At 40.3% G+C, this 58,947-nt stretch overlaps 1 long non-coding RNA gene across 1 annotated transcript; it reads left to right on the top strand.

Moving 5' to 3' along the window:
• Nucleotides 1–41,209: 41,209 nt before the first annotated feature.
• LOC147653115 (uncharacterized) lies at nucleotides 41,210–48,435 on the top strand. The gene is made up of 2 exons (XR_015286793.1): nucleotides 41,210–41,501; nucleotides 43,921–48,435. It is a non-coding gene; the product is annotated as an uncharacterized LOC147653115 (long non-coding RNA).
• Nucleotides 48,436–58,947: the final 10,512 nt, after the last annotated feature.

Genomic DNA, 58,947 nt, shown 5'->3' with positions numbered 1-58,947 from the left:
ATTTTGAAAGATCAATTTATTCTGTCTGTATCTAGTGAATAATTGTAGAGTCTTCTCTGTTCTTTCTGCAATGAATAAAAATAAATTGACTTAGTCAGAAAACACAAGCAAGCATGCTTAACAAAGGAAGTCCACCAGGCTATGCTGCATCTGTTTCTAACTTCATTTTCTCTTTCCAGATGTATTTTTTCCTTCTTTTTCCCCCTCCCCCCATCTCTGTTCTAGTCAGAGACACAAGGAGAGTAGATGCATTGCACTCTATTGCCTTGTTGGCCTTGTACCATGTCTCCAGAGGAGCAGGGCAACTGGGGGGGACCATACCCTGCCTTCCCTCCAAATGTAGGTTTGCTCACAGCCAGGTTATTGTCTTCCTCTCTGTCCTTGCTCTGTTTCTTGCTATGGAAAGAAACAATATACCACTGTTTCCATAGCTACATATGGATTAAATCTTTCATGTCACTCTTTTTGAGACTGTGTCCAAAAAGGAAAGAGATTTATAATAGAAGGGCATTTATCTACTTGAGTACTCCCTTGTCTCCGGTAGTAAAAGCTCCAGCTGCAGTGAAACCTAGTCCCCATGAGAGTCTGTCTCGTCCTTTTGGGACAAATGTTACCAAATTCATATGTATGGCCTCGTTAGTAGGGATGTAAAACCACTATCACTAGGGGCTGACCTTTTTCTACAAAGCCACTTCAAAACTCTCTGAGATTGCAGACAAATGTTCTTGTTTGTTGTTACTGGCCATGCTGCCTTCTCTGTGTTTTATGGCTTAGGCTGAAAGTAGATGTAGAAAAGAAATTACCCTGCTTCTCTCGAGCTGTTTAGTTTTTTTTCCAGGACTTTTGGGGTCCCTAGGTGAAGGGCAAGCAGCGTTGAGAGATGGCAGAAGACCTAAGTAGAAGGCACAAATTCTCCGCCCTGCCTGTGTGTGTGCATGGAACTGGAGCTCATAGGGACGTCTTATTTTCTTCTGAGGGAGAAGGTTGTGTTCAACTCAGCCTTAAACACAGTTTAAAAAGAAATAGAAACCCACCAGGTATCTCTGCTTTCCAGCTCCAGCCCCTAACATTTCCTCAGCTGTCAACGCTGTTTTGGCCAGCTTTCCTAACAGCAATTTTGATCTAGCCTTAAAGAGAAGACTTGAAGAATTGAAATGCTCCTTTGGGGAATGAAAAATATTTTCAGACCCAGTGAGAGCTGATTTGCTTTTATTAGATTCACTTCTCCGTTGTAATAAACTAGGGCATGATGTTGTGAAATGCATGTTACAGTATTACCACCAATAATGTCAACACTATTAATATAATGTCTGTAATTCACTGCATCCTGTCTCATTATTTCATCTCCATAGATTCTTCTTGTTGTGAGAATAATTTTTTATGTTGTATGAAATTAACTCTCTAAGAGGTTCAGCACTCTCTTAATATTCCCCCAAAATAGAAGGTACTAAGATATATGCTGCTTCAAAGGTGTCACATTTTTATTGTGAAGTGATAGACTAATATGTGAAAAATCTCTCCTTTAAAGTATTTCCTTGGGATCATAATGGCTCCTGCATCTGCTGTTTTGTGCAGACCTTTTGGGCAGGATACTGTAATTACGTTATTGTCAAAGTAGAAGTTCCTTTTTATCTTACTGTTTATCTGAAATAATTTTTATTTCTGCAGTCTGCTGGGTTTGTGTTAGCAAACTTGCTTGCTATATGTACATGCAAGGATGTGACATGAAAGATAGTTTTGGCTCCATATTTTGACACTGAAATGATTACCTTTCTCCCACTTTATATTGTATGAAAATGTCCAACCCTTATTTAAAACTAATTTATGACAATGGGCAGCTGAGGTGCTTAGAGTAATGTGGGAATAAGTTAAAGTTGCTGTAGGGATGTTGTACTTTAGCCAAGGAAACTGCAGACTGCTTTGGGGATATAAAGCAGGTATTTGGGAAGCTTTGGAACTTGCTGGTCTGGATGTAGCTGCGTGCTGTTACTGTGGCACCTTTCCGAAAAAATTAATGCAGTTCATGCCTTACAGTTTGTGGCCTACAGAATTCTTTAATTTGGGGGTGGAGTTAGGGATGAAGCCCAGAACAAACTGTACTATTTTTTTCCATTTATTTCATTTGAACCATATTTGTATATGTGTGGTGGTGTTTGTCTTTACCACTACCAAGGTGATGTAACTGGTGAGAAGTTTTGGTTTTATTACAGGTCAAGCCTATGGTTTTGAAAGTCCTCCTGTATTCTTAGGTTAAAGGTTCAAATTCTTCAAAAGAACATGCATTTTCAGCCTTCCTCCCACACTCATTTGGACTACTACCAACAGTTTTTCAGGAAACTTTCATGGACCAAATTATACAGAATGTTATATACTTGAAGTAACAATATTGTGGAAAGAGAAATATATTGTACATACTGTTGAAAAATGGGGCATCTTGTAATATTGCATCTTAAAGTGAACATGGAGTTTCAACAGGACATGATTTCCTAATAGCTAGAGCTGTCTTTGGTCTCTGTCTTGTTTCTAGACTTGAAAAATAAGGAAGTCTATTCTCTTTAATAATACCAGTGCAAAACCCATGAGCTCGTAAGATTTGAAGACTGTGATAAAGTGAAATGGAAAATGCACAATCCCTTAAAATATATGGAAGATTACCCAAAAGCCTGTGCTTCATAGTAGGTTTCTGTGCATTATATGTACTCCTCCTCAAGTGCACTTTTTCTTTTAAAAACATAAAAGTCACTGTGGAAACCTACTGCAACAGCTTTTGAACCATCAGCAATGTATTAAAGTCTGTTCTGAGAAGGGCTAGTGACAAATGAGGTGAATTAATTTCTGAGAATGGCACAGTAGAGCTGGAAAGTAGGAAAGAGTAACAATTAGTGTCTGTAATATGAGCCTTTGGGTTCGAAGAGGTCAGTGGGTCCGTTTCTCTTCTGCAGAAACTAGTAGCTGAAGTTTCATTTACCAACTTCATTTCATAATGAAACTTCCTGCAGTGTCCTTAATAAGAACAAAACTTGTGAGGTGGAGGAAAGAGATTTAGTATTCAGCTGGCTAAAATTACTTTTTCTATGCAGCCAGGAAGAAATTTATTTACTGCTCATTATTGTTTATGCATGCTACACCTCTATATGTAAAACAAGCAATCAATGTTTTTTAGCCTTTTTCATCACTGAATGTTTGCAGGAGAAAGAGAGTTTCATTTATTTCACTTAAACAAACAGAGTTACTGTGGAATCCATCCTGAATATCTGAAATTCATTTTTAATAGCAAGCAGAACTGATCCTAAAAAATAAATAGCAAGGTAACGAGAACAGTTGTCAGTTAACTTCATCACCTCTTCCCATAGCTGATTCTTTTTCCTGTTTCAGTTTGACTGCAACTGAGGCAAGAACCAGAAATGCTAATGACTGTCTGTGTATTGGGAATACGACAAGTAGTCCTCATTTGCAGGCACCAATTACTCATAAAGGAAATGCCATGACACGGGGGATTTTTTCATTCTTTCATTTATGGTTTGATTCTGTCATCATTATTTGATAGTCACAGGCGTAGCAGGATGCTGCTCAGGCTTTAAAAACAAAGGGAAGTCAGCCTGAAGCAAATTGCCTTGCACACTAGGGAAGTTCTGAACTGACTCCTCACCAGGCTTGCTTTCCCTTTTGGATGCGATTGGAGAACAAAGTTCCCCTCAGAGGAAAAACTAAATGTTTTGAGACTTCCTTTCAGCGTATGTGAGGATGAAAGCAAATCCCTCGACTCTGCTTGTTCCCGCTCCTCACCAGCCATGCTGTTTCCTACATCCCTTCACTGCCTCTCTGCACCAGCCATTGTCTTTTCCCTTTGCTTTCAAACATGTTAATGTCTCTCTCATGAAGCATCCCCTATATTCTATCTGCTTCCATCACTGCTCCTTCTTCCCTTGTTCCTGCCTCCCTCTGTGTTCCATCTCCTTTGGCAAACCGTACCATGGCATACTTTCTTAGCTGTTCACTTCCATGAGTGCATTGCCTCTGTCTTCTACTTGCTGTGTGGGCTTCCTGCTCAACACTAAGCAGGTCCATCCTGGCTGTTCTTTGTATCCTGATACTAAATTGCCTGAAGCTCTAGGATAAAAGACTGTGTTTCACAGCTTGCTTCCTCCTCAAAGGATGAGAGTCTCTGTTCATCAGAGATGAAGTTTACGTGTCACAGTGCAGATTCAATACCCCACCTTTCTTCCTGCTTCAGGGATTAAGAAATGGAGATAAAAGTCTTCATTTTTTTCCCCACTGTTAAGTCTTGTCTCTCTTCTGTGATTGTCTAAGAAACAAGGAATGGAGGACCTTAAATATCTCTAATAAGACTTTTATGGATTCATTTTCCAGTTGCAAAGGAAAAGTGACACAGGCTATAGGTGTGATGCTGCACCTATAACAGAACTCCTGTTCTGTTGTCAGTGGTGTGACTTTTGGTGTTTTGTATGAAAGGTCTGTACAAAGACTTCTGGGAAGGTTTTGGTTTGCTTTTGGTGCTGTCAAGTGTTCTGTGACATGTGGTTCTCAAGCACTTGCTGGGTGTTTCCTGTGGTGAACAGTGTTTTCAACAGAATGACATGGAGGAGTCAATTAAATTGTTCATTCCTCAGTCCCCAGACTGGCAAATAATGATTTCTACTTCTACTGCTGGGACTGTTTGGACGTGAATCTTTAATATTGTGTGGGAAAATAATGCCACTAAGAAAAGCCAGCTGAGGAGCTATGTGGAGTCTTTTCCCCAGTGTGCTCCTTTAAATTTTGACTCACTCCACTTCAGAGTTCAGGTCAGCATCCTAAACCTCCTGGTCTTTTTCTGTTCTCATTTTCCCCAGTGTCTGTTTTGCCTTCCTCAGGAGGGACTTCAGTTTTTGAGTTGTCCTTGAAGACTCTGCCATCTCGTGGTGGTCTTCTCTGGTGATTCTTCCTTTACTGGGAGCTGCCCTTTGGATGGGATAGATCCAAACCGAGTTGTAGGTGAATTCCCCATACAGGTGGTAAGACCTAACAAGCTGGAATTCGAAGAAATTTTGTATTTTCTCCACATTTTAGTTCAGAAACTGAATTGTGGGAAGAGAAATAATGTCCCTGTTTCTGTGTGGTGAGAGCTGACTGGGAAAGTGGCCACAACTGCCTCCTTTCAGCTCTAAGCTTTGGCTTCTAATGCCGTTTTCTTTCTCTCCTTTTAACAGCTCTACTTTATTTTTATTTTTTTTTCCATAAAGAAGGAAATACTTTCTGCAGTGTTGCAGTACTATATATCTGAAATTTAAAGAAAACCCAAACCCAGCTTTTCTTGCCCAATATTCTTGGCACTATGACATCATAACCCCTGTGTGTCCTGTCACTAAAACAAATGTATGAAACAGTTCCACTTCTCCTCCTTAATTGGAACTAGCTTGTTTCAAGGAGCTGAAGAGGCAGACTACTAACAAAGGTTAGTGTGGAGAAATATATCATTGTCTTGCAGGATGTTCTAAGTGGGTCTCTTGAGTATCAAGGTCAGAGTTTATTTAGCAGCAAGTTCTACTGGTATGAATCATCAATAGTGTTTCTTACACAATTTATCAATGCCTGGCAATTATACTTTATTCTCTATGGAAACTCTACACTTTTTCTCAGGAAATGGTGCGTATTTTTAACTCTTCATTGTCCTTTTCAAGAACAACTTTCAGTTTCTTTAACACAGAAGAATGGAGATGATATAACACTATGTTCTTTTGAGCAGGTTTTAGCTCAAAGTCAGTTCTGCATCAAAACCAGAACTTCTTAAAAAGGAAAATTGATTCAGACAGAATTAATTTTCAGTAAAATCCTGCTTTTCTTGATTTTCTGTGCTTTAAAAACATCACCTTGGGGCAGTAAAATAAATTATATACATATATATTTAATTTCTAATGGGGGAAAACCACCTTCATTCAGACTGGAAAATTAATTCTTTTTAGCAGTTTAATCCATGGTTCAGTGAAATTCATGAGCTAGGTATTTCTGAAAATTCAGGATGGTTTTTATCAGTTTGGTGAATGAACTCAGAAGAATGAACCTCTTTTAACTGCTAGACTAAATATGGGTGGACTCTCATTGCTCAAATGGCTCTGTAATTCCAGCTGCTGGCACCTGTTGTCTCTAGAAATGAGCTGAAGCACTTGAACTGGGGATGGATCCCATAAGTCCCAAGCATGGCTAATACATCATGAACTCCAGCTCACTGAGTTGCCAAGACATTTTTCCACATTTAAAGGAATACTGAAGCAAAGAAAGTAGCAATAATGTCGGCAGAATTTTGCAAAAGGGTAATTGGATCTTGAATTGCAGTTCACCATCTCTCTCTAAAAAAAGCCCAAGTCACCCAAAATCCCAAAACAAAAAACCCCAATACTCCAAATCCAAACAAACACCTAAGCATCCCCTGCCAAAAAAATCCCCCCAAAAAAAGAAAAAAACAACAAACCAAGTCAAATAGACACACTCCACACCCATGTCTTGATTACTGAGTAGTGGGGAGGCACATTTTTCAAAGAAGGCTGTTTTTCTTTGTACTAATAATACCCAGTCTCACTGTCTTTGCCTTCTGGGAGCCCTGGTGCATAGCACTCATCTGTTACGTGGTGGCAGTGCTCCCCAGACCAGCTCCTGTGCTTTGCTGGAGCATACAGGCTGTGGCGAGGCTGCATGTCACCTTATGTCACATTTCTGGAGGCACTCCTTGTTTCTAATATACCTGTTTAGTCAGAGCTTCCCACTGTTTAATCAAATACCTTATTGCTTCCTTCTCTGCTCTCACAGAACCCAAAGAAGATGACAGACATAAAATAACCCGCTGAAAACTGATCCCACTCAGACCATTTATTTATTTATCATTTCTCTGACCATTTAAGCTTCAGAATGTGTCTTCAAGATTTCCCTGCAATTAGGTAGACAAGCAGTTTCATTTTTGGAAAAGCTCAGATTCCCATGGAACTGAATTCCAGGAGCTTGGTCTTAAGTGCAAATACTAAAGATCACAAGACTCCTCATGTTTCTGTGGAGTGCCTTTCCCACGTTATTCGAACTGCAGTTTCCCCGGGTGATTGTGGAAATGAGGAATGCTGCAGGTTAAATTGTCTGTGTATGGCAGAGAGGCTCTCAGCTCCAAGGAGCAGGTGTAGTTGAGATTACCAATGAAGCGAATGCAGGTATGAACTGACACGTAAGTGACACAGCTACAGGTCTTCATTCCTTCCTATCCTTTGTGTGAGACTCAAAAGTGGTGCTGGCTGAAGAAGCTGTTGTGTTGTGGGTGCACAGTCAGGGCAGGGCCAGCATTCAGCCCTTTCTTTCAGCACATAGCTGAATGTAGAGTTGAGACGAGAGCAAAATATTCTGCCCTGCAATTAAGGAGGGTCTTTGTGTTCAGTAGTAGCAAGAGATTATGCTGCCTTTTGATTTCTGCCCTATTATTTGGGATTCACAACAGTGTTGATAAACTTTGGCATTAAGTGCATCAAGTCAGCTAGAGCTGCACTATGAACTGGATTACAGGGTGAGAAATTCACTTCTGTATTTGTATTCTGCCAGGAAATGTTTAAATTAGAATTTATGAAAATAAAATAAAAATGCCTGGAAGAGTGTTTAGGCACTAGAATAAATTTCCTGGGGAATTGGTGGAGTCCCTGCCTCTGGAAGTGTTCAGGAGATTCCTGGATGTGGCACTCTGGGATATGTTTCGGGGCTGATTATGATGGTTCTAGGTTGATGGCTTGACAAGATGATCTTGAGAGTCTCTTCCAACCTTGTTGATTCTGTGATTCTGCATGAGCTGTGCAAATTATGCAGGCCTCTGCTGAGAAGTGCATAGGGTGGGCAAAGAAGATTAATGGGGTCTGTGACTGTACTTTTCTAGTTACCCAGTGGGGAGATTTGTTTCTGCTATAAGCCATCAGGAAATAATAACCTCACTGGAGCAAAAGGAAAGGGGGAGAGAGCTGAGATGCAGGAGTCCTGGGATCTACATATCTCTTTAATGTAGTCATGTCTCAGAGGAGAGTGCCTGCCTATGAATTTTGGTCAAAATTGGTTCATTCCAGCTTGGAAGACATGCACTTGAGCTGATTTGTGAACTGCACTTCCACACACACTTTATTTTTTGTACCCACTTGATTGAACAATGAAATATTTCATCAGAAGTAAAATCGAACTGGTACGACTGAGTGTGTGTTGGCAGATGCTGGACACACCTTCTCTGTGCACAAGTTGCAAAGCAGAAAATAAGGAGTTAGATTTGACAGACCTATCACCAAGTCTGGAGGCAGTACAACCATGTCAGCATAGCACTAAACCTGGAGGCAGAGTTTATGTTCTTTGGCTCCATGCCATGCTTTTAAGGCAGTATTGAGCAAGCTATTGAGTTAGTAGCTCCTCAGGGACTGTGCTGTGCAACTGAATGTGTGCAAGATGAGAGTTCAGTGGTGTGGGGGGTTCTTTTGTGGGTTTATTTGTGGTTTTATTGCTGCTGTTGGTTTGTGTTTATTTGTTTCTAAAATGTATTATGGTAAGCAAAGCAGGAGGAGGAGGCTTTTTGGTGGTCTTGGCTTCAGAGCTTGCTATGGACATTATTCTCTTCATCAGTACAGGCCATTTTGTCCAGGCTATGAGACCACTAAACTTCACTGAATTTTGTGGAAATACTTTATGAGAAACCTGAAGTAATGCTTTAAACTTTTATACAGGCTGTACTCATAAGAAAAGGCTTTTAAGAGGAAGAGGGAAGAGATGCAGTTTTTGAGGCGGTCACAAGGAGTTTAATGCAGGAATAATAAACTTGGTTCTTCTAGAATGCTCCGGATACATGTGGAACACCCCAGTCTCCAATGGAGAAGATGTTGATATTTCATATAGTGAATGTTCCATCTGAGATTATTCTCCAAGCCTTGGGTACACAAAGCACAGTAGGGTTTACTAGGATACCACAGAGTTTGACAAGCATTCATTAATTAAAAGAAGGCACACTCTGTTCTCAGGCTCCCTGCCCATGCCCTTTTTCTTTTCCCAGGGAAAAAATATTATTAGAAGGGAAACAATGCAAAAACTTGCTGGAAAGTGTCCTTTTTATTTTATTTGCTTATGAGTTATTGAGCCTGCTGGTTGCCTTTTACAGATTTTATGAGAGCAGATTCTGATTTCATCAGAGCCCGTGATAGCAAAGGATTGTAGTCTTGGTTTTGGTTTACTTTTACAGGGCACTTCTAGAAAACACATAAAATGGTTAGATGTTGCTTAAACACTATATCTGAATAAGTAGCAACAGCACTGCTGGGGAAGCAGCAATGTAAAATGGTGGTGGACCAAGTGAACAAGGAGCAGTGGGACAGAACAGAGGGAATCCTCCTAATATCTTATCTTCTTTTTGATCAAGTCTCCCAGACAGCTAACTGCTTGAATGTGTTCCCACTGCTTATAAATCTTCCTCTCATGACTCAGCTGTGGCACCATAAAAATTCAGTGAACTCTGAGTTATCATAATTCCCACAGTGCAAAGAAATTACCTGGGAAATGCAGTGAAAGGTCACCTTAAATGCAATTCATGGGCATCTGGAACACCTGGTCTACTTCTTTTGCACAAAATGTTGCTTCTCCAAGATTCTCTGAGGATAAGCTCAGTTTTCATAGAGATGATGCCTCTGGTACATTGCAGATCATGCACCATGATCTTTGTGGTAAATCTCTGAGGCAGCAGTTCTGCCTTCTTCCACTGCTAAATCGCTAAGCTTGCTCACTTACCTTGCTCTTTTCTACTCTCATTACCCTCTTTAACCAGGGAAATTTATAGACCTAGATGTTACTTCTCTCCTTCAGTGCTGTTTTGTGAAGTGCTGATAGCACAGAATCCTTAATCTGTCTGGGGACACTGTGGGACAGAATTTTATGTTCATAGTACCCTTGGTTTGGGGTAGAACTCAGCTTCAAAGGATGCTATCTGTCTTCTAGATATCATAAATGGAAGCTGGAGGTTGCATATTTGAGAGGTTCATGCAGATTGCTTAAATAATTCAAGCCTTCAAACCCTATAATCATAGAACCATAGTACTGATTGGGTTGAAAATGACCTCTAAGATCATCAAGTCCAATCATTAACCTAGCACTGCTCAGTCCACCACTAAGTGGTGTCCCTAAGTCTACACAGCTTTTTAAATACCTCAGGGGATGGTGAATCTACCACTTCCCTGGGCAGCCTGTTCCAGTGCATGATTACCCTTTCAGTGAAGAAATTTTTCCCAATATCCAATCTAAACCTTCCCATGAGCAACTAGAGGCCCTTTCCTCTTGTCCTGTCATGTGTTTCTTGGGAAGGTGACCCACTCCCACCTCCCTACACCCTCCTCTCAGGCAGTTGTAGAGAGTGATAAGGTCACTCCTGGGCCTCCTTTTTTCCAGGCTAAACATCCCCAGCTCCCTCAGCCACTTCTCTTAAGTCTTGTGCTCCAGACACTTCCCCAGCTCTCTTGCCCTTCTCTGGACTCATTCCAGCACCTCAACGTCCTACTTGTAGTCAGGGACCCAGAACTGGACACAGGATCTGAGGTGTGGCCTCACCAGTGCTGAGTACAGGGGGACAATCCTTGCTCCTGCTGGCCACACTATTGCTGACCCAGGCCAGGATTACATCAGCCTTCTTGGCCCCCTGGGCACACACTGGCCCATGTTCAGCAGCTCCTGGTCCTTTTCTTCTTGGCACCTTTCCAGCCACATGTCCCAGCCCTTAGCATTGAATGAAACTGTGACCCAAGTGGAGGATCCAGTACCTGACCTCGTTGAACCTTGTACCTTGTTGGTCTTGTCCCATTGATCCAGTCTATGCAGATCCCTCCTCAGAGTCTTCCTGCCTTCCAGCAGGTCTGTGTCTCTCTGAAACCTCTCTCAGGTGTTGTTTAATATAGGCTGAGAACTTACTTAGGCTGGTAGGGACAGGCAGTGATTGTATATTTTTCTATTCCTTAGGACACAGAGCAAGAAAATAATACATTATAATGAGATCAATCAACTTCTTTGGCTCACTGTGTATAAACAGAACGCAGCGTCTTTGTAACAGTACTTTTACAAAAATATTTTTGAGGGATTTGTTTTATAAAACTGGAGAACTAAAAATGGCCATTTTTGTTATTTGCCTGCATCTTTTATGTGATGTGCTGACGTTAGTGACTTTAATTTCCAAGAGGCACACATTTTACAACTTTTTTTTAATTATGCTGAAGCTCCAGGAGGCACACACAGGAGACTGTGACTCTGGCATTATGGGAATAAGAGGTAGATTGAGTGTCAGAACTCTTGGGTGAATTGCTCTGATGAAACCTACATAACTTCTCAAATAGATGCTCTAAAGATCATCAGACTTTGCTATGATTTCTCCTGATGAATTCAGACATCTTACTGTTTTCAGGCACTGAATTCCACACTATAACTGTACAATCTCTGTTTGAACAGATCAGTAATTTCAGCTTTGCCACCTTCTGCGGAATGCAATGTTTTGGTTTAGTGGTGAGGCACTCTATTTGAAAAACCATTTTTCTGGGAAATAAAATATGTGAAGCATTGGAATTTTTTTTTAGATTTTTTTAAACGAAATAGTTTGACAAAAATGTAAATGCTATCAGATTAATGATTTGGATTCAGTCATCTGTTGTCTCTGCTCTCACTTTTCTTGCTGTTGTTATTTTCTTTTCTTATTGCAAATAATCAGAAGGGGAAAGTCTGGAAGAAATAGTCTTGCTTTTATTATATTCCAGCACCAGAAACCTCCCTCTCTGTCTCTCTCTTATTTCTGACTAATTTTCAAGGAAGTACTTTAGACATTTTTAACTGGTCTAGTAATGAAAGGCTCCCTGTGTTTTTGTAATCTGAAAACCAGGACACAACAGGCAGGCTGTGCTGTGTGCCTGTCCTCTGGGTGCAGGCACACAGGAGAGAAGCCCTTCACCATGCACTTACCAGGAAATATTTTATCTGCAGCTGTTGTATTTCCTTCTTGGCTGCTTTCTAGCAGGCTTAGGATGATGCTGTGAATCCAAAGAATTAACCCTGTGTCATCACATTACAAATATTTCAAGTGACTCCCTCCCACAGAGCATATGGACTGGTCCCACATCTTTAGTTCTGTGTGCTGTTCTAGAACAGCAATTCCACATAATTATAAATAATTAAAGGACCTGACTATGGTTGAGAAGGGACCCTGTCTTAGCAGCAAGCACAATCTAAATCAGTTCCTCCTCCTCAATTCTTCCTATTACCTCAATTGTTCAGTGCCTGGAGTAAACATGGGGGTTTTGAAGGGGATGCAGAAGTTTGCTATTCTGTGGGATACCAGAAATGTCTGAACTTTAACTAAAGAATTTCTGGTCAGTAAGTGAAGAGTGCTTTTCCTCTATGCAGTTTGCCTTGTCTGATGCGAAAGGTCATCTGCAAAGTCATTTTTTCTGCTTTCTTTCAAGGCCCTGGGAAGCCTGGTCTTTCTGTAATGATGCTTGGGAGAGGATTTCTTCTGTGCTAGTGCTTTCCATGTCCTTGGCACCTGTATGCTGCAAGCATGGCAAATCCAACTTCTCATGGAACTGTGCTATGAATAGCTGCTGTAACTTGGATATTTTCAATCTGAATTCCATACAGCTGGCAATCACGAAACATTAAACATCATGGTCTCTCTAAAGATACAGCTTACATTCTTATGTAGTGCAAATAAATTTCTCTGAAAATACCAAATATATAAGTTAGGGCAGAGGATGCTGTTGTCACGTGTTAAACTAGCGATATTCTGCAATTTGCCATGTGGATTCCTCCAAGATTCTGCAGCGGTTTTGCTCATCTGTATCAATGGTTGGTGTCAGTCTCCTGTTATGCAAAATAAATCAGTAATATCTCTCCTTCCCAGGGAAAATGTGCAACAGTTTATTGCCTTGTAGAAGGAAAAATAAATTAACAATGCTGACTGTAACTGGAGTGAAACACGAGGGAAATCAGTTTGCCATGAAAACATCTGTAAAGGAATTATCTTGCTGAGAATCAGGTATCAGAGCTGCCTCTTTAGTACGGCCAGCTTAGATGAAAAGCTGAATTGCTGAGCAGCGTTTCTCATACTGTGAAGTAATATAACATATTTCTAATGCAAACACATGAGCTCAGGGCCAACTTTATGGTACCTAGAGTCCAGATTCTTGGATGCTTGCCTAAGCAGAGCTGAGCTAACCACACGCAGCAAAACTCCAGGCCCTGTGGTTATTAGGAAGAAGACTTACACTCTTTGTAATATGACCAGAGTTAGAGGGAGGAGGGTTGTACTTGAGGATTGAAGGAACTGCCTTTTAGGAGAAACACAAAAGAGAATGGGTTACCATGCGATATGCAAAAAATTTAAATGTTGGGCCCAAGGAGTAAGTTCTCCTTCTTTTAGGCTGATGGGAATAAGTCTGGAGCCACCATGTGGGACTTGCATTCTCAGTGGCTCTGGTGGGGCAGAACCCTATGCTGAGAATCTCTGGTGAGTGACCTCTGCTCCTGCTGAAAACCACCTGCAGCTCCTCTGGCTGTGAAAGAGAAGCAAGGCATTGGGAGTAGGGGATGGAGGATGAGCTGTAGTGCTGGTCAGATTTCTCCATTACTATGGAAACAAGTATTGCGCTTGCTAACCCAGTGCACCAAGCAGGTGTGGGTAGACCTCTGACCTCTCTTCATTTTACTTTTTCAAGCTACTGGAGAAACAGGAGAGAACAAAATGTGTACAAGAGGAGGTAGTCAATACAATATTTTGCCCAGGGCTCAGACCAGAATGAAAGGGTGTGAGTTTACTTGAAGAAATTGTCTGATTATTTTGAGCATGCTGCAACCACATGTATCATAAAAATGCATGTATCATTAAAGCGCAGGGGTTCCCCCACCCCACCTCCTTCCTGGAAAGATTTACATATTGGTATCACCTGGAAAACAGGTGGGAGTAAACAACCTATTTATGTTATGCATGCTCAAAAAGCCCCAGGGTGCCCTAAGTTCAAATTAAAATTGGTTGCAAGATTTCTCTATAATGTGAATCCTGGTTCATTTCTTGAATTATTTTAGTATTTCCGTCTGACAAAGTCTGTGATATTACAAGGATTTTAATGATTCTTGATCCTTTTTAATTCTGTGTCACATTCTACTTAAAAAAATCTATATACTTAAAATTTTTATATTCTATATTTGGAGAAATTTTCTGGCTTGTGAGATTTGGGTGGGAAGGAGGGGGAGTTGGACTAATTTCTACACTGGGCCATGCTCAACCTGGTAAGTCTTGTGGAGATTCCTGGGAAGAGCTGGGTTTGATATCTGGTCTGATGATTTCATGCCCCTGTGAAAGTAATTCTGTTTGCATACTGTGTGTGCATAAACACACAGAATGCAGAATGCTGTCTTTCCCTAGACTGCTTGCTTGTCCTTTTTCTATGATGTGGCTTAGCAGAGAAACTTAACCCAAACTCTTGGACTTAATAGGTAGAGGTGGGACTTTACATAAGGCTTTTGATGGGAAATTATCTTTTAAATTCTCTCTGAACTCATCAGTTGTTAAAATAATTTTAGCTAGTCATTAAGTGCTTCATTAGAGTGTTTTCTTCTTAAGCTGCTTTAGTTAGATTAAAACTGAATTGTGCCTATTTCTTATTACTCGTTTTTGCCTTCTTTTTTTCCTAAATGGACTTTGGCTCATGTATTTTTGAGGTTTAATATCAGTTCAGCTGAATGCTCTTGAGTTTCTGAATTAATTCAGTCATTTTGTCTTAATGACCATGAAGAGTTTTGTTAAGCTGGAGTGCCATTAAACTCAAGCGCTGTAGTGTTTAGAGCTAGTGATCACTGGGGGAAAGCTTGCAGGTAGAAAATAAGGTTGGAAGTTGGACAGAATGCATGAGGGGTTCATTTGCTGTGAATTCAACAATAAACACCTGGAGAATATGTGGTCCAAAGGGATGCAAAATCAGTAGTTTGCTGAAGGAGAGTGTGCAAATTCTTTCAGGATAGATTTTGATCTGGAGCTCAGCTCTGCATTCGCTTCTTGAAAGAAAGTAAGTCTGATTAGTACTTTATCATCTGTTGCAAATAAAAATATTATATGTTGGGAATATGTTTTACATAGCTACCCTTTAACTAAAGGAAGCTCAGATGGCCGTGGCATACTTGACATGTTCTCTTCTTATTGATGCTGGGGGGGAAAAAAACAGACAGTTTCTTTTGTTGCCATATCTGCACCCATTTAAAAAGAAACAGAATTGAATAGAAGGGGGCTATTGTTTTCAGGACAAACTGCATTTTGTCTTAGGACAACCTAAAATTAAATTACCTTTTTATCTTTAAAATTTAAATGAAAGGAGGATAAAGTCATTGAAAATGTAAGTTATTTCTCTCAAATTTCTCTGAATTTTTTTTTATCTTTTCCTCAAACACATTTCTAAACATTTTGACATTGCCCAATTGATATTTTCACAATGAAAAAACCCACCATATTTAACATGTTAATTTAACTCTGGTTTAATTATTGGAGCACAAGTTGTGCTATGTGGATTATATGAACTGATGAGAAAAAGTTTCTAGGTTGTACTACATTTGTGACTGGTAGGGGCCACTCCTAGGAAACAAGGGCAGTGTGAGAGTTGCTGGTTTATCCTAATTACAGTGAACAGTTTTGCAGGTACCTGGACAAGGCAGGGTTTTCAGAAGCAGTCGGCTTTGCTCTTGCCTTGTGCTCACTGAAGTTGCTGGGATTAGCAGCCCTGGCAGGCTGCTGAGCACTGTGAGAAGATTTTCAACAGCCCTCAAAGTAGAATGGCTTCTTCCCATTGCTAACACAAGTGTGTGGGGTAGGTGGGTGGTGCTCTGGAGAAGATAGGATGTCCTTAATTTAAGCCTAGTGAACTTCACTAAAAATCTTAGCCATGCCAGAGCAGTTTTTAATCTCCTCATGAGTTAGCAGGGTCAGTTAAAATGAAGAGTTTACCTTCACTGAAATGTGAAAATTGTGGCTTGCTTTACTCTCCTTCTAAAAATAAGATGTTGTAGTAGAAAATTAACTCTCCCAGGCTGAGGGTGTTTAGAGGACCTGTTGGGTTTCTGTTGGTTTATGTTTACTTTTTTTTCATGTGTGTGTCTTTCTTTGCTTTTACAGTGGAAGTATGGTTTTGCCCTTTACCCTAAAAACACATCATTGATTTTAAGGGGTTATGTACTCTCCTAGGAGTCTCAGTTTTTAGGTTTTCTATTTGATACCCCACTCCCTGTCAGAGAGATTTCATGGCTAATTCACCTTACCATAAGTGGCTTCTCCTTTGAATATCTGCTGTGAAAGATCACCAAACACAGATGAATGTGCTTTCCTTCACAGAACTTTTAGCTCAGGCCAAGCTAAAATCTAAAGAAAATGTGTGTATATTATTGAGATGCAAAAAGGACAAAGCCAGTGTAAATGATGTTCACTCCTTCACTTACTTCAAGATAACCTTTGAAAGGTGCTTGTGGTAAGCCTCTGGCTCTCCCTGTATCCACCTGGCAAACTTGGAGCTCATGCCAGGCTATGCAGGGCAGGAAGCTTGCTCCTACTGTATGCTCTATCTTCTCTGCGGTACAGATGCTTGGCTAGAGCAGGAAAATATGCTCAGAGGGGTTTGTTCAATTTCTTATCCTTTGCTCCAGATTATTGATTCTTTCTCAGCATACACTTTTGACTTCTCCCTCCCTTCTCTTCTACTATATTTTCCTCTCCCTGAAAGGGTGACCTAGTTGCCCTGGTACACATGCATCCAAGACATGACTGAAATGTTGAAAGGTGTTTGCCTGCTGTCTTCCACTTGTAAAGCCATATGTACAAAGTATTTCCCTACCCTAAACTTAGAGATGCTCATCAGAGTAATTAAACAACTTCATTTGCTATAATGTTTATGGTAGGTGAGGATCATTCCTGGCTCTTGTTTCTGACCGAACCCTATGACAGCTCTTAGGCTAGAATGGGGAGGGTTTGAGGGAGGGAGGAGCCAAATCAAAATTTGAGGCTACTGCTGTAGTTCACTATTCAATATGCACAAGGGACCTGTTCACAGCACCACTGTCAAACTTTTTCACTAATAAATTGATCATAGGCTAGGCTGGTAAAGAGGTGGAACTTTCTGAGGTGCTGTTATTTAGCACATTCTCCTTGTGAGCTTTAAAAATAGGTGTAGCATCCCCCTTCTTCCTTCTTGACTGACATGTATATCTTCATAAAATGCAGGCAGAGAACTCCTTCAGCCAACATTCCCCATGCTTAACAAGCTCCTGTGCACTTAACAGGTGTACTTCAGCTTTCTTTGAGAGCTTTGAAGTAGAACAAGGGTTGCTTTAAGTTGGACAGCTCTACATCACTGCAGCATGTTAGTACAGCGTGCACACTCTATATCTTGCATTAGAATAGATTCTAAACTTATCACATAAAACTGGCAGCAACTAGGTATCTTCATGTACTCTGAAAGTAAAACTAGGGCTCCAGCAAATGTTCCAGTACCTGTAAAAGATATCCAGCACTATGTTTTTGGGCTGTTGAGTGACAGTGCCAGTTGCTGGACAACACAGTATAGGAGAAGCTCTTCTTTGCTATAAAGGCCCCAGAAGCTGTGCACTTATAGTCTCCCTAAAACCACGTGGGAATGGGGGAATATCTAGCAAGAAACAATAAGTAAAAGCTGGAGTGTCTTGGACTAGCAGTAGTGTTTTGCAATTCCAGCAGATTCTGTGATGTATCTGACTAGAAATGCTGGCTGAAAACTGCTTGGTTTTGATCTCACTTAGGTGGAATGGTCTTCAGCTTTTCCAAACACTAAGATACCCTCACAAGCCCTTCAGGCTACCAATGCTTCTTGACAGGCCTTTTCCATACACTCCATGTAACTCTCCTCTTCCCTTGTTTTCTGTCAATATCCATGGGCACAGCAATGCCAGAAAAACTGTAAAAGGGTAAACTTTGTCATTTACCACAGACTGGTTAAGAGTTTGGAATGCTCTGTCCCTTTCCTGTCACCGTCTCTCTGATGTGTTTTAGTGCATCTGAAGATACCTGTATTCTTTTGGATCTCAAACCACAGGCCAGGGGGATTAGTTTCATTGGATCATATTTGAAGATATGCCAAGCTGTGGACAGATGCTATTAGGTGTAAGTGAGGATATTTTAAAGTGAGTTTTGGAGAAAGGTGCTTTTTCTGTTCTTTTTCAATGCCTGTTAGAAATATTTGCTACTTTTTATCTGTAAGTGCAATAGAAAAAGAAAAAAAAAATCATTGCAGTGCTTGGAATGTAAAGGGTCAAATAAGGTATAATCAGTCAATTTTACTTTCTTGCTTTATTTTTTCTTAGGGCTGTTTTGGAGGAAGGATGCTTTAGACGCCTTTGTTCAAATTAAAAATTGAAAAAGAGCATAAAATGGGTGAGATGGGCTAACACTGCAGGAATTCTTGTTCTTGAAGTATGATCATATTTCCTTGAAAGGAATTAGAAAGAAATGTCTCTTGAGGGGCTAAGATACCAGCAACAAAATTAACAAATTTGGTTTCTGCACCTGGTGTTGGCTGCAACCGGTAACTTCAGCATCAGAGAAATGGGCAGAACTTGTCCATCATCCAAACAAAGACCAGACTAGCTTCTGCTGGGATGTTTAAAGTTTTGTTCTTCCCTGTGCTTTCAGCTATTGGTTTATAGAAATGTCGCAAAAGATTGCTCCTGGTTTGGGGAGGCCATGCTCTTACTGTGGAACGAGGTGAGCAGTAAGAAACATCTTGTCTAGTCCTTTCACTATCCCCCTTCATTTCTTCTCTTTCTTTGCCTTGTAATGTGATCAGACTCTTAGTGAGACATCTGTAACAGAAAAAGAGGAAAAGCATGAGATTTAAGATCTAAGAGAATGAATAGTGCTCTTTCTCCTTTCCTCACCTTTATTTCCCTCTTGACATCCTGCTTGAATTTTCCTTCTGACCTTCACCAGATGAAGAATGCTGCAAAGAAGTGGTAGTAATCAGGACCTGTTTCTATGGTTGTAGATGCACCAGTTAAGTGCAAGTCTGGCAATGCTTCTGTATCCTGTGACTCGAGAGTCCGTGCTCTTCTTGTTCAGTAGCTGTGCTCTGACATCATCTGAAAGTGGATGTAGAGAGCTTTTTGTTTCAGCTAATGGAGCATTTTTATTTTTAGGTACTATTTTAAGAAAATGGGGTGTCATGGAGTGTTACCCATTGGACACATTAGAATATAGGCACTTCCCTGATAACATCTGTACATTTCCTCTGCATGCTATTATTACATAAATAGCAAATGCTGCTATTCAGTAATGAGCAATATATCCAACTGTTGGAATAATGAGCAGGTAAGTTAGTGAGAGTTTCAAAAATGAAAAAAAAAGTCCTGCAGCCAGTTTTGGATAATGATTTTGCCATGGGGGAAGCTAGTAAGAGAGACAAAATTCCTCAAGATGTTGCAGCAGCTGGCAAGGTCTCCATGGTTACATTGGCAAGAGATCTGGGAAACCACCAAGAGTAGTTCATTGCTTGACAATAAAATACCAGAGAGGTGTACTCCTTGGTGTGTCTGAAGATTATCTTAAAGACAAGCTTTAATTAAATAAGAGGACAGAGAAGAAGAGACAAGGTTTGTTTAGGGGGAAAATACTTAAAATTGAATGCTGCCAGCGACAAAGATGTGTCTGGGACACCTTTAATCACAGGTTGCGGCTGCAATATTTATGTGAGCTGTTGTCTGTCTTTGCTTATTTCATGTATTCATGTGGCCTGACAAGATCAGGGAAATAATCTTGTCTGAATGCAAGCAAATTCTCACAAAAATAGTAGCTATTCAGATAAGACTGTTCTGCTGCACTTCCTGGGACATGAAATGTCCCCTGCTTCCTGCTCATGGATGGGAAGGTTCTGTGAGATTTCAAGACGTTGCATTTCTCAAAAAAATTATATTCTGTTTTAAGAATGTCAAGTTTCAGAACAGTGTTTTTTTAATAAGAAGGGCTAGCAAGCTACATCTGGTTTTAGGTGGGATATAGATCAAAATCTGCATATAAGTTTTTCTTTGTAAGAATTCTGAGACCAGAAGGAAAATGGTCCCTTTTAAAAGGCATTGTGATTTTTATCAGCATTGTGGCCAATATAGAGTATAGTGCAGTGAAATACCTCTTTTATTTTATAATATTTGAACTTACAAAAAGTAATTTTGAGCATCACCTGGTTGAGTCTGAGTTTCAGGTAGAACTCTGCACATATGTCTATGCATCCATATTAAATACCTGTGTTTTTCAGCCCTGCTGCAGGTCTAAGTCACAATCTGGTGCCTCATGAGAAGAACACTATAAGATATTTCTCCCAAGGAGATATCAGCAGCATTTGAAGACAGTCTCACAATTTGAGCAGTCTGGGATACTTTTAGTGAAATAGAAAACATTGATTTGCCAATTGTTTCATTAGTTTATCTATTTTGGCTAAGTTTTTAAGGGATATGTGTTTCTGAAATTTAGGGCTGTCAAAATTAAGCCAGATGTTGAATGTCAAACACTGGGATGCACTGGCTTGGGGTTAGGGAGCCCCAAACTCTGAACCAGTCCTAACAAGAGATTGAGCGGGGGATGTACCCATCGTGCAAGTGTTCGTACAGATTTGGGCATCTGGTTATTTTAAATATGGATCTTTTGGCATCTCTTGTCAGAGTTGATTCATCTTGGACAAATGCAAATTGCTGGCTTATGGGTCCTGCCCCTGTATTTAGTGCTAGAGCATCCACACAGCTGGGATGTGAGAACCTGGCATCTCCCTCCCCATTATGGGAACAGGGCTCTTAGCCACTTGGCCCCATCTCTCATACAGCTGCCACAGACATGGCCTTGGAGCAAAGCTGGGAAAGCTCTTAGTTAAACACACAGAATGCTTTCTGTTGCCACTCTTGTGCCTAGGTCAGCCTGGGGAATTGAGATGGCTGGGAAGGTGACAATGAGCTCCTCCATCAGCAGTGACTCTGCGGCGTTGCTCTGCCTGTTGTCTGCAGAACACTTTCCAGATCACTAGATTTCTCAAAGGCAGTGATACCTTTCTGCTAGAGATAAGCAGGTGCAGGAATAATAGTGTGCTTGTGCTGTGCTTAGAGAAGAATCAAATACCATCCTGGTAGTTAATTAAAAATAGATGATGTTTTGCTTTTGTCAGTGTTTCACCTTTAGAAAAACACTTAGCCTTTAACCAGGTCACTGTTTTTGACTTTTATACCAAATGAAGCGTTCTTATGCTGTCTCAGAGATTGAATACATGACCTGCTCATTTGTTTCTGTCAACTCAGCCAACAAACCCCAAACCCTCCATTGATGTGTTGCATCCTTCAGATCAAATTCTGTGTGGCTGGCTTGTGGAAAAGGCAGCCATTAGTGCACTGAGATTTCCTTGAGTGCTACACGTGCCACACTCATTGTTTTCATGTCCCTGCCAGAGGGAATGGTGGGGGAGGGGAAGGCACTGAAATGGGAAGAGGGGTGTTCTTGTTTCTCACCTCCTTCCTAGTCTGCCATATCCTCCAATCTCTGTGATCTTTCAGAGACTGAAAATTGTCCCAGGGATTCCTGCACTATGGGGAATGACTCATACTTTGGACTTGGTGGCACTAGAGGAAAAATAATCCAAGTCATTCTTTGTGAAATGAACTAATTTTTGACTAAATCTATTTGTTCATCTTCAAAGGCCTTGAGTTTGAGCTGGCCTAAATGTAAAAGACTGTGCTTGGCATTGAGTGATGCTCCCTGTTACCAACTGAGGTTTTTCTCACTGCAGTAAAGGGACTTAAGTTTGTTTCCATGAGATCTTCACTTACCAGTGGTACACATTTATCTGGCAGGAGTGAAGGTAGTTATTTGCCTGATTGTGTACTGTCCAGGGATGCAGTGATAAGTATTCATCCATCACTAAGCATTTTCTGATCTCGTCAATAGTCACGATAGGAGTATTTAAAACCACAACTTTTATATTATGTTTGCAATCTGGATTTCAGCTGATCTTAGTAGTTTTGCAGTGCCTGGGCAGTGTAAAGAAAAATCTGGTTTAGCTATATCCTGATTTTATTGCTCTGAAAGCACCTAAATACATTGTCTTTCCCATTCTACTTATCCAGGGCTCTTAATGAAACACTTTAAGGCAATGTAATATTCCCCATGGTGTGCTCAATCCACCAAATGTTGCTGACAAGTTTGTTCCCTTGGGTTTTGTTGCCTGTCCATTGCCTACCTAACAGATTACAGGTTGGGCAGCCGCTTTCCATCTCCAAGCTGATGACTTAGCTCACAGAACTCCTCGCCCAGGACTGGGGATTAGAGGCAGTATCACAGAGCAGACTACAAGAGATAACTAAATACTAATTTTTGCTTTCTGACTTTCTCTTCAGAGCCTCATTCTGAAAATCATTAAAGTGAAATGAAACCTCATATTTATTCTTTCTGTGACTCTGAGGGAATAATAAAAATTCGTACGGAAAATTATTAGTCCCATGCAATATTGGGAATGTCTCAGCTGAATGCCAGTCCAAACTTGCTTTCTTTCCTCTCTATAGTGGTATCTGAGTCTGCTTGCCAAGATTGCTCAAGCATTTTCATTTAACAACTCCCCTGCCAATTCAGAGTTCTTAACATCAGTGGGTAGTTTTGACCTCTTTTGCTTTCTTTCTGCTGTGTGCTGTAGTTTTTGAGGCCTAACTTGTATGTGTGGAAAGGTCACAATTTAGTTGTATGATGCTGGGGAGGATGGCCCTTGCTGCTGGTGTGGGCCTCCCTGGACTCAGTAATGCATCTCATATTGATGACAGGTTTATTAACACTCATTTTTCCATTTCTGCTGTCCTGGGTTAATTCCAGGTCCAGAAAGAGAAGTACTGGAACCCTCTGAATGAGGTGACGTGGCTGTGACTATTACCAGTTCTCATAACAGCTCTTTCCTCAGGAGACCTTCAGGGCAGATCCATTAGCTCCTTTTGCAGGAGAAGTGGAACTTTCCATACTGCCTGCATGTGTCTGATAATGAGATTTTTCTCTGGAGCTGAAGCAGCCTTAGGATACGTTTTGGAGAGGGCTGACTCTCTTTTTCATTTGGCACCCGTGTCAAGGGCAATGGCCTATCCCAAAAAGACTGTTCTGAAAGAACTGGCCACTTACTGATCTTGCTCCTCTTGCAGTCAAAGACCACCTTGGAGCTGTGTTCTGGCATAGATTCAGGGACATTTAAGATACTTGCATCTTTTGGAAGCCAAAGAACTCTTTTTCTTTCTCACTCCACAAGTTTGCAGACAAGCGAGAATTGCAGTTGTTCTCTTAGCAGAATTTCTGTTCTGAAAAAATAACAGTCAATTTTTGAAATAAAATGGGCAAGGGAGTCCCATCCCTAAAGGGTCTTGTTCTGGACTGGTGGAAGCTATTGTGAGTGTTCTTTATGGAGTGGTCAATACAGAGCAGATACATTCTACCATCAGTACTGAGTATATATGTGCTGGGTAAAGGAAATATTAAACACACAGAGCTCAGTCTCTCCATCCTTATGGACAAAAACCTGAAGGGCTTACAAAAGGGAGAAAGGAGATAAGCCTCTTTATGTAGAATCTGAAAATGTGACAGACTACACTATAGATTGTCCTTCAGTCATATCTTCTGGGTTTAAATAATTTAAGTGGCTTACATATGTTTTGAACAAACCAATAAATTCTCCATTTGGAGTTTTTTTAAGTCTAAAGTTATCAATCACCATCTGTCTGCTTTTGTTTTGTGCTGAAAGTCACTAATATGGTAATTACACCTAAGCAGGACAAACTAAACTGAGCTGGAAAGGCTTAGCTGTCTAGATCCTAACTGGCAGTAGGGGCTTATGGAACACTGGCTCATTGAATGACATTTTGCAAATGTTTGTTTTGATATTCCCAATTAGAATTAGCATATTATTGGCAGTCAACCCTGTGTAACATTTGGAGCATGATTGCATAACTTCCCTTTGGTGTTTTGTTGTGCATCAGGTATGGGAGTTCTGTCAGGAGAAGCAGCAGCCTAAATTAAGAACCAGCATCTAATGTCTGCTTTTCATTAGCTCAACCTGTTAATTTCTCTGGGTGTTATTTCTTTTTTTGATGTCATGTAGACAAGTCCATCTGCCACGGGTGTAAAGCCAACCCGTAGTACTACCAGTAGTAGTAGTAGTACTGGGTTGCTGAGCTGATGAGCAAGGAGTTTGTTTCAGCAGCTCATACAGTTCAGTGCTGTTTTAATGGTTCTCATGGCTCTGATTTCAAAATGCTGTCCTGCTACACCAAAGCAGATCTTTTTGAGATAAGATTTGAGGAACTGACATATATCATATACGCCATTGAACACCTAATATTATCTTAATTCTCTTTTCATATCAGTCTTCAGCCAGGCATTATATATCATGGACAATACAGCCAAGTTACCCCTGCCTTAGCACTACAAGTGAATATTTACTTTCTCTCTCTTTTCTCAGTAAAACACAGGCTAGGCAAGTCTTTTGCTACTTGTCTACTTGTTAACTGATATAATTTTTTTAACAATAAGTTAATTTCATAATCTGATATTCAGGAAATGGGTATTTTTGGAAATATTCAGATCTTGGTTTTTGATGTTTAAAAAATAGACATAATAATAGGGAGGACGGTTAAAGGAAGTGTAGCAAGGAAAAGAAATTCTGAAGGACATGAAGGAGCTCTAAGCAGAGTAATATTAAAGTGTCCACTGAGGGTCTGTGTACATGTATGGCTGGAACATGGAACTTCTCCCAATAGAGTTCACCACTGGCAGCCTTATCCTACAGAACAGGAGCACTGTTGTGCTGGGAGAAGCTGAAGAGACAGAACAGATGAGGTTCTTAGCTTCTCGTTCTAGACTGTATCCTCCAAATCCTCTTAATCAATAGTCCAATCTTTTTAGCATTGGTTTTTCTAGTCTCTTTGCATAAACTGTGGAAAGAAATTATGTTACAGGAAATGTAGCTTAAGAACATTCGTCATTAATATCGCAGGCATGTGGATGGTTGTGCAGTGAACCTCATGGCTTACTCTTGAGTGCTCCAGGGTGATGTACAAGGCTGTCCTATTAGCCTTTGCTGCTGATTTATATATTTTATTGACGCTGGTATTAAAACGTGTCTATATAGAACAAGAAAACTGTGCACTGTCTTGCCTGTTTGTTGAATTCATTATTTGGAGTGTCACTGGATTAAGCCCCAAGACACAGTGGAAATAGGCAGAGCAAGAAGAATTAAGAAAAGCAATGCTTTCCAGACCTGGCCTAAGTGAACTGCTCCAATTATAACTCGGTAATGAGTTTATTAAAAAGGACGGATGAAAGCAGTAAGTGGTGAGATGGCAATTGTTTTTCACAACTGACCTTAGCTAAGTGTAATTTGAATAGACATGCATAATGTTAACTTGGAGGTTTTAATTTTAGTTAGGATGATCACAGTTTGAGCACTCTGTGCTCTCCCAGTTCAAGATATTAATATATTCCATATTTTCTTAAGGGCCTTGGACGTAAAGTTTAGCTAACAGATGTGCAACAGAATGAACTGGGAACAGTCTAAGGGTAGTCAAAAGAGCTGCTTTGATTGTAATTTATAATAGGCATATAGTCTCAAATTTTAAAATGTATAAATCTGTGTAACTTCTAATGCTTGTGATTCACAGGCAGTTACCACCAGCTCCCATTAATGGAAAATGATGATGATTTACATAATGCTAATATCTATTCATTATTTAAATCCTTAATTATGTGTGCAGCCATGTGGTGCAGTAAAATAATAAAAGGATAAAAAATGCAGGAAGTAACAGTTCTTTCAAGCAGCTGGGAAGTCAGGTGGCCATTTCATTAAAAAGAAAGAAGATAAAAATCATATTTGTACCACCTTTTGATGGCTTTTTAAAAAGGGAGGGCTTCTGTTAATATTGTCTTAATATTTGGGTCCTAGTTCTACCTCTGACTTTTGCAATATAGCTTCAGAACTCAATTTTGTTTCTCTTATTTGGAATGAATACTTTTCCAATCCCATGAAAATTAGTTGTTTCTCAGAAAATCAAACCCTAACTTGTTCTTCACCTGAAAACATTGCCTACTTGGAGAGTTCAAAAGTTCACATGTAGATTTTCCTTGCCTATGGTTCTTCTTTGCTGCTTCAGATTTCTGAATGAACATCACAGGCCACAGGTTACTCATAGCTGGTCTGTTGTAACCTTTTCCACAGGGTTTATATAAGGCTGAGCCCATAAAGACATACTCCCAATTGATTGATTTGCTATTTTCCTGTTAACTGATTCTTCACTAATACAAATCTACGTGGTACTGAATTTTAATCTCAGTTCCTATCAATGCTGAATTTTGTATACCTGCTGGAACTTAAAAATTGAATTGTGTTTATCCTAGGCGTTTTTCTTTTTTTGATAGCAGAGTTCAACTGACCATTGTTGGTTTGTTGTGGGTGGTTTGGAGTTTTCTATTTTGGGTTGATTAGTTGGCTGTTTTTGGGTTTTTCTGGAGAGGAGGGTCAGGTGATAAACAAGAATATTTCTGAGAATGAATGCTGGAATATTGATCTTGCACTAGATTAATACAGGGATGCTGTTCCAGGATAAGAGCTGAGAGATAGGATATTAAGATTGGAAAGTAAAAAAGAACTCCCTTAGGCAATGCAAGAGATGGCCTAAGAGTTGCCCATCAATTTTCAACACTTCCATTTGACTCCAAAACATAATAATGGACAAGTCTGTGCTTGTCAAATATTAATGATCAAAGTCCTGTCCTCAGACACCAAGCTACGCTTGCAATTAAGTAGATTAATAACTTGCAGGTTGTTAATGATACACAGAAGGGGTCTGCAATTGGTGCTGCTTTTTAAGCTCAAGGGTCTGATATGTCACTGATGTCAAATGCATAATTGCTGTTGGTATTCCTGAACTGGGATCATTACCTTCTTACCCTGCTGCACAGCCAAGAAAGATTGGTCAGTGCCATTTAGTATGTTGTTCAAACAGCTACTTCCTACTTCTGGACAAGCTACTGGGTTTGTCCAGGCCAGTAGATGCTGCTGGGTGTGTTTCCTTTCTGTTTTGGGGGAAGGGGAGGGAGGCCTATGGCATCCTTTTTTATACCAGAGTCTTTTGTGCAGGCGCCACTCTCTCCAGGACTCTTCTTTGGGCACTGAAATAGCACATGAGAATGAACTAGCAAAGAGTTTCTCTGACAGTTCTCCCTGAGTGTGTGCCTGGGCATGGTTTAGCTGGCACTGTTAGGCACATCAGATATACTCATGCTTTCCAGAAACCTCAGAGTATCTGGAGTAGGTTTCAGGAGAGAGGCATGGATCACCTGAGTTTGATTTGTATGCACCATTACAGTAGACTGTAATGAGCATCCTGAAGACAGTCTTTCTTTGGCTCAGGGTGAGAAAGCAAGATGCAATATTTGGGCCCATCTTTTGACTGCTTCTGGCCTCCTCCATTGCAAACAGACCCCTGCTCATAAGTGCTAATTCCTAGCAGCTGCAGAGTTGCAGCAGTTGGAGCTGGACTTTCCACAGACCCTGCAGAGTCATCTCTAGAAATCTGTGCCAGTCTGACAGCCTGATAGGTCTGTGCTTTTGGTGGGACTGAACGAACAACCCATGAACTGACCCTAAAGCTGGGTAAAGTGCAGTGTAAAGGACATGTGCAATGGGTGGGCAATGCTTCTCTCTGCACGACAGATAATGCAGATGCACTGTAATTGAGAGGCTGTTGAATGCTGCAGCAGAGCTGCAAATATTTCAGTCATTGATCTTTTTGTACCATGATTGCTATATATTACATATTTTTTGCAGCCCTCCTAGAGCCAGCTGGAGAAATAGATGCTATAGGCAACTTCTGTTGGTTTGATCACATCTCGATAGGAAATCAAAAATTCCAGACAACTCTCAGTAGAAAATGTCTGAGAGACTTTAAGCTTTCCTGTTACAAATGGAGCTTTACAGTGACAAAGGGAACAAAGTCTATGCCACTGCACTGATGCTCTGAAACTGTCCTCTGTAAGGTGAAAAAGAAACCTGAGGCATTATTAGAGAGCGCTGCTTACAAATGGCTGGGCTACAGCAAATTTCCAGTGTACTTTGACATAACCCTCAGCTTTATTGTGGTTGCACTGGCCGCAAGAAACCTTGACAGCAGATTTGATGACTGATATTTCTGTTTTATTCAGACATTTTATTTTATGCTTGCTCCAATCATCCGTTGAGGAATGGATTAAAATTCAAGCACCATAGGATTGCTTGGACAGAAATAGGAGTTCAATAAATGTCATCTTTCATGGCACAAAATTGACTGTTTATAGGGCTAGGCCTTTGATTCAACCCTTTATTGAACCTTGGTTTATGCTGATTGAAACCTTTGCTGATGACTTAGTATAGAGAACATATGTAATGGCCAAAGCTTTCTGATTGCCCAGGGCTATTTATAGAAGTCTCTGTCCTATTTTGAAAAGATCTCTGCACCAAGCACTCTGAAGTCCTGATGTCCTTCATGGAGTCTTGAGCTGCCTTGTGTTATGGAAACAGCCTCTTAATACTTTTAGGTGCTGAAGGCAAAACTTCACAGTAATTCAGGGATCAGAGCCCAAAAACGTCATTACAAAAAGCTGCCGGCTGAACGCAAGCACCAAAGACGCTGCCTCTTGAAGTACTGGCTTTCTTTTTCCCTAAGGACTTCAGGGAAATATAGCTGTGACTCTCATGTCCAGGACTGACCCAGTTCAAAATACTGTCCTTGCTTCACACTTAGTGCTCTTAGATCCTTCCCAGCTTCCCTCAGGGTTTCATGTGCACAGCACTTGCTAGGCTGCTGGGAGACAAACCCAGTCCTTTTTCATTTTCAGGGGGATTTAAATCCCTGTGTTTGGCTCTCTAAAAAATGTTTTGGTGAACAAACAATTCTGTCTGAAATTTCTTCATCTTCTGTGAAGTTATATTCTCAACCCAAGCCCACTCAAAATATTTCCCCCGTTTTATATTGTAGGGGGGAGCCCATCTCAAATAACCTGGCAGGTCAGTTGATTTGGCCCATCTTCCCTGTGAATTTCTGCATTTTTTCTTGCCCTCTATTCCCTCTGCCACGGTGAACTTTTAGAGGTTGAGCCAGAGGATTCTCAGCTTGCCTTGGGGCATCTTGTCTCTTTCCACTGCAGCATAAGATGATTTTAAAGGTCATTTCACCAAGATGCTGCGGCCTGCATTCTCCTCCAGGCATAAAGATAAGGCGTAAACAGCGAAGTCCATTTGCAATGCATTTAGAGGATGTAGGACTCTTTATCTTGTGAATGAGGGAAAAAGATGCTAACACTTCTGGCTGTGGATGTCAAAGAGAGGCTTCCTTTTCATAAGAAGATATGGCCTTCCACAGAGTTTAGCCCTGAAGAGGAACTTACCATTTGAGCTTAATTTTCTCACAGCCATTTACTGCAGCAGTGGAGAAAATGAGAAGGGATTGTCTAATGGAATCCTTCCCAGAGTCTCAGTCCCTGAGTTGTGGAAAAGAAAAATACATTGAACCTTCATCATATACTGAGGTTAGTCTAAGAATATAAGTCTTTCCACGAATATCTTGATCCTTTATTTTTCCCCTGAGGGTCTGAGGCTGATGCTTTTGAGCTATATAGACCCTGCTGCTTAAGTCCTCTGTGCCTGTGTGGTAAATATGACGTGGATGCCTTGAGGTAACTGGGCTGCAGCAGTGCATTATCTCTCACCAAGGTGTCCCTGGAGGACTGGGCAGTGAGCTGAGGCTTATCTCATCCACTGCTGCATACTTCACTGGGAGCGCTTTAGCTAGCAGTGGGAGCACTTCTGCATTGCTCTGCTCGTCCTTCCATTAACAGAGAGAAACCTGAACTGCTTTTCATGTCCTGTTTCTTGCTAGCCATTTCAGTGGGTAATTCAGCACACCATTTTTGCTCTTTATCTGCATTGATTCTCATTTAAGTGGTTTTAACTAAACACCGGAAGTTTTATGGAACGAGCCCAGGTCCCAGTGTCCTCATGTTTCAGGTGACCTCTACACAGGTTGCTTGCACTGTGACTGCCCTCTGCTCACCATCCTGTAGAGCCAAGTCCTGGACATTCTGTTGTTACTCAGGCTTATATTCCTAGCTGAATGTTCTGCTGAGCAGTGTTGCTTTTACCTGTTGGCACAGGGATCATCCAAAATTGCCTAAAAAACATTTGGCATCCTAATGATCAAAAATTTTAATATTATTGCTGCTTCCAAAGACAAGCTGCTGTAAGATCAGTTCCCAAGATCTCACACAGTATTCACAGAATAGCATAGACAGGGCAGCCAACAATAATAACAGAACTGAATGTGTGATTATTCCATTCCATTGGCAAATTTGAAACTCCCTCCAGGATTAAAGCCGTGTATTAAATCACCAAGAAGGGAAACATATTGCTTGCAGGAGAAAAGCAGAAGTAGGAACCAAAATCCCTGAAAAATTTCAGGCAGTATTTTTGCAAATATTTTAAGCAAGTGAAATGAGGTTACCTCCACAAGCTCCTCTTACTGTTTTGGAAGGAATCTGGGGAGCAGAGGCAGTGGGATTCACTGTTGGGTACTTTCAGATGTGCTAACCCCATTTGCTGCAGAATATCATCAATAAATTCATCTTCCACTCATTCCTGCTTGTTCATTTTTGCTACTTTCTCAAACAGAAGAGAGCTGAGTTCTTGAGACCAGGCTGCAGAATTGCACAGGTGCCACATCCTATGTAATACAGTTCATTATTCAATTGTGTCTAGCCCCTTGATATCAGAAAATGTTTTATGAAGGAGACAGTAACATCACTCCTTGTTAAATTGCTCCCTTCTAAGAGAGCTGAGACATTGTAAAGCAATGTTGGATTTTTATGCCATTGCACATAACAACCAGAGAGGATCCAGGGAACTCTTTTAGGAGCTTTCTTTCCTAAGTGTAGGAAAGGCATCCTTGTTCCTTCTCCTGATCTGCTGCCACCCTCCACCAGCAGGGGAACCTGTGCATCCAAAAACTGTGTTTGCCTGTAGTAGTTCTGAGTGGGGAATGGCACTATTCATCAGCACTTTTATGGTTCCTTAAATATTTCATTATAATCCTGTCCATCCAGCTACTAGCAAACAGAACCCAACAACCAGGAAGAGTGTGTGTGTTCTAGAAAGTCTGGTCCTGATTGGAAAACTAGGACTATGGAATAGGCAGACACTGGTTTAAGAAACAGAGCATCGTTTTTTCTATGTCACAGCTTATGATAAATACTTGAAACAGGACTCCAAGTATTTAGGTCTGAACACAAATATGAAGATATGCTACGTTTGGAAAAAATAGAACAGGATTTAAAAACCAAACAGATTAAAATCTGGAGGAAGTAGATCCTTGAATGTAAACTACTCATGTTATTCAAAGTTGTGTCTAAAGTGTCAAGAGCTTCTGGGCTAGCTAATAAAACACAGCAAGTAAACATGGGAAAAGGTGGAGGTACCTGTAGGGTGAGAAATGCACTGCAGTGCACTTTGGAAGGCTTAAGTCAAGCCACACATAATGCAACATTCTTCACTAATTACAATTACCTAAAGATAAACCTTGTCAAATTTCCCTAATAAGAGATCCCTTTAAAGTTCTCATTTAAGAACTTAAATATGTACCATGAAAATCAGCGAAAAATTGGAGAAAATGCAGGAAACACCCCCCCTCAAAAAATGGGCTGAATGCTAGAGGAAAGTTCTGGTGGAGAGAGAACCCTAACTCCATCTCTCCAGCTTACAAAAACGAGTTGGAGGTAACCTGATTTCCACCAAGGGACCTTTATGGGAAGAAGAAACTAGGCACTAAGTGGACTCTTTAATCTTACATAATTGATTTCAGTAATGTCTACATCATGTCTTCCTGGCACTATAAGGTAGTAGAATTAAAACTGACTGGAAAATTTCTGATGAGATGGTTTTGAATTGACACCTGGAAGGTACTGGCTTTGAAAATTCTTTTGATGAGAAGTTTCTCAAGCTCCAAAGAGTGTTTCAAGCCCAAACTAACGAGTCTTCTGGAGTGCCAAAAGAAATAAGCTAATTGTACGAGATATGGAAAGGAAAGTTACATGCTGTCATAGCACATAATTCATAGGAGTTTTCCTACTGCCTTGTGAAAGAGAATGTCATCAGCTAAGCTACCTGCAGGTCTGGGAAGTACCTCTTGACCCTTTTCTTTTAGTCTTTTATTTTCTCCTCCTTTTTTTCTATATTGACCTTCCCCCCTCCATCATTAACACCTTCTCACAAAAACAACTGTTCTCAAAACATAAAAGACCCTTTCAGAAACATCCATGCTGTCCAGATACAGGACAGAAGGTTCCTAAATTCAAGAGGGTCCCAGGGTAGGGAGACTATTTCCTGCAGAGCTGTAGGGAAAATGCCAAGGTAGTTCTTCATGCTGGTTGTTGTATGGTTTTAGTTGAAGAAGATGGATTTTCACTGCTTACGATACAGGCTCTGAGGCCCCTAAGGCAGATGCAGTAATGTGAAGTCATGCTCATCCAGTGAATTTGGTTACAACACCAGTTGCACTCCTCTTGGAACAGCATTCTATAGAGAAAAAATTTCCTATTCAGGTGGCTTCTTCAGCAGTTTATTTATGCGCCAGTGTTTCAGCAAACATCTTGCTCCTGGCACATTCTAAATAAGGCATTTTTCTTGTAAATAAAATATTGATTGATCTAACAAAAAAGGCTTGAGTATATATTGTATAGCAGCTCTAATAGAGAAAAGAATGTCTGTGAAAACAGAAATAAATAAAGATTACATGGTATTTATATGAAAAGAAAGGTGTGACGTTCTGTGAACAGCAAAGACCAACCATCCTTGGGAGAAGACTGGCAGCAAAACTAATTATTTAATGTATAAAACAGTGCATGCAAAACAGGGCAGATTTGGATCTAAATATCAACTTAATGTCTTATTTCAGGAGGGTTTTGAGCAATAAGACTTGTCATCTGTAAGCTAACAGCTATCATGGGATGATCATTTTTTATGAGAATTTATGAATTATCATTTTTCCCTTTTGACATCATGAGTTAGAACACACTAATCCTGTTTCTTCCTACAGTAAACAAGGAATGCTCCTTTGTCAGTTTAACTGATGTACTGTAACTTTCTTCTTCCCCTGCAAAGGCTTTGTAAAAGGAAGTTTTGTTTGCTTGTTAGGGCACCCCAAAATACAGGAACTCTGTGCTGTGCTTATAGTTTTGTTCTCAAAACCTTATGCATCAAAACACAGTGACTGTCTAGGTTTTATTCACTCTGCCCTGTGAAGCTGAAGTAGCTGTGAAGGGTCCAGTTGTGTTCAATCAGCCAAATAGGAATGAGAGCTCAGTCTGGGCTAAGCACGCACAAACTCACTGCAGTTCCCAATAGGTTTTCCAGTTTGTGGAAGACCTTTCAGTTCACACAGTTTTGCTGCAGCAGGGAGGAGCTGTCACTTCCTGCAAGTCTGTATTTTTCCCAGCTGCAATCAGTCATGGAGCTTATTGCATTCTGAAGGAGTGAAAGAGTAGGATAAGGATTCCGTCAGAGCTGCAGCCTTATCGTCATATATGCCAATTGATATGGTTTGCACAATATCTGCTGGAATTTTTCAAGGAACCAAAGGGAATTAAATGCCTGAGGGCCATTGGAGAGCAGTTAAAATAGGATACCTGTGATGAAGAATTTTCAAAAATTTTTTGTTTGTGATTTGTCTTTTCATTAAAAATGGCACACCTGACTGACTTTCTGCTTGCTGATCATCCTGAGACTTTATTGTCCAGAGTGCTGAGTTCAGACTGCTCAGTCCAAGACAGACGTGTTGACACTACAGATAAAAATAAGCACTGGTTTCCCCTCCAAAATGGGCTCAAAATGGAGAGCATCTGAGAGGAGCATCACAGGAGGCTTTGTTTGACAGCAGAGTGACCAGAGTTGCTTACAGTCAGTCTGCTTCTTACCAAAATATTCTGTGAAAAACTTGCCCCCATCTACAGCTGATTGGCTCAACGATTAAAAATTCAGGCTCTTCATTGGGCTGTAACAGTTACGTGCTTAGACCACAACAAAGTGAAGCCTTTATCCTCAAGGAGAATGAAGCTGTATTTTATCTTGCACTTCCTACAACCTATTGTCCTGGTATAGTTCCCCAGTTCAGTTTGTACACGGCAGTTTGGTGTGTCTGAATGCTCAGTTTTCTGTCTTTGCAAAAGGAATTATATGGGAAAAATGTTTCTGTTTGATAGAGTCTGTGAACTTTGGAACTTGAAAACTCACCTTCCTAATGCTGTGAGTTCCTTGATGTCCTGAAATGTTTATGTTTTGGGAAAAAGACTGGCCTAATTTGTAAATGTTACCTTCTATCCTAGGTCTGGGAATCCTCATCACCTCTTTCAAAGGAGTGTTAAGCAGAAATTCTACTGCCTTGTTCAGGCTGGCTTTACCACAGAACTGTGCTTCCTTTTTAGTGCTACTTTGAAATATTCACTTGCAATTGCACTGGCTAAGGTGGAACTGAGTTTCAGACAGTGTAAATGGGTTCAGCTCCACTGCCTTGTTAAATTTGTGCCTGCTTATCTTAAGAAAGAATCCAGCTCTTGTATTGTTGCAAAACCATACAAGGTCTTTTTTTCTCGTTTCTTATTTGTTTTCACTGCTAAGCAATATTGGAAAAATAGTCTGAAATTAATACTTTTGCATCATCACAAGTTCTGCATTTTGAATATGCATTAAAATAAACTTACTGTGAGATCTCAGGCCAACTTAAAGAAAGCTTTGCAAATTAACAAAATTTCTGTAAAGCTTTTTTTTTAACTTTTTTAATTGAGCTCTGTTTTCACTTACCCATCACAACAATAAAGGGATACACCACAAAGAGGATGAGTACCTGGGATTTAGTCATAGTGGAATTGCCCCTGGCATTTTTCCTTCCTTGATTAAGATTTTTTTTGTATACATGTCAAAAGAATTTAAAGCAGATTTCTCTTGGGATTTTTTCACTGCTTTCTTTTTTTTCTTTGGTGCATATCTTAAAAACATGGCAGTAAATTTTCTTTACATCTAAGCAATGCCCAGTTGCCTGCAGCCCTTTCATTCATTCTTGTCTTGCCGTGGAAAGTGGCTGGTTTGGTTTTGGTTGCTTGCAAGTATCCTTACTTCCAAATGTCCAAACTAATCTCCTATCAAAGCTGATGTCTTGTCTTTAAAGAAGTAGTCTTTGGAATTTCAGTGTTATTATGGGAGTCAAAAAAGAGAAAAAAGTTCTAATGAAACTATTTCAAAGAATTTTGAAAAACAGTGCAGTGGGGATCTTTTTTCTTCTCTAGCAGTTTTCTTTCATCTTCTGTATCAGCCTCATTTCCAGAGCTGATGATAATTGATTAGAGTTTCCATTTCTTAAATAGCCTTAAGAAAACATACTGGCATCCCTGTTCCTCATTACAGGATTCATATCAAGGCCTGGGTGACCTTGTCAGTTTTATCTGTGTTACAGAGACACTCTCAACCGTCAGGGAGATGAAAGCTGCACGATAGAGAAGGATGATTCCTTGAGGGAATGCTTCCATGAGATGCTTTAGCATGTCTGAATAGGAGTGGCATCTTGGGAAGGTCTGGAGATGTGCTTGTGGCTAGTGCATCTGTCTATGTGATTTTCGACAGGAGATTTAGGGCAATGTGTGCCACTAGGTGCCTTGGTGTAGATCAAATGACTGTCTGGGTTTTTGGTTTTTTTTTTTCCATGGGAGATCAGGATGTCTCTTAAGTGTGCATTCCATGCTGCATCTCCCCATAAAGCATGAGATATTGTACCATTTTATCAGTCATTTATGCTAAATAGATTTAAAAGTGATTCTGAAGTACTGCTGCAGCAGTCAAGGTGGAGGACCTTGAGGACCTTGAGGGTTGCATTTCATTTGCATTTCAGACCCTTCTTGGAAAGGAAGGTGGAAGGAGCCAGTACAAATCTAAAACCATCAGGCCCTGGTATGTGGTGTAAAATCTGAATCTCTAGAAAAAAGACCTAGAGATTTATACAGGCCTGGGAACAGCAGCACTGAGGTATTTTGCAGAGCATAGGTGTTACTCATACTGTCAGCAAGGAAGACTCTCTGAAGGTAATCTCGAGCGCGGTGGTGCCACAATGAAATGTACAATGTGGCAGTTACTCTAGAAGGATATTTAGAAGTCTCTCTGCTTCAAAATAATATTGGGACTATATCTGCTTTAGTGCTGTAGAGTGCTCAGGTTCTCTGGTGATGAGGAGCATGTGGCTAGAAAAGCTAAACAGTGCTTTAAAGCTCAGATCACAAAGGTCTTGCAGCATTAGAAATTGCTAAGCATCCTGAGTGTTAATGTCTTAAAGGGAGACCAGATGTTTAACTTCCTTCTCAGTTATCTATATTTATACTCCTGATTGGAACAGGATAAATGTTAAGAACAAAGACAGTAACAATGCCCATACTGCAGTGAGGAATTACTGAAATATTTAAATATAGTCTATGTGGCTTTTTCGAGGGAAGATTTTTTTTTTTGCTCTTAAATGTCATGTTTTCCTGCTTTCTCTTGTAGGACATCTTTTCTTGGACTCACCTTTTGTAAGCTCTAATAGCATCACAGCCCTAAGATGCACAGAGTCCTCTGTCCCCACTGTCCCAGGCTGACCTGCACGTGTCCAGGGCTGCACATTCCTGAGTGGCACAGTTCCTTAGGCTGGGGCATTGCTGTGATACACGTCATGCAGGTACCTTAGTGTGCAGCTGGAGTGCAAGCTGCAGTCTGTCCTGAGGATGTCAGGAAGTGACTGGAGGCCATGGCAAGGGGCTGTGACCTGTCACTGACCCATTTAACAAAGAGTAAAGAAACCTGTCTGACTCTGTGTGTGTGTGTGTGTGTGAGGAGTGTGGGGAGTCAAGCTCCCATGGTGAGGGGGCCTCAGTCCCAGCAGTGACAGTTTTTGGTGATGGGAAGGGGACTGACAGAGTGGATCCTGACTGCTCAGACAGGAAGGTTCCCTTAACAGGCAGGTCCTGGTTTAACAGCTGAGGAAACAGACTGTTTTTATAGTTTGTGAGAAAATGGCTCTGAAATGACCACTGTGTAGAGATGCCTCCTTGATCTGGCACCGCTTTAGTTCCAATAACTCGTGTTCAGAATCCACAGGTTTTTAAAAACAAAAGTAGCTCGAGTTTTCAAAGGTTAATACCCACTTAATATGTTCATGACTTCCTATCCAGTCCCACTTTCTCTCCTCTGTCACCATTTTCGCATACAGAAGTGAATTGACAAATTAGATTCTGGTTTTCATGGTGAGAGAAAGGGAAACCAACAGTTAGATATCTAGGGCTAATGGATGCTGCCTGTATGTATCTTATTTCTTTGCTGGTGGACAATTACCTTTACTCCAAAATACTGCTCTCCAGCTGTGAGGCACAATCCAAGCAGGGACAATGGAGTATGATTTTTTATGGTGTGTTAGCTGTTTGTTTCCTTTCCAGTAACGTGCCGTCTTCTGTGGAGAATTCTCTATTCATGCAGACCTGGTTTTAACACTACACCAAAGCTGCATGGTCTCAAGGCTCCTTTCTTCATAAACCAATTTAATAACTATTTTGATTGTTGACAATTACACATTGTATATCTGAAACACATCTAACCCTTCAGAGTGGCAGCATGGCTGAAGGACACCTTGAGGGACTCTGAACAGTCTTTTTATGTGATCTGAAAGTTTTGGAATGCACTGTGAAGCTTTATGAATAAAGCATTTGAATATAATAAGAGTTTTAGTGTAGATTTACTTATGTTATAGCTTTCCTGATTTCCAGGTGCTGATGATAGTTCAAGGCATAAAGCCAGGCTTATAAAAGTATTTGCTTGGCATTTCAGAGATTCAATGAGACCTGGATGGAAGGGTCTAAGGATCAGTCAGCTTAGTGACAGTAGGAGAGCTTGGACATGGATAATATCCGTGACTGTGATCCACAAGAAACAGTGAATATTTTGAATGTGGTCTTTAATGTATGCATCAAAGTTTCCTTAACAGTGTTCTGTGGCAAACTCTGAATATCTGAACGTTTGATCTGACTGTGCCATATCAGTAGCTGAAAATCAGTCTTTCTGTGTTTTTAATGAACATCCTGTCATACCCACCTATAGATAAGTGAGAGAAAAAAAAAAAAAGGGGGCCACTTGGGGGTGGACAGATTTAGCTTGGTTAACATTCAAAGTGTCAGCCTCTTATTATTTGTATGGGACATTGGGTTGCTATAGATGTTATTTTGGTTTCTTTATTCATGGAAGTACTTTTTCTGTCTCTCTTTAAAGTGTTGTTTTGTGTCCTTATCTTATAAAACATGAAGGTAGCAGATATCTAATGAAACAGGAGCAATGTGTCAAGGGTAGAAGGTAAGGTGAATTGGATAAAAATTTGTTAATGAGGAGATAACAGTTTTCTGGGAAAGGTTGGAAAAAACTTGGGAAATCAAAGCTTCTTTCACATTATGTTGTAACTTGTAAGTATTATGGAATTTATTTTTCAAAGGGTTATTATAGACTTTCCAACCCAAGGCTTATAAATATGGCACAGTGAGTTCCTAACTTAGAGCAGTTTAGACTTATCACAACATTAGCAGACAGGAAATGGGATTACTCTGAGCAAGGAAAATGTGTCTTCAATACTGGAATTCTAAAAAGGTTTATTTATGTACTTAAAACATTACTGAGATATTTGAAGCATGGAAAGTATAATGCATCTTTTCTCTCTTAGAAATGTATATTGTTTAGGAAGTGGAATGATTTCTTTTCAATGGCATGTTAATTTTTTTTAGCTGAAACACTGGATTTAAGCATCACTGTGTAGAATCAGTTTGGGTGCAGCAGAACCCTTGCCTCCCTCATCAGGAGCTGTCCATGCCAGAACATTTTTACATAGATCTTACAGAGAATGAAATGTGACCAGGGCCCTACCTTCCCAGATTGTGAGTTAAAGCTTGTTTGAAGCACCAGTGGTTTCCAAAGGATTTATTTTTAAACTTATGCTTTTTGTTGGTGTTTTTCTCTAAACTTCAGGCATTTGAGGCAAAGCTATAACTCTTTTTAACTTTCAAAAATGTTTTCAATAAAGAAAAAAATTCTGATTTTAGCTTCTAGGGAAAAAAAATGTAAAAGTAGAAAATGAAAAACCAGTAGGCTGGGATCATTTTAATACTAAGCTTGATCAGTTTTTTCCCTCTTGTACTTTCATTAAGTACACAAGGCCCCTTTTCTAACTTAATAGTTGTCTAGTGAAGCAGAGGCTGTTCTGCAATGAAAAGTATGCATAATCTTTACTGTGTAACATGCCTATCATGTAGCCATTGTTAGGTAAACAGTAGATAATTGCTAGGTTTATTTAAGATCTGCATTTAAAGTGTCACTGTAATAACTAGGGAAGAGAAGACCAGGCTGAGTTAGCATAACTTTGTGGCAGGGGTGCTCTACCATTGTAGAAAAATTAAGTAATATTAGTCCCACTCATGTATTGCTGGTAGATGAAGAATGTTATTAGGTCCTGTCATTCATTCAGAAGTGTTTTTGTAATGAGTTCTTTAACAAAGGTTGCAGAAGTGGTTGAAGGAAAATAAAAGGACTCTGTTCCACTTAGGAAATTGCAGACAGGTTTTTTTGTGATGTTTCTGAAACAATAATACTGTATTAGAAAAAAAAAATTGGATTTCAGACCAGAGGTTTAATTAAACAAACAAGCAAACCTAATAAAAAGAAGATGAACTGCAGTGGTAGTAATTTTCTAAGTCTTCAGCTTCTAAAGGGAATCTCCTTGTTGCAAGATAAAGGCTGTGTGGATGTTGGCCTTGTAGTGGTAGGCAGCATGCTCTCTGCCCATTCTGGGTTTTCCACAGCAAGCCTGAAGACCCTACAGCAGCAAGTGAGTTATCAAAAGATTTTGGGCTGGGTCAACTTATCACTGGGGCTTATGAGCAGCATGACATTCTCTGACAGGTATCAGCCCTTCTCCCAAACACCCTGTGCTGGCAAGAACAAACAATGACAAGGGAGATGGCAGTAACTGAAAACATGTCTTGGAAGCATCTGTTTCACCTGCAGACCCTCTGTATGCAGAATGACACTGACATTTCAATGTCTCCAGCCCATTTATTGTAACTGGGCAGGCACTGTACACTGGTGATTTGGACTGCTTTGGGAACTGCTCAGCTGTCAGGTTGCTTGAGTGAAAGTTGTTATGCAGAATGGCAGGGCACATCTGCACTTGTAATGTGCAGGTATTACACTTGTTTTGCTGTCCCTGGCTATTATGCCTCCCACCCTGAGGTTGCTGTGCCGCTGCAGAGAAGCTGCAGCTCTTGTGAAATTACCTGAAAATCTTGGATTTTATCATTTAGTGCATGAAGGCGGATCAGCACTGATTTGTTTTACCATGACTGTTGACACAACAGAGGGAAGGGATGCCATTCAGAGGGACCTGACCTCAAGAAGTGGGCCCACAAGAACCTCAAGAGATCCACTCAGTAGTGCTGCACCCGGGTCAGAGCAATCCCAGATGTGAGTATGGACTGGGAGAAGGAGTAATTGAGATAGATGTGTGATCTTACCACCTCAGGATGAATTTCAGTGGAAACAAAGTGTTTGAAAGTGCTGTCTAAATGTGACAGCTCAGTGGCTGGACACCAAAGCTGTAGAAATGTAGAAATTTTACATGCAAAGGGTCCTAACTATTGGAAAAACTTACCTTAGGAACATGGTTAGTTTGCTATCATCCTTATGATTTGATGAGGATGAGGGGTGTTCTGAAAAGCATGTTGTTATCTAGCTACAAAAATGAAGGATTATTGCGTTAGGCCCAGTGTTTAAGAGACACAATGAAGTGGCCATAAACGTATTTTCTATGCTTGCCTTGCTTATCTCCATTAAAAACGCGATTCTTTGGCTGGAAATTGAAATGGATGACATTAAGGGAAGCCTTTCCAAAGGGCAAAAGCCAGGAGGTATTTTGCTCATAAGGTCTGTGTACTTCCAAATGTAAGATGTTACCCAGCAGATGTGACACCCTTCCAGAAGCTGGCAGGCAAAGCAGGCCAGGTGATCCTGCCAGGGCTGGGCTGCTCTGCTTGTGCTTGAACAGGCTTCCCTTCAGCCAAGAGCTTTTCTCCTGCAGGCTTTGCGACATGCTGCTGTTCTCCCCGGAGGGAAGAGTTTCCAGGGACAGAGAGTGCTGCCATCTCATCTCCCCCAGCCCGAGGCCTTCGCTCGGGTTGGTCGCGGCAAGCTGAACCAGGGAAGGCCTTCAGGAAGGCCTCTCCTGACAGACCTGTGCTGAGAGAGGCTCCCAGCCGTCCCTGGGCTGAACGGGGAGCTGTGGGACGAAGGCAGGTCTGTAACCCCGAGTGCTGGCTGGCTCAGAGGCTGCTGACAGCCTCCTGTTCTTTTCCAGAGGCAGCTGTCCTTCTCTGTCCCCTGCTGTGACCCTCTCTGAGCTCGGCTGGCGGGCGCTGGGACATGGATGCCGATGCAGGGTTGTAGGAACCTCGTTGGCAGTAGCACAAAAGCAGCATTTCTCTACAACAGACAGTCTCAGATATGTCTTTTTGTATCAGCTGCGGTTTTCCTAGGTTTTGTGCTTTGAAGGAAACGTTGAAAAAAAACGACCAGCACTCAGTAAAATTACTGTTCTCCTTTCTGATAAGCCAAATGGGCATAAATTAGAGACAATGTCTGCCCCACGTTTCAGAGAGCCTCCTGAGCCTGCCCTGTGAGACAGGACTGTGCTTTTCATCTGGCATTTGGGAGGGCAGGAGGAGTGTAGCACAGGCTTTTCTACTGTAGTGATTTGGCCCTATCAAGTAGACCGATATTTAGCAATTTGTTCTATGAAGTATAACAACGCTGTCTGCAGCACTTCAGTGTTTCTAGATGATGTTTGGACTGTGCAATCAGAGTGTGATTAGGTGGTTTACAGTTCAGAAGCGCTCTGACAGCTGCAATTTTGAGGCTGTAGTGGCAGCAGCAAAGGTAGTTCTCAGCAACACTTTTTCTGACAGTGCCATCTTGTAATTAATATTTGAACCTTGGCTAAAGGCCTCACAGGAAGAAATTGTGTGGCTGTGTGCCTTGGTAGTCTGGCAGTGACTGTGGATATTTCTCAGGCCTGCATCTCTATATTGGCTCCTTACCTGCTGCAACACTGGGCATCTGAGCCCTCTTTCCCCGCATACCCTCTTTATGTACCAAAATGTGGTTTCCTTGGGCTGAGAGCAGGATAAGTAAAGCCCTTTCACACCCCCTGTGCTGAAAACATCAGCAGATTCCTACTGAAACTCAAAGTAATTCTTGCTTGGAAGATGACAACTTGGTAATGTAGTTCACTTTTGTCCTGCTATCGGCAGCATCAAGGGCGATGTAATATCAGCCTGTCTGCTTTCTTCATCTTATGCTATAAAAGAATATCCTTAAAATTTTAACCTTGTAACATTAAAAAGCAAGTATGTGATTTCCATTCAGGGACTCAGGGGACACCTGATTAACTGTTACTCTTATGCTTTTCTCTTGATAATCATTTTTACTGTAGCTGGATGGTGGTTCTGACTCTCAAGGCTTCAAAAATTATTTTCTTTTTCATTGGAGTTTAAGTAGAGCCTTTGAAAAGCCTTTTTTGGGATACATATTCTGGCCAAAGTTTCCTTTTTGGAATGAAGGTCCAGTTTTACCCTGTGTATTTTGTGTTCTTTTGGAATATTTTTGTCAGGTGGTGGTCAGGCAGGCTGAGGGAAGCACCCTGGACCCCTTAAGGCTTTAGAGGGTGCTATTTGCCAAACATTTATTTGGCTTTTCTGAAAACTTGATTTTAGCTTCAGACACACATTTAATTAAAAATGTTCCTTTCGTTCTGATGATTGCCCAAAAATTAAATAAAAATGGGCGGTTTAAAGCCATTTCTTACTGTAACATGAAAAAAAGAGAGTTCGTAGAAGATCATTCAACAATTTTATGCAATGCACTGAGTCCCATTTGACTTCATGGAAGAGACCTCTTAAACGAGTTAGACTCTTTATACATGATGGCTCTAATTCACATCAATAAATGGGTTGTTTTATTGCACAGACTGTGGAAAAATGGAGTCAGTGTTCAGTTGTATTATTCCACTAATGCAGAACTACTGGAGATGCAAAGCAAGCAAAGCATGATTTAAAGAAAAGCCATTTATTAACACCCCACAAGTTTCTGTTAAGAAAAAGATAAGAATATTCCCTTACATTTGCCACAGTTTAAAAGTATCACAGTTGCATTTGATAATAAGAGACCATTTATAAATATTTTATTGTGGTTCAATAATTGATAAAGTGATTTACAGCCACCTTGGTATTACATTAATGCTTGCAAAGTACATTATGCTAACCACATTAGCTGAAAATATGCTTTGTAATTGTAGTGGTTTGTTGGTGCATCATCTGTTAAGCTTTTATTGCCAAAGCCTTTTAATTGTTTCTTTGGTTTGTTATTTGAAATTACTAGCTATTTATCTGAAGAGTGCCTGGCCTTTCTGCCTTTTTTTCATTTGTGTGTCTGTGATAAAAGTGCCCCTAATAAATGCAAAGTAGCAGGTTGTTACAACCTTTCTATGGTCCAGCATCACTGGGTTGTTCTGCATGAGCACACCTTGCTTTCTCACATTGGAAATACCTACCTCAAAAAATCCTGGTAAATTCAGAAACTGCTCAGTCTAAGCCTTTTGCTTTCCAAGATTAAAAGGCCCCCAAAATGAGTATCACAGACAGATTTTTTCTTGTCACAGGCTTGTCATTGTGCCAGGAAGATGATATGTGCAGCATAAGATCTGACCACTGAAAAGCCTCCAGGATCTACCCAGAGAGGATTTACCTGTTCCAGGAATTACATTTCTTCTCTGTTAAAAAGCTGGATAGGTGGATAGGTCAGCAGAATTTTTGACATAGGAAGCCATTGTAACAAACATGGCAGAACCCTGTATACAGGCAGTAATTTATTTTTATTTCCCTTATGAAACCCATTTTGTCAAAAAGCTGATAGGTGACATTTTTAACAGAATTAAAGACAAACTGGGATTTTGCAGGGGTAACTATGCTGTGTACTGGTAAGAGAAAATAGTAAACAAACAAGGCTTTTGGAAGAGGGAAATAACTTCTACAACAGGTACTGTCAGCTGTCTACTCAAAGCTGGGAGGGTGCCATCCTTTATGTCCATCCAAAAGATTTCCTTGAATTTTGTTCTGAGATGCCTGGCATTAGCTGCTGCCAGAGGTTGGGCATGGGACTCAGTACTCATGGTTTAACCCTCTCCTGATATTTTAACCAAACCTTTGAGACAGTATGCTACAATTATATTCTATCTTCTGTTTCTTTGTCTGCACAGCCACAAAGGCAATGATTGATGCAACTGAACAACTTGTTGAGGTGGTGCATCTTTGTGGTCACCACTGGTTTAAACCTTAAAATGGCAGGCATACCTACTCACAGGGCTGGCTGCTCTAGAGAGGATATTTCAGTAATCATAATGCTTTCAGTGCAATGTAATTATCTAATTCATCATTATCATGTTCAAACTGAACAGGTTTTTGCAAAGTCAGTCTAAAACCGTAGAAACTGTTTTTTCTCCGTCACACACAATTTGATTTATTTTAATCAAACCTCGACAACATCTTGATGGGAAAAAGAAGCAGTGCCATCACACAATTCACTGAGTGTTTAGTTTTTCTTTTTAGGGGTAAAACACTGGCTGGAGAAGTCAGTTTTGTGTGGGCTGCATAGTTTGGGGCCAGCTTGCACACTGCACTCCCTGCTGAGAGTAATTAAACAATGTCAGCATTTTCTGACTTGGTTTTTCTGGCTTTCTAGAAGATTGGCTGGGAACACTTAGGTGCTGAGCTTGTTTGAGGAGATGATCCTTCATAAAATTTGATCTGGTCTAATTTTAGGTGTGCCAGCCAGGAAACTTGTTTCTTGTTTGCTTTATGAAATTATTGCATACCATTTGTTTTCAACTGATACTGAGCCTACATTTTCACTACTGTAGCACATCCCATTACTTATAGTGAAATCCTCCACATTACTCTTTAGCTATGTGGCTTCATACCTCTGAAAGAATGCTGAGTGCTCCTTCTTTTATGTTTTGTGTCTCCTTTTTCAGGTGGAAGTGCTCAGTTCTACAAATAGTTTATTTGGTGACTGACTTCCCAGGCTGATAATTCTTGGGGATTTTGTAAGACCAATAAGGTTGCTTCTTATATCCCAAGGCTTTCATCAAAATGCTTGTCATTTTATATGTTGAATTGGGAAATGTATGTTGTGAACTGTTTCTCATGGCCCCCACTAAGGGACCTTCGCTTTTGCCAATAATCTTAGACTTGACAGGGACCTAAAAGGGTCTTGTGTCTGTTCTCTACTGCCCAGCATTAACCTCTGCAGAGTTAACCCATGAGAGAACTCTGAGTAGCTGGGGCATTCTGTTCACAGAATATCTGAAGTAGGGGAAATGAGCTTTTGGAAGAGACTTTAAAAAAAATAAGGGTAAAAACTAAACTTGAAAAATCCTCAACAAAGCAACTGAGAAGTATCTTAATTAGTTTCATAAATCATGTGAAAACACCTTCTGAGGCAGTGTGAGACACCATCTTCAGTTTCCACTAAAGGTTGTCTGAAACACTCAACCTAGAAACCTACAGAAAGAAATATCCTAAAATGCTCAGAAGTGCTGGAGCATACCAGGATTCAGCCTGTAGGAAATATGGAAATTGTAACATTCGTGTCTTCTGCCTGAAAAAAAATGGGCCCCTGGCATAGTACTGAGGTTTCAGCTTCTTGTATCTTGAAAAATTAATATGATTCAGCCTTATGGTTATCCAGGATTTCAGAGAAGCATTTGACATATGTAGCAGAGAGAGCATTTGTTTCACCTGAATAGGTTTTGTTATCCAGAAAGGGACAGGCCTCCCACATCTGTTATATTTGTCAGCTGTGAGTAGATGTTTTTTGGTACCTAGGATGTGTTGTGATGATGATCACCTTCCTTAAGGAACCTGGGTCTCATCAACAATTAACACTAAAGACTGAAGTTTATTCTAGAGCTTTGGGTGTAATACTTTTGGATTAAAATTATCAGCAGATGTTAAAATAGGGAGGTGAAGGAAACCAGAAGCCTGCTAAGGGTGTTAAAATGACATTATCGTAGCACAGAAGTATTCAGTTTACAAACCTGGATCTCTGAAGGTGTAAATGAACATCTGGTGCTAATTGCAGTGATCTAAAGTAGGTGACTGTGATTTTGGGAAGGAGAGATTAGCAAGACCCTGCAGTAGTGATATTGATGCCTGAAAGGGGTAATTTTAGAAGTGTTTCTCCTTGAAGGCAAAGACTTTTGGTGTCTATTAACTTTTAAATATACCAGCTTACTTGCACACTACGCCTACTCTCTTGCTATGGCTTTTGTATTTAAAATCAGAATTGATAGGACTATTGACTTTTGAGTTCCTTTTTTTTGTTTGTTTTTTTGGGTCTTTTTTTTTTAATTGGCCAACCTGAGACATCATAATGGCAATAATTCCAAATTTCTGAAAGCTGACTTCCCCTTTTAAGTAAATTATATCAATTGCATTTATCCGTCTAAGGTACGTTCAAATATGGAAAAAAATAGTTCCTTTTTAAGACCCCTATGTTTTGATTCCATCTATCACTTTAGCTAATATCTCAGGTTTAATAATAATGTATATTTTTTTATGCTTAGTCTGCTGCAGAACAGTTAATTTTATGTGTTTAGCAAATAAAGTAAAAAATTCATCAAACAGCTCTCTGGTGAACACTGACATTTGTCTGTCACAAGAATCCCAGCCCGCTCTTCCCTCAAAAGTTTCTTTTTTAATTTAACCTTACTCATTATGTGATTTCTGATATAATTTCTGACGCTAATGGTTTTGTGTGCTTGAAAATATTAGCAGAAATGAGCCTGCCCTCAAAAGCTCTCTCTTCTTTAGAGAATTCTGACCAATTTACAAGGGGCTTGTGCATGTTATGATTTATAGAAGAACTCCATTCATACCTGAGAGTCTGAATAGAGCAATTAAACCAGAGGCAAAAGAAGGAGGCTAATTTTTGGTATTATCATCGGTAAGACAATTTCTCTTGAAGAAAGGAGGCTAAGGGACCATTGATTTCAAATCAAATGGATGTGTGGTGGATGCTTCTACAGCCTCATATTATTCCAGCAATATTTGTGTCCTTTTGAAATATCACAGGGGACACTGATTTGATTACTCTGTTGCTGTGGAGACCACAAATGTATGTGTCTCAGAAATTCTCACTTCATTCCTGTTTTCATGTGACATCCCCTCAAAGTGACAGTCTCAGAAAGGGCAGCTGCACCCTTACAAAATCCTGTGAGCAGGGAACAGGGCTGATGGCACATGGAGAAGCAACATCTTCTCAATTAAGAGATTAGAGGTAACACCTGACAAGGACACCTAATGAAAAATGAAGTGGATGAATCAAGCTTTTCCATCTGCCTAGTTGCAGTAAAGCTACTTTATAAAGAAATACTGATGAGTTTGGTTCATTCAGGGCATTGGGTGACTCCTGCAGTCCTAAATGGAACCTGTCTTGTCGGTAGATGGGATTTACATCAAGTCAGTGCTCAGCAGCTCATGGCCTTCAGAGTATTTCTGATTTAGCCGAGATGAACAAGAGAAATTCAGAGAATTTGAGAAACATGTGAAGGAGACCTGAAGACATCATGGAGCAGTCCAACCTTCACGTGACATGACTTTCAGGTCCTGTGTTGGTGGCATTGAATAAACTCTCCAGAAAAGAAGGCAGCCAGGTGAAGCAGAGGAAAGACTGCCCGAGTAACCCCAGCTCAGGGTGATGGTCTGACATTATCATGTAATATGGACACACACCTAGGGACACATCTCAGCTGTTCAAAGGAGACAAGTTACTCAACTGGGACTCTATGAGGGATGCAGGTATCAGGGTGTTTAATGCCACTGTGAACTGTGCAAGGACTAACTTCATATGTGTGTGAACACGGCAGGCACAGAGTTTGGGTCACGTTGTAGTGGAGCTACAATTTGTGCTTCCTGTGTGTTCCCATTATATGGAAGGAAATGATGATGAATTTTTGCATATAATAATATGATTTTAGGTAGTAGATTTGAAATAGGAGTCTATGAGACAGCATTCTCTGACATGCTGCCTGTGTCATGTGCAGGGACAGATGGAGCTGGGGAATCTCAGGTCATGGCTCAAAGGAAAATAGTATAGGGGAAGGATATCATACCCATTAGAAAAATAGGGAAAATTGGAATGGATAGGGGCCATATGGGGAGAGAGAACCAATGCAGAACCAGGCAGGCAGTGCTTGAAATGGAAATTTAAAAAAAAATTCTAAGAGAGTTTTAGAACCAAAGGCAAGGAAAAGCTAAGAAACATAGACTTGTTGAGGGGAGAAACATCTTTTCAAGGAGAAGTTAAGAAAGTATAATTCTGGACAAAACTAGGACACAAGTTGGTAAGAATAAGAGAAAAAATAACAAAAAGTTTGAAAAAGTGAAGTCTCAATTTATCAGGACATGGATACTCAACCAACAGGACCTAAAATATGTGTGTCCTTCCTGAGAAGACTGGGAAGTATCTGTTATAATTAAAGAAACTGATATAACAGCTTTTTTAGAAAGTTAGTGGAATATTTAAGAAAATGGGACACTGCTATCTTTAGATATAAGGTCTATAGAAATGATAGAGCAGGTAATCCTTTGGAAGTGAAGTTGCATGTTAGGGAAAGCTTGCAATGAAGGAAGCAAGCTATCAAGAAGTATCTTTATGGATTAAATTTCTCCTGAAAATGGGAAGAAATCCCTGCAAAGCCACTGTACCAGCTAGTCAGAGTATTTGTGAGGTGCATAGGTCAAAGAGCCTGTGGGGGAAGAAATGCCACAATAATGGGAACCTATGTGGAATACATCGGGAATGATAGCAAGACACCGTTTTTTGTCCCAGTTAATAAGTATGGGAAGCAACTCTGCTGAGTGTTAAGGGAGAAAATTCTTGATATAGCCCCTTGAATAATCAAGATTATTCTTGATAAGTAAAGCATGCATTCTACTTCAAATTATAAAGTTCCAGTATTTGGAGGCAGAATTATTCAGTGGCTGTTTTCCCACAGAAACTCCCCCCCACACACATTCAAATTAACACAGGGAAAAATAAATCAACAATCTAGTGTTTAGCTTTTAAGTAGAAATGAGAAAGCTCATTAAAAAGGAGTTTTCAGATAATGTGTCAAAACAGGTGCTTTGTCTAGGTAGGGGACTGAGGAATAGCACCAAATGTAAAGCTAAGAGGCTCTTCACTGCTTGGTCTTTTTGTACTGTAAAGGAGATGTGTGACAAGGATGCCTTTTAGAAGACACTATATCTAATTATACAACAAAAATACAGTTTTCATGTTGAAATATTGATGGTTTGAGGGGAGAGTGCTAGGGAAAGAAGAATATTTTTAAATAAAAACTGTTTTTTAATGAAACAAATACAGGGACTTAGTAAAACTGGAGCTTGCACAGAGTTCACTTAAGGTAGAATAGATCTATCACAGAAAATGTATTCTTTAAAAATAGAAGAGTGGCTATCCATGGTTAGATTTTTCACCTTTGCTTTCTGAAGTATGAGTTACAGAAAACTTTGTTAAATTGTGTATACATTATAAATTGTACCTGTATGAGAAAGGTCATGTTCAGAAGTGGTTATTATGCTGCACTTGCTGTCTCATGATATAGCTCATAATGCTCTATTTGGCATGAAACAAACCTGATAAATTGTCTCTTGCAAGGAAAGGACAAAAGACTTGAGGAAAAGGAACCCATAAAAAGAAAGGTACCAGCTCTCATTTTGCAGATGTTAATTCTTTCTCTGCTATTTGGGATGACACAGCTATTCTGATCAGGTCTGTTCATTTGTGACTCCACACAGCTGCCTTTTAGCTAAATAACCCAGATGCATAGTTCTGAGCTACAAGCTACAATGCTCATTATAGCAGTTTGGAGTTCTTCCATCTGACTGCTTTCTCAAACAAAAAATATTTGGTATGGTTAAATATCTTGTTTTTCAAAGGATTTGTGTGTGCATCCTTATTGCAGTCCTGAACAAAAAATTCATACATCCATTGAAATGGATGTTGCTGTGCAGGTGACTCACCCTCCTGTTTCCTTCTGCAAATCCCCCCCAACACACACATCCCCCAGAGCACTGCCAGGTGAGAAAGGGTCATGGTTCCTCAAAGAACCTGTGCTGAGGTTGTTGGTGAGGATAGAGGCCTGATGGGCTGAACCTACAGTCAGGCACAGACCGTGCTTTCAACTGAAATGATTTGTGTTTGGATTTTAGGTTTGATTCTGTGTATGTTTGCCAGAGGTCAACTTGCCTCTGAAAAAAGTGTTTCTAAAATGAAATTAAAGAGTTTAATGTGGAGGAAAGGTCAAGAATTGCTTTTTGGGCTGTTCTCAGGCAAAGTAACTCATAGAAAGAGGCTGAAAGAGAATTAAAGAAAATGTCAAGTAAGATTTCCTAACAATGAGGTTCATTAGTCTCTCCAGGGAATGATAGGAGCATATGTTAAATCCTTTCGGCTAAAAATGAAGAAGATATTCAGTCAGTCCTGATTTTATATCATTTGGCCCCTTTTGCTGGAGTTAATTCAGTTTGTAAAGAAAAAGCTTCCTGCCTACTCTTCATACCAAGGACTTTTTGGGTATTGAAATGGCACTGCTACAGATAACAGGAAATAATGCTACCCTCTCTGCATGGGGTGGCATCTGTATTCTATCCCTGGTCTTGATTTGAAGGTATAATATATCTTTCCCACATGGAGGGACAGAACCCCTTGGAGGCAATAAAACAGCTAATAAGAGTAAGATTACACATAGGCAGTTTAGCATTGAAGATTACAAAAATGTTTACAGATTGTGCAGACACAGTTAACAGGTGTCAAAAGTGCTACTAAGTATTTTTAGCATTGCCAGGCTGCCTTTGTAGCCTGTGATGTGACACTGTACCTTTCATAGGTCTCTGAGGCAGCAGTATTCACGCTGTTGGCCAAATCTTAAGTCTTGTGGTCAATTGGGTAGCAGATTGTTAAGGGTGTGCAGCAAAAAAATGAAGCAAAAATGCAAACAGTATGGCTGGTAGTGATTTTTTTTTTTTTTATTGTTCAGTAATGTGTGACTTGCATGTAAATTCTTCACTTGAAATCCAAGCAGCAATATTATGCACTGTGCTCATTTTTAAGTTTTCTTTTTCCTTCCCTGTATCTCTAATGTCCTTATGTTGAAAGGTGAGTCTTACACTAAACACTTGAAGAAGACAGCCTAGGGATTATAGTAAATCCAGCAAGAAAGAAGCCATGGCTTCATCCAGAGTTCATTTGTCAGGATTTATATATGGAATGATCACAAAGAACACTATTCCATTGAGACCCTCCAGCTAATAATGGGTAAACTCTGCTTGATCACCAATGGATCTGTCAAGAGGAGTAGAAAAGGAGTAAAGGAGTGGCTTTTTGGGAACAAGGTAGTTTCCTGTTGTGCTTGCATAGAGGATGTTTGAATAGGTGAAGGGAGAACACTGTAGAATGGGTAAATACAGGTAGCATTCAGTACTCTTATTTGGCTCAGACATGGAGTGGATAGAAATTGCCACTACTCTCTTAAGTCAGTAAAAACAAGCTACTTATGTTCATGGAGAGTGTAATCCAAAATGTGCATCCAGATTCTATATGGGTTTTGTGAGAGGCAGGAAAGGGGTACTGGAGACCACGATGTTTCTGTATGACTTTTTCACTTCTACACGCCTTAGACAATGATTCTGCCTTTGTTTTATGCTACTCCCTAGTGTATGGCATAGACTGACTCCCTGATGATAGAAAGAATACTACAAATTCTGTTCCAAAGTGCCCAATGGGGGGTTACAAATCCATAATAATTAAGCTTTCACCCCACAACAAAATAAAGTAATTAACATCTTGTTATAAAAGAGCTTTAGCAGCTGAGGATTTTACCCAGCTGTGATTTTTCTGAACATGATGAAGTTGGAGGAGGTGATTAATACACTTTGCATGTAAAGGAATGACCCTTATACAATAAATGTTACCAGACTTCTGAGAAATCTCTAAATAAAATAACACCCCTATACAATGATGCAGTGATTGAATTGTTTCTCCAGGCATGATTTTGTGTAAGGAAAAAACACCAACTGAAAGTAAAGCCCCATGTTTATTAGTATATCTCTCAATGGGAAAAAAAATGTTAATGAAGAAAATACATCCAGCTTATAACTCTAGTTCTTAATTCAGTGAAAGATTTATTTTAAGGGCAGGCAAGGAAAATAAATATTATCTTTAAATGTAATAGTTCCAACTCCTCTGCTGTGGACAGGGACACCTTTCGTTAAACCAGGTTGTTCATAGCCCCATGCTTTCAATGCATCCAGGGATGGGGAATCCACAACTTTCCTGGGCAACCTGTTCCTTTGCCTCATCATCCTCACAGTAAAGAATTTAATACCTAATCTAAACCCATACTTCCAGTTTGAAGCCATTCTCCCTTGTCCTGTCACTATATGCCCTGGTAAGTGGTCACTCTCCATCTTTCTTGTAGATTTCCTCCAGGTACTGGAAGACTGCAAACAGGTCATTCTGAAGCCTTCTCTCTTCTAAGCTGAACAATCCCAATTGTCTCAGCCTTTCCTTATAGGGAACTGCAATAAACCAGGCAAGCAGGAAGGTCACAGGGCCATGCCTAATGATGGAGTCACCAGTACTGAAATGTTGCATTTGACAGTATGCACAGTACTTATAACTAGGAAATGCCAAATAAGATGTTATTAAATTAGGTGGCTATTCAAAGAAGGCATAGTAAACAGGATTGTTGTGAATTCTCTGTGATATTTTCTCCTGAGCTGATTATTTGTGTTCCACCAGAACAATTCAGTTTCACTCTGAACTTGAGAAACTCAAAAGGCTCCTGCCGTTTAAATGTTTCAAAGGTTAAATATTTAACAGAACAAACTGAGGCTGTGGTTACAAATGGAAAACCCTTTGTAATAATGAGGGATGCTCGGTAGGACTGTAAATCTCAATTGTATTAATGTGGGGAGAGTGCTGTGAAAAAAAGGGGTTAGATATGTTTTTATTGTTTGACTTTTGAGTGGATTTGTTTCCACAGTCCAGTGAAACTTTCTTGTTTAAGCTGTGCTTTTTACATGCAGAAAATATTATAGAACAGGAGTCTGGCCCTGATTTGATGGCTCTTTGGGTCTCTCTTCTCACACTCATGCTCTCGCCTGTTCCCAGTCCCTTCAGCACTCCTTCTGCCATTGTGCACATATGAATGTCTGAACCAGCCTTCTAAACTCCCCCAGCTGAAAGTCTGGCTATTGAAGAGTTTTAATTTACTTACCGATGCTGTATTTTCCCTAGGGCTTGATGTATCTCTGCAGTGGTTTCTTGACCTTTCTCCCATGGTTGTGGTGAATAGATCATTTCCTTTGCAGCAACCTTTTGTGTATTTAGCAACTTCTCAGCAGTGGCCTACACTTGTATATCCTTGCAGTCTTTCCTTACCTATTTCATACCTAATTTTTATTTCCCTCCTCATGCCTTCTCCTGCTGTGTCCATATCCTTTCTAAACTGTGCTGAGTGTTTTTGCTGTGGCCTTGCAGCTGCTGAGGTCAGGAGCTTCCCACCTGTTTGGGTAGTCTCTCTTTACATCCCCTGGAGTAGCATTTGCCTTATCTGTTCCTGTATTTTAACTTATTTAGAGCTAGTTGGGAGTCTTATATTACTGATAATGATTTTCTTTTGAATTTTGCAGGATTTCAGAATTGTTCTTTGTATTCTCTTGCCTAGGTTGTCAGTCATAGCATGGTGCAGGAATAGGAAAGACTTTCCTGGGAGTCTTCTTGATAATCTGAGAGTTTGGGTGGAAAATAACATTGAAGGACTTAGAGCAGTTTTCTGCAGAGAAATCTGGACTCTGAACAGCTGTTTTTGAGCATTTCAGGGGTGTCTAAACATTCTTCTGAGGCTTGAAAAATTTCCAATATTTTAACTCCTTGCATCCTTGAAAACCCCATCTTATTAGTTGTTCACTCACATTGTGCTAAAATTTACCTTGAAAGGTCATTTGAAGTCATACCTGAAAATAGAATCTACTTTCCTGAATAATTTGTGTGTCTTGTCAGGTTTTATAAAGGTAGCTTTGCCATTAGTGCCAGGGCTGATCCAATATGCAATACTTCAAAACGAAAAAAGGAGATGAATATTGGATGCAAACTTATTTACTGAATTTTCTTGAAATTCCTATAATACACCTTATTGCAACCAATAGAGTCACCCATCAATCTGCTTAAATCTTTGGTGAAGAATGTGCTTATAAATTACCAAGTGTAAGAATTAGTCATTATGTGTCAGCAAGTGCTGTTTCTTGTGCCTGGTCTGGTCAGTTTATAAGGACTACACAGAAAACTAGCAGGTTTTGGTGATATTAGGTGCCAAAGAATTAAAGTCCCTCCAGGGACAGACAGAGAGTGGGGTTCAGAATACAGTCTTTATATCCTCCCCCAGTATGCTGATATGAGTTTAAAGAGTATTTATATTCTGTAAACCTAAAAATTACTGAAAGAAAATGAGTAACTGAAGGTCAAATGCTTTACTTGAAAAATGCATTTTTTCCCAGTGTGCTAAGATACTGTTCACAATTTCATCTATAAAGCAGAAAAATGGAAATCATTATGCAAAGACTTATCCTGGCTGGGAAGAAGCTGAAATTTTTATTTCAGCTGTCGTTTTATACAAGAGTGTTGTGCTTCAGAAACACTATGGAGAGCCCTGGTGCTTTAAGCCCATGAAGCTCTTACAGAAAATTGCAGCTCTGTCCTAATTTGGAGAATTCAGTATCCCTACCTGAGGCACATGGAAACTATATCTGCTGGGGATGGGACTATTGATTTGTTTCTCTGGAGCTCTGCAGTATTCTCCTTATCACTCAGACACTCCACACCAATGAAACCTGCAAGTAACAAAAGGAATGTTTTATTGAAAATACTTATTTTTCACTGTGATGGAAAACACCTGAATTATATATTTCGTTTGGTGTAATTGTCTTTGTTCAAGTATCATTTAAGTGATCCTCTATTGTGTGCTTAACTGAGGGTTTTTTTCAATCTTTATTTATTTCTGAAAGTTTGTTTAGGAGAGCTGAATATTTAGAGAAAAAAGTAGCATTGAACTGAACTGCTCCTACACAGTTCTTCCAAAATAATCTTTGAGGGTGAATAGAGTCTTTTACCAAAGTACAAAGGAAAGAACGTTTGACTGTGAATTTAGTGTTGATATCCTGGGAGAAACAGGAAAAAAACCAGTCCTTTTAATGGGTTGCCTAATTTCACAAATTACCTTTCATATTAGTAACTGACTTGAAATGAAGAAACATTAATTATATGAAACTAAAAATAATGGATAATTTCAAAGTAGAGGAGTCTCTGTGGGATGTTAAGTCTTGGAACTATTTCTTATATGAATCCCTAAAAATGTTGAATATTGTTTATAAAACCATTTAATAATAAATCCTCTATGTAAGTTCTTCAAACACTTGGGAGGACAGAAACTTGCTTCCATAATAGAAAATAAGGGCATTTATACAGTTCAGATTGGTCAGGAAGGCTCTGCTCTTTGGGTCTATTTTCACATGCACTGGTGTTAAGAAGGGAAGCCTTAACATTGTTTCCATGCTCTGGCAGAAATTATTTTTCATCTTTCCCCCCTTGATGTGAACTTTTCTGTATATGAAAAACTCAGAGATTTTTATTTTTGTAATTCACATTTTTATTAAAAATTACCTCTTCTCAACCATAGTAGAAAAATGCATTGATGTTTTAGAGTATGATTTTGTGATAATGTCTTCTTTGGGAAAGAAAAAAAAAAAAAAAAAGAGAAAAGGAAAAGGTTCCAAAAGGTTTTGAAATGTTGAACTAATAGTGTAGAATTCCCCGCTATTGCCATCACAGATGAGAAGGAAGGAAGTTTCATCCATTTGATTAGATTTCTGAAAGAGGGCAAGGGTTTGAATGTAGTTCCTGTCTCCATAATCTCCTTAAAAGGGTTTAATTTAAGAGCCTGGCACATTTGAGACAGGATAATTTGGAAGTGTAGGAATAAGGAATAGTACATTTGAGGGGAAAGCCCCTCAAATATCTTCATGGGAGACCATAGTGTTCCTTTGTAGTAAAACAAGGCAGGCCCAGCTGATCTTTCCCATGCCATTGTCAGCCAATGTCTAAATAAGCACTGTTTAAAGTACAATCAAAAAAAGCAGCACATTGGAAGGGACTTCAGAGGCACCACAAGGCCCTGCCAGAGCTCCCGACCTTTCCAGGATACACAGACTGATGCTGTTTCTTCCAGTTCCCAATAAACTTCTGGGATTTGAGGTCTATCTCCATCACCTACTACAAAATGAAAAGTGCTGTTTTTACTCCTTTTTAAGGGTGCATCAGTAGTGGTTGAGTACTTGTGACTCAGGCTTTACTGCTTCCACCAAATCTGTGTATTTCTTTTTACCTGGAATGGTGCTATTTAGCTTTTCACATCTGCATTGTCTCATTTTGGTTATTTAACGGATCCAACAAAGTGGTAGAAAGCACAGGGCTTTGAAGACTGATGTATAAACAGGGGAAAGGTGCAGATTTTCTATTCATTAATCATGCTGGGCTTGACCTGTGCCTGGCTTATCGTGTAGGAACTTGAGTCTTTTCAGGTACACTGAACATACTTTGGCTGACTGTACAAGAGGCAGGTATCTGCCATCTGCTTTTGCAGCTAAGGAGTCACAACACTCTGACTACTGAAGGATGTGTATTAACCTCTTCCAGCACCCTCGTTTCCCTGAAGTATTGCATGTGTTTAATTTTAATTTTTTGTGTGCAGTTTCATTGCTGTATTTATTTGAAGGGCCAGATTTTTAAGCATTCTGAGATGTTAAGGATGCATCAGTTCATCCTGTTATAAAACTATGTGTGAGAGGTTCTAGTCTCTGTTGCTTGGCTCCCAAATCTATCTTGGCTTGTGGTACCAAGGTCAGGAAGGAAGTTCTGAACCTGTTGAGTGTCACTACTTTTTGGTTTTCTTCTTCTCTCTGCAGGCAGATTTCTTCCAAAACTAAACATTCACCATGTGCATTGATGTGTATGGGAAATCATTGTCAGACAGGACACAGCTCTCACTGAATTCCTTCCATCCATGTTTACTCGTGCTGCTTTGGTTGAGCTTTTTTGGTTCTTATTGAAACGTTGTATACTTGTAACTGTGATTGTTTGCAAGCTTTGCACTTTGTGAGTTTCTCTGTCACTTGGACAGGGAACTTCAGTGCATCCAGGAACCTCATGGATTGCTTATGCCCTCTGCATTGTACCTCCAGCAGATGTCCAGGTGGTTGGAGTACCCCAGGAGGACCTGGGCTGGTGAAGGTGAGGCTGCACCTATCTGTCTGTAGAGGATTCATCTGCTCAGTCTTCCTGAGTGGGTGGCCTTTAGCAGATCCTCACTATAATGTCACCTGCCCTTGCCCTCCTTTAGTCCTGACCCACAAGATCTCAATCAGCTCCTAATCCACCCCCAGGTGGAATTCCATGCACTTCAGCTGCTCATTGGCACAGAGGACTACACACCCTTCTTGCCCCCTCTTCCTGTCCTTCCTAAAGAGCCCATAACCTTTTATTTCAACACTCCAATCATAGGAGGCATCCCAATTTTCTCCATGATGCCAGTGACACCACAGTCCTGCAGGTGACTCAGGCTTTACTGCTTTACTGCAGATGTGCACACATCTCTAACCCTTCATGTTTATCTCCCATACTAAATGTGTTTGCATAGAGGCATTTAAGCTGGGACTTGGATGAGGCTGACTTACTGGCTGGAGTTGATGAAATTCCTTTGTGCTGGGCTTCAGGTGCTCTCCTGCTGACCTGTGATCTATCTCCACACTCTGGGCATCTTCCACTGTCACAGGCATCACACTTGTAGGAGTGGGATGGATTGAAGTTCAGCTTCCTCAGCAACTGTAACTTAAAATCCTCCTCACCATCTGGGCAGGACAATGAACAAATTTGCTCTTTCCCTTCTCTGACAGATGGGGACCTCATCAGTCCCAAACAGGCCAGGTTTCTCCAAGCAAGTCCCATGGCTGAACTGCTGGCTGTGGCATCTGTCCCATATCCATTTGTTGCTTGCTAGATTTGACTGGCCCTTTCAAGCCCCTTCCCTCTGATTGGATTGATGAAAAAGCCCTAGATGTGATCCAGAGTCCCTCACCACTGCTGTGTAATCCTCCAGTTTCTTGGTGACGTCCCTGATATGAGCCCCAGTAAGCAGCACGGCTCCCTAGAGTGCCCTGGGCCTGCTGGTGTAGCTCTCAGAAAATACTTGTTGTATGTGCATACATTTGTCATGTATAATGTACAAGGCCTTTTCCAGTCGATTCTACAAAAAGGGAGTGTACAAACCATCGCTCTAGTCCTTTTCTCTGGATATGATTTGATGGAAGCATCACTGATTTGGGAACTCAAAGCCCCAGAGTCGTTCTTCTGCCACTGGCTGGAGCTCTTACCTTTAGCAAAGTACTTCTTCCTTCTATCACCAGGTTTGTTTGGCTGGTCAACTTTCTGGAACAGGGCTGTCTTCTCATTTAAGTGAGTAACTTCTGTGAGGCTTGTCTCTTTTTTTTTTTTCTACACCTGTGTTTTTTTC

The sequence above is a fragment of the Cyanistes caeruleus genome, chromosome 5 (assembly GCF_971803275.1).
Source record: "Cyanistes caeruleus chromosome 5, bCyaCae1.hap1.1, whole genome shotgun sequence".
In the NCBI taxonomy this organism is placed as follows: Eukaryota; Metazoa; Chordata; class Aves; order Passeriformes; family Paridae; genus Cyanistes; species Cyanistes caeruleus.
Note: the sequence above shows the minus strand (reverse complement) of the source record. Positions and strands in the feature narration are given on the sequence as shown.